Source organism: Pantherophis guttatus, chromosome 3 (assembly GCF_059756535.1).
Source record: "Pantherophis guttatus breed Tessera chromosome 3, ASM5975653v1, whole genome shotgun sequence".
NCBI classification, from domain to species: Eukaryota; Metazoa; Chordata; class Lepidosauria; order Squamata; family Colubridae; genus Pantherophis; species Pantherophis guttatus.
The window spans coordinates 210,103,104-210,166,664 of record NC_142065.1 but is presented as its reverse complement, the minus strand read 5'-3'; the positions used below and the strand labels follow the sequence as shown (position 1 = coordinate 210,166,664).

At 43.5% G+C, this 63,561-nt stretch overlaps 1 protein-coding gene across 1 annotated transcript; it reads right to left on the bottom strand.

Moving 5' to 3' along the window:
- Positions 1–3,248: 3,248 nt before the first annotated feature.
- On the bottom strand, positions 3,249–50,825 carry DENND3 (DENN domain containing 3). Its single transcript, XM_087890948.1, has 23 exons — positions 50,565–50,825; positions 38,556–38,832; positions 37,600–37,715; positions 37,205–37,341; positions 35,319–35,430; positions 33,672–33,791; positions 31,390–31,608; positions 27,723–27,844; positions 26,299–26,454; positions 25,301–25,397; positions 23,531–23,634; positions 22,243–22,424; positions 18,172–18,693; positions 14,936–15,198; positions 14,157–14,327; positions 12,238–12,367; positions 11,607–11,714; positions 10,738–10,874; positions 8,958–9,118; positions 8,484–8,617; positions 7,784–7,902; positions 6,761–6,898; positions 3,249–4,794 (listed from the first exon to the last, which is right to left on the bottom strand). Exons 1-23 carry the CDS (start codon positions 50,649–50,651, stop codon positions 4,570–4,572), a joined length of 3,837 nt encoding a protein of 1,278 aa, XP_087747074.1. The 5' UTR covers positions 50,652–50,825; the 3' UTR covers positions 3,249–4,569.
- Positions 50,826–63,561: the final 12,736 nt, after the last annotated feature.

Here is a 63,561-nt window from a genome sequence, read left to right as displayed (position 1 = left end):
CCAAGAGGTTGTAAAAAAAAATGCTTTTAAAAGGCTCTGACGATCCCAGCTGAGTTGCCTGATCGTCAGAGGCTTTTTTTTTCTTTTAAAAGCATTTTTTTTTTTTGCTTTTAAAAGTAAAAAAAAAAAAGCCTCTGAAGATCGCGCGGCTCAGCTGGGCATGGGCAGGGGCGGGGGGGGCAGGGATTTTTGCTACCAGTTCTCTAAACCACCTGCCTCCATCGCTACCGGATCGGGCAATCCGGTCCGAACCGGGAGCATTTCACCCCTATTCTGAAGGCAAGCTGTTTCAATGGTTGATTGTTCTCACTGTCAGAACATTCCTCCTTATTTCCTGGTTGAATCTCTCCTTGTTCAGTTTCCATCCATTATTCCTTGTCTGGCCTTCAGGTGCCTTGGAAAACAGGTTAACCCCTTCCTCTCTGGGGCAGCCCGTCAAATATCGGAACACTGCTATCATGTCTCCTCTGGTCCTTATTTTCATTAAACTAGACATACCCAATTCCTCAACAGACAGCTAGAAAGTTAAAGAAGTAACTTTCTTTCACCCCATCCCAAAAAAAAAAAAAAAAAAAAAAAATTGGCAAAAAAGGATATATTCAAATAAGCCCGGCGAAGATCAGGATTTCCAGCTCCTTTCCACCCTGCTAAAACATCATTCTTCTCTTTCTTTAAAACGTCATTTTTCCGTTCCTGGAAACCGGCTCGTCTGCCCTGAACCGTGTTAGCGGGGAGGTCAGCCCATCTCCAGGCGCAGAGGTCAGCAGCCAGACTTGGCCCTGCGACTCAACATCGACAAAATCAACAAGGCTTGCCATTGCTTATAAATTCTCGGAAACCCGTCTCCGTGATTGCCAGAATCCCAGACACAGAAGCACTTGGGGAAAAAACGCTGAGCGACGGTACGCGCACGAGGAAAAAGCCGGTTGTGGGAAAGAGCTCCTTGTGCCAAAATCCCAGATGGCCAGAGGACCGGTTGTGTTAGGGGCGCAACTTCGACGGGGGTTCTGTTGCTGAGCAAGCCATTTTCATCGACGCTTCCCAAGGAGGTCCTCGAGGCTCCCGTTTTCCTAATTCCCAACCGTCACAGATGATTTTCCACCTCTTGAATGGGTTTTCTCAGGCAAGGGGATGGCTAGAGAAACGTGGATTGAGGCCAGCTCACCTGACAAGCGGTGTTGCAGGAAGTGGAAACGTCCTTCAAAGAATTGGGATGCTGCTCAATTGTTCCAATTAGAATAGAATAGAATTCTTTATTGGCCAAATGTAATTGGACACACAAGGAATTTGTCTTTTTGTGCATACGCTCTCAGTGTACATAAAAGAAAAGATACGTTCGTCAAGAATCCTAAGGTACAACACTTAATGATAGTCACAGGGAACAAATAAGCAATAAGGAAACAATATCAATATAAATCTTATGGATACCAGCAATAAAGTTACAGTCATACAGTCATAAGTGGGAGGAGATGGGTGGTGGGAACGATGAGATGATTAATAGTAGTGCAGACTTAGTAAATAGTTTGACAGTGTTGAGGGAATTATTTGTTCAGCAGAGTGATGATGTTTGGGGAAAAAACTGTTCTTGTGTCTAGTTGTTCTGGTGTGCAGTGCTCTATACAAGTTATACCAGTTAAGTGCTCTGCCCAGAAAAGAAATTAGTACAATAGTCCTTGATTTACAACCATTTGTTTAGTGACCGTTACAATGGTTACAATGAAAAGTTACAATGGCATTAAAAATGTGACTTATGACCGTTTTTCACACTTCAGACCATTGTAGTATCCAATGGCCATATGATCAAAATTCAGATGCTTGGCGATTGGCTCATATTTATGACCATTGCAGTGTCCCGAGGCCGTATGATCCCCTTTTGGGACCATCTTACAAGCAAAGTTAATAGGGGAGCCAGATTCGCTTAACAACTGTGGTAAGAAAGGTTGTGAAATGGGGGAAGTTTCATTTAACAACTGTATTTACTAGCGATGAAAATTTTGGGCTCCATTGAGGTCGTAGGTTGAGGATTTCCTATACAGGTAGTCTTCAACTTACGACTACAATCGAGCCCAATTTTTTTTTGTTGTTATGTGAGAAATTGGTCATGTTTTGCCCCATTTTACGACTTTTCTCACCACATTTGTTAAGCGAATTGCTGCAGTTGCTACATGAGTAATCTGGTTGTTAAGTGAATCTGGCTTCCCCACTGACGTCGCTTGTCGGAAGGTCGCAAAAGGGGGATCCCATGACTCTGGGACACTGCAACCGTCGCAAATGTGAGTCAATTGTCAAATGTAAATCACGTGAACACGGCTCACATTTACGACGGTTGCAAGGCGTTGAGGTCCCGTGGTCCTGTTTTGTGACCTGCCCAGCCAGCTTTCGACAAGCAAAGTCAATCAGGGAAGCTGAATTCTCTTAACAGCCATATGATTCACTTAGCAAACATGTGACTCGCTTAATGACTGTCGTAAAAATGGTTGTAAAATTGGGTCCAGTTGCATGGCATGCATTATGACTAACGACCATAATTCTGGCTGTAAGTTGAGGACCATCTGCTGCAGAAGCAAAGGGGGGTTGAGTTTGTAGTTGCCTGCAGAGCAGGGGTAAAATGCTCCCGGTTCGGACCGGATCGCCCAATCCAGTAGCGATGGCGGAGGATGGTTCGGAGAACCGGTAGAAAAAATCCCTGCCCCCCCCCCATGCCCAGCTGAGCCGCACGAACATCAGAGGCTTTTTTTTTTATTTTTAAAAGCATTTTTTCTACAACCTCTTTGGCTGAAAAAATGCTTTTAAAAGTAAAAAAAAAAGCCTCTGATGATTGTGCTGCTCAGCTGGGATCATCAGAGGCATTTAAAAGAAAAAAAGCCTCTGCCGATCAGGCAACTCAGCTGGGATCGTCAGAGCCTTTTGAAAGCATTTTTTTACAACCTCTTCTGACCTTGGGTGTGTTGTGTAAAGGGCTGTTGTCACGGACTTTTATCTTTTTAAATTTTTTATTTGCTGGTTCTGGATGTGAAGAGCACTATGCATTTCATCAAATGAAACCATTATTTCATCTTCTTCGACCTTTAGATCTTTGATTTTTCTGGAGACTTGAGTGGGCACTTGATAGAACATTATTCACTCTCCTCTGTGAGATATCTGACTTTCTCGTAGGTTCTTTGGCTATGATTGTTTGGCATTTCATGCGGATATTTAAGCAACATTTTTTTTTTACATTTAAATAAATAAAAAGCTCATTCCAGCGCTTTTCAAATGACGTGGCTTTTATTAGAAGTCTGTCATCCTTCGCAATGAGACCGTACATGACGGCATTCAAAATCTTACACAATTCTTTTAATATTTACAATATGGTATTGTTCAGCCACCTATCCACAGGGGTTGGCAGATTGAAAGTCCAGTCTAAGGAGGGAAGGGTCAGTCCATGACAGGGGAGTGATGGAAAGTTCCCCCTTACCATGATCATTTATCCACTGCCCAGAGAGAAAAACCAGATCGAGTGTGCGTCCTCCGCTATGAGTTACTTAAATCGGTTTCGCTTTTCAGTAAGAAGAGGTCCAAATCCTGAACCAGGTAGATGACAGGTGGTCCTTGACTTACAACCGTTCGTTTAGTGACCGTTTGAAGTTACAACGGCAATGAAAAAAAGGGACTTACGACCATTTTTCACACCTACGAGCGTTGCAACATCCCCGTGGGTCACGTGATCAAAACTGAGGCGCTTGGCAACTGGCTTATACTTATGACCCCGGTTGCAGGGTCCCTGGGGGGGGCGGGGGGGGTAGGGTCACGTGATCCGTTTTGGGGACCTTCTGATGAGTGAAGTCCATAAAGAAGCCGGATTCACTTAACAACCAGGTTGCTGATTTAACAGCTGCGGTGATTCGCTTAACAGCTGTGGCAAGAAAAGTCGTAAGATGGGGCAAAACTCACTTAACACACGTTTCCTTTAGCAACATAAATGTTGAGCTCAATTGTGGTCGTTAACCCGAGGACTACCTGTATACGGTCTAAACAAGGGACCCCACAACTGATTTTGAAATGCAGATTCGGTAGATTTTGGTACAGTCAGTCCTTGCTTAAAGACTGGCCGCTTAGCGACCATTTGAAGTTATGATGGACTCCTCAAAAGGTAATTACCACCCAGATTCAAAGTCCTGACATCTAGCCCCCCACTCCCCCCCAGTCATGTGATCGCATTTTCAGCACTTGGCAACTGGCCCACATTTGCAGTTTTTGCAACGTCCAAGGACCTGGATTTACAACATGGTTACTTCCAGGTTCTGGGAAAAAAAAACACGCATTGCAAACAATAGGTTCACTTTATGACTACAAAAAAAGAAAGTCATAAGATCGGTTTGGTTCTAAGATGACTTGCTTAACGACTGGCATGACTTATGACCGTAGTTCCCAGTTCAATTACTGTTGTAAGTCGAGGACTTCCTCCATTAAGGAATATCCAGGGATTCCCTATTTACACTCTCTTCTTAGTATGCAATTTGTGGTTGAAAGGGGTAGAAATAAATTAAAAAGAAATGTCCACTTCTCCATTCCGGTTTTCGAACGATGTTAAACGAACTGGAAGCCCAAACTCTCTTCCACCTTCCAGATTGCTATCTTCCCTTCTTCCTTTCCACCTCCACTCAGAACGTAGCGATCCTCGGCGGAGCACAAGGACTTCACCACATCCGCGTGTCCAACCAACTCTTTTTCCACCAATTTCCTCTCCGTATCCAGCACGTAGATTTTTCCTTTGACCTTACCCTGGGAGAGTCCTCGGCCACCAACCCACATCTGGAAAGGAAATCAAATGTTTAGAAAAGGCGCCTACGAGAGGCTTGAAGGTTTTGGGGAAAGCAAACTCAGAAGGTGCGTGGATTCGTCTGTTACGCTTTGGGCATTTATTAAACTAAATGTTTTTTTTTTTTTTGTAACAAGTGCACAAGCCAAAGAAAAGTTGATGTTTTTTTCTCCAGCAATACGACATGAACCATCATCCTCTTTTAATGACCCCCATAATCCCTTGCGGGGTGGAGTCTGGGCAACTGAAGGGAGCTGAGTGTTTATTGGCCGGATGCCCTTCCTCTCGCCAATGCGGAGTTTTTTCCAGCAGATACATTCTCAGTGGGCCCAGAGAGAGAAATATCTGCCTCTACTCAGGATCGAACTCATAGCCATTACGACATGAATGTACCCTGATATTCCAGGTCATCTTTTCTGCTTTGAAGATGGATCTCTCGTGGCTCTAACTTCCATCCATGCAAAGAAGCTATTTTTATTTGCTATCCATCCATCCATCCATCCATCCATCCATCCATCCATCCATCCATCTATTGGGATGTCTTATTTTATTTATTTATTTATTATATGTATTTATATGAAGGACTCAGGACGGCGAACACAAGTTAAGAAACAAGTACAATAAAATCATAATTTAATTTTGGGGGAAACAGGGTATGTATCTTTCTATGGAGATTATAAAGTTTATTACGACACCATCAGTAGAAAAGGGGATTTTTTTTAAGCAACAGAATAATGGTAAAAAGTGAGGATCAGGTAGTCATACCTGATTTTCACCAGAGGCACAGGTATTTTAAAAAAAAAAAAACAGGCTACAAATAGTATACACCTCCCTTATTTGAACTCTGAGATTACAGCGGTGTTTTTTCAAACTTGGTAACTTTAACATGGGTGGACTTCAACTCCCAGAATTCCCCAGCCAGCCATTTTCCATATGGGGAAAAATATTTCAGTATATATTCCTGGTTTTACACCTGTAGGTATTATTGCAGTGTTTCTCAACCTTGGAAGCTTGAAGATGGGTGGACTTCAACTCCCAGAATCCCCCAGCGCTGCTGGCTAGGGGATTCTGGGAGTTGAAGTCCACCCATCTTCAAGCTTCCAAGGTTGAGAAACACTATTATTGTAATGTAATGCAATGTAGGTACAATGGTCATTCACTGCCCCCTAGTGGTAAAATCCATATATGAAATCACAGTTGGCCCCATAATGGATGATTTATTAGAAAAGTTTCATTAAATGTTCCGTTTGGTTGCCACTTTCTTCTAAACGCTTCCTTCTTCCTTTGAGCCAGGAGCTTTGAACCATCCTAGGTGCAGTAATGATTTTTTTTTCTCTATTAATTAATAAAATAGGTTGTAAATGGTCTACGAAAGCCGATCCTTGTCCACTCTGTCCTTTCTAACACTTAGATCATTTTATGGCTTTTTTAAAAACGGTCCTTTTATTGCTTTTATAAATATTCAAACATATTGAGCCTCCTGTTTTCCCGACAAAAAACAACCCTGTGAGGTGGGTTGGGCTGAGAGTGACTGGCCCAGAGTCACTTGGCTGGCTTTTGTGCCTAAGGTGGGACTAGAACTCACCATCTCCTGATGATTGGCCCAAAGTCACCCAACTGGCTTTCATGCTTCAGGCAGAACTAGAACTCACCGTCTCCTAATGATTGGCCCAAAGTCACCCAACTGGCTTTCATGCTTAAGGCAGAACTAGAACTCACCGTCTCCTAATGATTGGCCCAAAGCCACCCACCCAGCTTTCATGTCTAAAGCGGGACTAGAATTCACCATCTCCCGGTTTCTAGCTTGGTGTCTTAACCCTAGAGTCTTTAGACCAAACTGTCTCTCATTTTAAGCAAATAGTTGCACTTGCGGTTACTCAAATTCCATAACCCCCCTATACTGGCCAAAATCCTTACAACGAAAGAGCAAGAGGAATTCCTCCTACGTTCTCGGTGTACCTGGTTTTTCACTTTTATCATGCAGGTGATCTCTGAGCAGTCTTGCAGGCTCATCTTCTGTATAGGGGTGGAGAAATCCTCCATATTCCATATCAAGAGCTCACAGTTGCCGGCCCACGAAGCCCAGACTTCGTTCCTCTTGAGGCCAAAAGAAAAGAAAAGCAGGCAACATCAGGCAAACAGTGTAGAACAGGGGTCTCTAACCTTGGCCACTTTAAGATTTGTGGACTTCAACTCCCAGAATTCCTCAGCCAGTGTCTCTAACCTTGGCCACTTTAAGACTTGTGGACTTCAACTCCCAGAATTCCTCAGCCAGTGTCTCTAACCTTGGCCACTTTAAGACTTGTGGACTTCAACTCCCAGAATTCCTCAGCCAGTGTCTCTAACCTTGGCCACTTTAAGACTTGTGGACTTCAACTCCCAGAATTCCTCAGCCAGTGTCTCTAACCTTGGCCACTGTAAGACTTGTGAACTTCAATTCCCAGCTTTGCTGGCTGAGGAATTCTGGGACTTGAAGTCCACAAGTCTTACAGTGACCAAGCTTCAAGACCCCTGGTGTAGAATATTCCAGATGGTGGACTTTGCTTGAAGCTGCCACAGCCCATGTAGAACTTACAAGTAGCCCTCGACTTAAAACGATCCATTTAATGACCGTTCAAGCGCTGAAGAATGTGACATACGGCTGTTTTTCACACTTCCAACCGTTGGGGGTATCCCCACGGTGACGCGATTCAAAAATTCAGGCGCTTGGCAATGGAGTTGTACTTAAGACGGTTGTAGCATCGTAATCGGGGTCGCGCGACCCTTCCGACAAACAAAATCAACGGGGAAGCCTGATTCACTTAACAACCGGGGGTTACTAACTTAACAACCTAACAACTGCAGTGATTCACCGAACAGCTGCGGCAGAAAAGCTGTGGTACAATGGGACAAAATTCACTTAACAACTGTCTCACTTAGCAACAAAAAATTTGGCCTCCATTGTGGTCATAATTCCAGTGTACAATGCTAGGAATAGTTTACCTCAGGAAACAACTGGAAACAGAGCAAAGGCGACAGGGGTTCAGTGAGCACGTTTTCCAGTTTCACCTTCTGGCGAACCAGCCCGTTTGTGCTGACCACAACAATGTAGTCTTGTATACCTTAAAGCAAAGAGACAACGCAGAGTTTAGGACTGGGAACAACGCCCCCAAAAGAGATTGCGGCACGAGAGAAAGGTGAGAGGGCTCTAAACGGTAAATATAGTATTAATGTTGTGGTCTGCCGGCAGCCTCCGGAGCTGGCAGCAGAGTCGGACAGTGAGGAGGCTGGGGAGGAACAGGGGCCAGTCCTGGAGTCTGGGAAGGCTCGGACGAGGGCTCTGCTTCAGAGGCAGAGAGGGGGCCAGGGCCATCTGGTTTCAGAGGCTTTTTTTTTCAGCCTCTCAAATGGAGGTTTCAGAGGCTTTTTTTTTCAGCCTCTCAAATGGAGGTTTCAGAGGCTTTTTTTTTCAGCCTCTCAAATGGAGGTTTCAGAGGCTTTTTTTTTCAGCCTCTCAAATGGAGGTTTCAGAGGCTTTTTTCAGCCTCTGAAACCTCCGTTTCAGAGGCTGGGCAGGGTTACATTCGGACTATAAGACGCACCCAGATTTTCACCCTCTTTTTGGGGGTAAAAAGGTGCGTCTTATACTCAGATAGATACAGTATTTTAGAAGGTAATTGGGTGCGCGACGCAGGAAACTCACAGCACCAAAGCCGATTCTTGTAGAACTGGATCGAAGTCACCATTTCGAGGGGCAGCTGGAACCGACGGTTCACTTTCAGGGAGCTGATGTTCCAGGCAATCACGGTGCCGTCCACGCTGCAGGAATACACCTCACTGCTCGAAGGGATGAAGAAATACCCTTCTTACAAACCCACACAAAAATCAGCACAGGTAGTTCTCGCGTTATGACCCTGAAGGGGTTACCCATAAGACCCACTTGATTTTAGGGCTGTTTTTGTGGTGGTCGTGGTTTGCTATGGGGAGGTTTGGCCCAAACCCCCAGAAGTAAATGGTGCTTTTGGGAAGTGGGGGGGATGGCATAAAACAGGGTCATGTGACCACAGGATACTGGAAACAGCTGTAAATGTGAGCTGGCTGTCGAGAGCCCAAAGTGCAGGAACATGACCATGTGGGGAGGATCCGTCAGAACCTTGGAACCAGGTCCTCCACCTACCTGGGTAGACTCTCTCTGGTATCCACAACGATGTCCACAATTTCACAGCGGTGGTCATTCAGTTGCTTATTGCAAGACATGCTGTGGATGTTGATCAAGTAGATGACGGAATCTGCAGAGCCGATCCAAACTTGACTTTGTTCTGCCATGATCATACATTTCTGAAGAAAGAAAGAAAGAAAGAAAGAAAGAAAGAAAGAAAGAGAGAGAGAGAGAGAGAGAGAGAGAGAGAGAGAGAGAGAGAGAGAAAGAAAGAAAGAAAGAAAGAAAGAAAGAAAGAAAGAAAGAAAGAAAGAAAGAAAGAGGAAGAGAAAGAAAGAGAGAGAGGGGAGGCAGGGAGGAAGGAGAGAGAGAGAAAGAAAGAAAGAAAGGAAGAAAAAAGAAGAGAGAGAGAAAGAAAGAAAGAAAGAAAGAGGGAGGGAGGAGAGAGAGAGAGAGAGAAAGAAAGAAAGAAAGAAAGAAAGAAAGAAAGAAAGAAAGAAAGAAAGAAAGAAAGAAAGAAAGAAAGAGAGGGGAGGCAGGGAGGAAGGAGAGAGAGAGAGAAAGAAAGAGAAAGAAAGAAAAAAGAGAGAGAAAGAAAGAAAGAACAAAAGAAAGAAAAGAAAGAGCCATGTAATAATGCAAAGCTTCTCAAGAACTTAATAAATCTAAATCTAAATAAATAAACTATATATCACTTTTTCCACCTTTTATTTATTAAAAATCCACTAATACATGGGGCATATTAATTATTTCAGTATATTAGTTTATTAATTAAATGGTTTAATTATATGGCTGACCAACTCACACATAGTCCCGAGAGGCAGGCAGGATACAACATTAATGATTACATAGTTGCTAAAATATATTAAACTAGATCAAAGCTTGGTACTATAGGAGGAGGGTTACAAAATAGGAGTCAGCAACTGATTGGGCTCAGTATCCCTAAACTGCAAGTACTAAATATACAAAAATATACAAAAGTATGAAGGCTATTGCTTAACTCATTGTAAGCCGCCCTGAGTCTCCGGAGAAGGACGGCATATAAATAAAAAATAAATTTAAAAAATAAACATGGTTTTCTTCAGAAGGAGAGGCTGGAGAAGGATACGTGGTCCTTCCTCTCCTGGGTCATTAAACAAGGAAGACCACTGTATAGAAAAGCACATTCCCCAGCAAATTCCCTGCCTATCCCTGAGTTTTGCTACAATCGGCAAACTGTTATCAGCTTAAGAAGTTCTAATATTATTACATTTCCCGACCTCAGCAACTTTTAAGACATGTGGATTTCAACTCTCAGAATTAGCCAGCCAGCTGGCTGGGACATTTTGACAACGGAAGTCCACATATCTTTGTTGCTGAGGTTGAGAGACACTGAACTACCAATAAAAATAAAGAAGCTACTGCGAAGGACACAGAACCTGATCTGCTAAAACAAATGAAAAGAAAGCCATCAAACCAGAGGGAGATACTTGAGAGGTTTGAAAGCTGCCTTAAGTCCCCGAAGGTGTTTTCCCAAAAGTTCCAACTGGATTTTCTGTGTTTTTCCTCGAAGACGTTTCGCTTCTCATCCAAGAAGCTTCTTCCGTTCATCAAGTTCAGTCCATCAGAACTGAGGAAGCTTCTTGGATGAGAAGCGAAAGGTCTTCGAGGAAAAACGCAGAAAATCCAGTTGGAACTTTTGGGGAAACAACTTTGGGACAAACATGACCTGGATGGCTGAGAATCTCCGCAGACTTGGGAAGATGTCTAAGTATGATCTGAAAACTTCTGTGATAAGTCCATCGTCAAAGTCACCTACCAGTTTAGAGTTCCCCACTTTAAAAGAATGCTGTAGAGACCACGTTGATGCATCAAAGACCACAACTTTCCCTCCGTTCAAAGCACACCACAATTTTGGATGGGCTTCTCCAGGTTTTTCTGTGGGTTCCAGCTGCCCTAAAGATTTGGAGAATTTTACGTTATATGCTTGGAATTTATGGGGGAGTCTGAATCTGAGACAGAAGACGAACAGCTGACAGAGCGGGAGAGTGGCTCCGTCGGCTGTGGAGGAACCTGGGGAAGGGCAAAGTCAGGCTGGGCAGAGCAGGAGAGAGGTAGAACAAGGGAGAGGGGGTTCAGATGAAGACCAAGGCCCACTCCCTCCTCATCCTAGGGCGCACAGAGAAGAACGCAGAAGAGAGCAACGTGGGTTGCGTGGTTTACGAGGAAGGAAAGGGTTCTGATTCCCTTCACAAGGCACACCTGGGGATGGAGTTTAAAGGAGAGGCAGTTGGGAGGGGTGTTTGTCAGGAACAAATGCTGAATTCATCTAGTGTTGAGAGTGGGGCCTGCATTCCTGGCCTTCCTCCTGACTGTTTGAATTAGTGCCGTACTACTGTGTGCTTATCTCGTCTTGCTGGAATTATTCTTCGCTTCTGGGACTCATTATCTTGTCCTGCCGGAGTGATTGATTTGCACTCATTCTGCTTACAGTGTTTGGACTGGAGTATCTGCAGACAGAAGCTGCTACAGGTTTGTGGGAGAGCTTTTCTCCAGGCCAGAGAGTAAACGGGACGTTGGGGGCAAAGTTGGTGCCAATAAAGGGACTCATACTGGTTCTCTGGCTGTGTTGCCTTCGTGCCACGCCCTGGGTCATCACATAAGGTGAGGCCACCTTCAGTTCCATACCTGGTGTATACAGCAAGACTTCCACTGCTTGTGGGAACGTTTCACCAGCTGATGGGTTGATCTTGTGCTTTAGTGTTTCAGACGTGGTTTTGGGGACCATCATGGGCACTGGACAAAAAGGACAAATGCACGTTTGAAGATGGTTATAGAGCCAAAAACTTACAGAAAGAACTGAGAGAAGATAGATCAGGTTGGAAAGGCAAGCTCTCCACAGAGAAAGCCACATATATAGCAATTCTTCGTATCCTTCATAACTAGGAGGTAATTACGGCCACTTGCAACTCTGCTACCATCCAACACAAGAGTGTAAAGAAGGCCACACAATTCACACTACCAAAAGAGTATTATCTATTGAGTGGTGCGGTGTGGCCTAGAGGTGGAGCTCTCGCCTCACAATCAGGAGGCTGTGAGTTCAATCCTAGGTAGAGGCAGATATTTCTCTCTCCGGGCATGTTGAGATTACCATATATCTGCTGAATATAACTCCGCACTGGCGACAGGAAGGGCATCCGGCCAGTAAACACTCAACTCCATTCAGTTGCCCATAATCCCTTCCCGCAAGGGATTATGGGGTCATTAAAAGGCGATGATGAAAAGAGTATTATCTACTGTAAATGACCCATCAATTCACCTTCGTTCTTCATCCTGTCAAAGTAAGATAGCTTCGAAGCTGCATAGATTATTTTGGAGGACTGCAGAGAACCCACTACCGCATCCATCAGAAGAACGTTGGTGAGGGCTTGTTGAAGATACTGTGGATCCTGGAAGGGAAGGGATGGGATTTTGAGATGAACAACCGGATGACACAAAACCCTGATTGTAACCTGCACATGCTATGCACATGAGAATCATGGATGAAGTTCTGGGCCACTTAATATAGAATATTCTGCACGTCAGAAATCCAAATACGAATGCGGAATTGCAGATTTTACTCCTTAAAACTAGAACTCTCCATTCTTGGGCAGAAGAAGCCCATGTTGTCAGCGCTTCGACGCTGGCATAGAGAGCAGAGGAGAGAGAGAGATAAGCTCTGAACTTTTGCCTGCTAAATCCCTTTGAAGCCGGGTTGTCGTGGAAATGAAGGGGGGGAGACATTCCTGGGAAATGACGAGACAAGAAGTCTGAAGAATGACTTGGAAGATAGCCAATGAGAAGCAGAGATTTGGGGATCGGAAAGGGAGGGATTGGGGGGCAAAAGGTCAGTCTTGTCCGCATCGAGTCATGATCCGGTGGCTGTGCTCAATTAAAGAAAATATTTCCTTAAAGATTGGCAGTTTGGAAATTCATTTATTTTGAGATAGCATCGAAGTCTGACACATGTTTGGGGTTCTGGAAGAGACAAATTCAATTAAAACCCAGGGGGCTGGACTACAAGACCTCCCTTCCAATCTGAAATTCTTTGGATCCTTAAAGATGAATCAATATAATTGATTAATAAAGCAGGAGGAGACATTTGAAATAAATAAATCCAGGGAGATGTAATGCTTGGCATCTTTAAATAACATTCTTTGGAAAGAGTTTGGAAATTCGAAGAACTAGAAACTACCGTATTTTTTGGAGTATAATACGCTCTGGACTATAAGATGCACCTACCGTTTTTGGGGAAGAAACCAAGAAAAAGAAATCTGCCTCTGCCTCCCAGCAATTTGCCTCCTTGCAGCAAACAGCAGAGGCCCACACGGCAATAGGCAATGGCAATTCCTGCAGCCTGAAACAGCTGTGGGTCGGGAGGCCGATCCAATCGACAATCAGCTGCTTGTGCTAATCAGGCTGTGCTGAAGCTGAAACGGGCTGTTTGCTGCAAGGAGGTAAATTGCTGGGAGGCAGAGGCCAAAGGGGCCGGCGGGTGGGAAAGGTTACATTCAGTGTATAAGATGCACCCAAATTTTCACCCTCTTTTAGGGGGGGGAAAAGTGTGTCTTATACTCCGAATAATACGGTATATATACTCTGCTCTTCCTATCATTGTGAAGCAGAATTCACCAAGCGTTGGATTGTTCACCCACTAATAGGGAACGTGAGTGAAGGGGGGGGGAACGCGGTGGCTCAGTGGCTAAGATGCTGAGCTTGTCGATCGAAAGGTCGGCAGTGCAGCGGTTCGAATCCCTACTGCCGCGTAACAGAGTGAGCTCCCGTTACTTGTCCCAGCTTCTGCCAACCTAGCAGTTCGAAAGCACGGGCATCAGTCGGAACCCTGACACATTTTTTACTATATCTCTGGAGCATTATTCATTTACAAAGCAATTTTTGTAATGTTATATATTTCTGATGTTACTTGTGGTGGGTCAGAATAAAAACAAACCAAGGAACACGAATGCTGCATGTAAGAAAAATTCGGAAGAATTGAAGAGATAAAAGCTTCCAACAAACTGTCTGAACCACAGCAGTGAAGACGTTAAGCTTCATTAATATGGAAGCTCAGAGGACAGTTGCCTTCCTTGCTCAATTATTAATCTTGCCATCTGGAAAAGTCACATTAAATATGAATCTGAGAAGATGAAAGATTGCAAAAAGTTTGGACATGTTGTTAATTCATGCAACATTCCGAACCTTGTGATCATCTGCCATTTTCTTGCCAGCGCACATCTCTTTCACCATCAAGTGCCAAAGATCGCACTCGGACTTCAGATTTGCTTCAAAAACGTCCTTTTTGTACTTGACTTTTATCTTCAGGGTGGGAATCCTGAGGAGAAGAAAAGTGACGGTGGTATTCCTCACTTCCTGCAGGGGAAAACGTAGAAAAGGAAGAGCTGAGAACCACAATAAGGCCACACACACACACACAGTTCTGTTTTCATTCAGGGTCGCGAGTGTGAAAAACGGTCATAAATCCCTTTTTCAGGTGCCGTTATAACGCTGAGCGGTCACGAAATGAACGGTCGTAAGTCGAACATTACCTGTGCTTTTGTTGGGCTAAGTTTGAAATGCTACCAGTTCGCTCTGGTTCGGGCGAATCGGTAGTGATAAAAACTACCGGTTCGGGCAAACCAATACTTTAAAAAAAAAGCTACCAGTTCGGGCGAACCGGGGTAGTTTAAAAACGCTACCAGTTCGGCAAACTGGTATTTAGCTATCGGTTCGGGTGAACCAGTAGTTTAAAAAAAAGCTAACGGTTCGTCCGAACCGGTATTTCCGACGATCAGCTGTGCCGTGCAATTTAGCTTCGCTAGAAAGCAGGAAATCACGCAGCACAGCTGTTCCCCCCTTGCTATTCTACTTACCTAAGGAAGTCTTCTTTTTCCGCACAAAGCGCACATTTGGCGCGCACCACACATGCACGGGCAGCAAACCAGTGGCGATCCGAGGAGGATTTCACCACTGGGGCTCACCTCTATATCTCTGAAAGTTGCGATGTCTTGATAGCCGGGACAAGCGCCTTCCGTCAACAAAAACAGGCGTTTCGGGGTCAGTGCAATTTTGCCAACTCCTTTGTTCGTTTTGACCGAGCTGGATAACTTGTAAACACACTCGTTTTTGTCCAGGTGTTCTATGACTCTCGGCGGCAGGTTGACGTCCTGAGCTTCTCCTTCCGTTTCCTTCCAGTAGGTATAAAAGTCTTTAAATGTTTCCGGGTCAATTTGTTTTTGCTGCCCTTAAAAAAATGAAGAAAATGTTTACCGTAGTGAACGTTTTTAGATCTCCTGTACATTAAATGTTACAAAAAGAGGGGAAATGTGTTGGCTGCCCAGTATAATTTTAAAGGGAGACTGTATACAAGTAGTCCTCAACTTACAACCCCAACTGAACCCAAAATTAATGTTGCTGAGTGAGATGGTTGTTAAGTGAGTTTTGTCCCATTTTATGACCTTTCTCCCCAGAGTTAAGTGAATCATTGCTCTTGTCAAGTTCGTAACTTGGCTGTTAAGTGAATCTGGCTTCCCCATGGACTTTGCTTGTCAGAATGTCGCAAAAGGAGATTATGTGACCTTGCGACCGTCATAATTATGAATCGGTTGCCAAGCATCCGAATTTTGATCACGTCACCGTGGTGATGCACCGTTGTAAGTGTGAAAAATGGTCGTGCCGCTTTTTTTCCCAGTGCCTTTCTAACTTCTAACGGTCAATAAATGAACTGTTGTAAGTCAAGGACTGCCTGTAGAGGCAGTCCTTGATTTATGCCCGTTTGCTTGGTGAACATTCCCAGTTATGGCCTATCTGAGAAAGGGGAGCTATGACTCAACTCTGATGGTTGCTTCCTACACTTACTGTAAGTCAAGGACCACCTTTTAAACAGTTGTCCTGAGCTGCTCTGGGATTATTTCCTCCTCCCTCAATTCCATTCATTTGAAAGGTTTTCCTTGTTCCGGGTGCCAAACTGTCTTCAGAGTGATGTGCTATAAAGCGAAACAGACCAAGGGGCAGATGGAACGTGACCACTGCTGCAGAAACTGTGCGTGGATGAGTGAAGGCCAAGGACAGGGAAGGAAAATCAAGGGGCAAAAGTACGAGGACTCTACTTCCTCCTCCACCCAGATTTCTGGAGCTGAAAATTTATTATTGCTATTAAGTCAAGCACAATATTCCGGTTGACAATGCCCGGTGGGTAGAAAGTTAATTGCGTTAGATGGGTTGCTATAGAAAATGAATGGATGGATGGATGGATGAATTGCAGTATTCCAGTATTTGAGGGGCTGCCACAAAGAGGAAGGGGTCAACTTATTTTCCAAAGTACTAGAAGGCAAGACAAGAAACAATGGATGGAAACTAATGAAGGAGAGGAGCAACCCGGAATTGAGGAGAAACTTCATAACAGTGAGGCAAATTAACCAGTGGAACAGCTTGCCACCAGAAGTTGAGGGTGCTTCATTTTTTTTTAAGAAGACAATGGACAGCCACTTGTCTGAAATGGTATAGGGCTGTGATGGTGAACCTGTGGCACGTGCCACAGGTGGCATGCAGAGCCGTATCTCTGGGCACGCGAGCTATTGTCCTAACTCAGCTCCAGCACACATGCGCACGCTGGCCAACTAATTTTCGGCTGGCCCCGCCCATGCCACCCTTCTCCTCCACACAGCCCGTTTTGGATGCCAGGTAAGTACTGGGCTCACACGGAGGCTCTGGGAGGCCGTTTCTGGCCTCCGGAGGGCTTCCAGGGGGTGGGGAGGCTGTTTTCGCCCTCCCCAGGCTCCAAGAAAGCCTCTGGAGCCTGGGGAGGGTGAAAAACGGGCCTACCGGAAGTCAGGAAACCAGCTGTTTCCGGCCTCCGGAGGGCATCCGGGGTGGGTGGGGGAGGCTGTTTTCGCCCTCCCCAGGCTCCAGGAAAGCTGCCTGAGCCAACAAGAGAGGACACATCTATCCAAGTGTAGGATCCTTACTGAGGTGGGTGTCAAATAAAGTTAATAAATAAGTACAGGTAGCTCTCGACTTACAACCACAACTGAGCCCAAAAATTACTGTTGCTAAATGAGACATTAAGTGAATTTTGCCCCATTTTACGACCTTTCCTACTGCAATGGTCATTAAGTGTGAAAAATGTTCATAATCACTTTTTTAATCACTTCAAACGGTCACTCAGTGAACTGTTGTAAATCAAGGACTACCTGTGCATAAAAATAGGATCTATATTCATGACAGAAAAACATAAAAGAGCTGGAAAAATTCTCACGAAATGTCTATGGAGATTCTCAGTCCTCCAGGTCATGGTTGTCCCAAAAGTGCTTTTTCAAGAGGCAACTGGACTTTCTGGTTTTTCTTTGAAGACGTTTCGCTTCTCATCCAAGGAGCTTCTTCGGCTCTGACTGGATGGTCAAAGGTGACCCTGAGGACACAGATAAACCTCCAAGAGGCCTCAAGGACCCTCTAAAAGGATGCAAATGACCAGCTGTCTGCAAGGAGTATCAATCCTTCCATTCCCCACCATCCAGTCGGAGCTGAAGAAGCTTCTTGAGTGAGAAGCGAAACATCTTCAAAGAAAGTCCAGTTCAGGGGTGAAATGCTCCCCGTTCGGACCGGATCACTTGATCCGGTAGCCATGGCGGCGGGTGGTTCCAAGAACCGGTAGCAAAAATCCCTGCACCCCCTCCCCACCATGCCCAGCTGAGCCGCACGATCATCAGAGGCTTTTTTTTTTAACTTTTAAAAGCATTTTTTTTCTGCAACCTCTTCAGCCGAAGAGGTGGTAAAAAAAATGCTTTGAAAAGCCTCTGACGATCCCAGCTGTGTTGCCTGATCGGCAGAGAGGCTTTTAAAAGCATTTTTTTTCTGCAACCTCTTCAGCCAAAGAGGTGGTAAAAAAAATGCTTTGAAAAGCCTCTCTGACAATCCCAGCTGTGTTGCCTGATCATCAGAGAGGCTTTTAAAAGCATTTTTTTTGCAATCTCTTCGGCCAAAGAGGTTGTAGAAAAAAATGCTTTGAAAAGTTAAAAAAAAAAAAAAAAGTTGGTCACGCCCACCGTCACATTACCCCCCCCCCACCAGCACCAAGCCACGCCCACAGAACCGGTAGTTAACAAATTTTACATTTCACCCCTGGTCCAGTTGCCTCTTGAAAAAAGCACCTTTGGGAATTCTCACAAAGGTTTCTAACCAGGGAGTAAATTTTTCTCTCGTTTTTGTCCCAACTTACCTACGGTTAACGCATCAAACAACCGATAGATGGTGTCAGTATCTTTGACAATCCCAGATTCCTGGATCCGCTTCACAAAGTCGTTCACCTGCATGTGAGTTTTGGGCAACTCAAATTTCTTCACGTGGTCGTCGGTTTTGGCGACTTCTCTCTGTTTGTCCAGTAGATGACTGATCAACCTTTTCAGTTCGGGTTTCTGATCCGCCTGGGAGCGATCCAGCGGTGGGAGTCCTTCGATCATTTTTCTCACGAGGTCCGTCGGGAATATCCTGATGTCCGTCTTGTACAGATTTTGGAAGTCCGAAAGGGCGCTTAGGAATTTCTTTTGCATCAGATTTATAAGTCCCCGAAGGTAAAAATATCTCGCTAGAAGCGCGGAGTTCTCCGGGGACAGAATGGTGATGGCTCTGCTGAGATGGTTACTGAAGTCGACGTAATAGGACTGGACGCACTGACCCAGCAGTGGGAAATGGATTTCTGGAATCTTGAAAGTGCTGATGGGTTTCGAAATCGATCTTTTAGCTAGAAAAAAGGAGGAGAAGGGGGGAGAGACAGTTACAAAAAAAAGGTGACAAGGGTTCCTGTTAATGTTCTGGTGTCATTTTTCGGGGTATAAGACGCACCTATCTTTTTTGGTGAGGAAAAGAAGAAAAAGAAATCTGCCTCTGCACAATTTTGCCTCGTTGCAGCAAACAGCAAACAGCCCGCTTTACTTTCATTTTCGTTTTCAGCATAGCTTGATTAGCACAAGGAAAAGAAAATCTGCTCCAGCAATTTACCTCTTTGCAGCAAGCAGCAGAGCCCTGCGCAAAACAGCTGAGAGCCAATCAGCTGAGTCGAGAGACCGAGCCAATCAACTTGTGCTAATTAGGATGTGCTAAAGCTGAAAGGGGCTGTTTTTTCTTGCTGTTGGCTTGCAAGGAGGTAACTGCTGCGAGGCAGAGGCCAAAGGGTGGGGCCAGTGGGTGGGCAGGGCTACATTCGGTGTATAAGACGCACCTAAATTTTCACCCCCTTTTAGGGGGGAAAAGGGTGCATCTTATACTCAGAAAAATACGGTAGTTTGGGTAATGAAACATTGCAAGAAAACAACCAAGTTCAGAGAACACCAGGGACCTCACAGACTTCTTCCTCCTCCTCTCCTCTACCTTTCCTCCTCCTCCTCTTCTTCTCACCACTCGGCAAATCCCCACTTCCTTCTAGCACTGATGATGTTACCTAGTTTGGTAATGAAACATCTACAAGAAAACCACCAAGCTCGGAGAACACCAAGGACCTCAGTCTTCCTCCTCTTCCTTCTCCTTCCTCTATTCTACACTACTCTATCCTTCTTCCTCCTCCTCCTCCTCCCTCTATTCTACCTTTCCTCCTCTTCCTCGCCTTCTACCCACTTGTCAAATCCCCACTTCCTTCTAGCACTGACAATGTTACCTACTTGGATACCGAAACATCTGCAAGGATTTCATCCCTGAGCAACAATTCTTCTTTATCAGTAAATCAAGAGAATTTTACGATACAGTGGCTTTCAAAAAAAAAAGATCCATTCAAGACATCAAGGAAGAGAGAAAATCTGAAGCCGGTCTTTTCTCCTGCAATGCAACCCTCTACGTATTTTTAACATCCACCTGGAGGCTCACAAGTCAATCACAAATCAAACATTTTGAACTCTTATTCTCTAATCCCGTGATGGCGAACCTGTGGCACGTGGAGCCATATCGGTGGGCACGTGAGCTTAGCTCTGGCGTATATGCGCGCGCCGACCAGCTGATTTTCGGGCCTTCTGGGGCCACTGGAAGTATGGAAACAGGCTGTTTCCTGCCTGGGGGGGGTGGGGAAGGCCCATTTTTCGCTCTCCCCAGGCTCCAGAGCCTTTCTAGGAGCCTGGGGAGGGCAAAAACAGCCTTCCCCCCCCCCGAAGCCCTCTGGAGGCCAGAAACGGCCCGTTTGCCGACTTTCGGTCCCACCGGAAGTTGGAAAATGGGCCATTTCCGGCTTCTGGAGGGATGGAGAAGGCCGTTTTCACCCTCCCCAGGCTCCTAGGGAGGCTCTGGAGCCTGGGGAGAGCGAAAAACGGGCCTACCAGGCCCACTATGCCAAAAGCGGGGGGAGCACGGGGGATTGCGCACGCATGCGCAGGGGGTGGGTCGCATAGAATTATGGGTGTGAGCGCACACACGTGCGACCCCCCACGCTCTCCTCGCTTTTGGCACGCGATGACAAAAAGATTAGTCATCACTGCTCTAATCTATATTCCTTCTGGAACTCAATTCTTCAAGCACAAAAGTGACAAGAGTAGAGGAAGTCATGAAAAACACCCGAACTTCATTCTAAAGTTAGTCCTCTAATTATGACCTGATGTTTATAACCGTTCAAAGTTATGACAGATCTCCCCAGAATTTATGAGCCGGTTTCAAAGTTCTGATGGGCATCCGCCCAGGGTGACACGATCACATTTTGGGTGCTTGACAAGTAGTCCACATTTTGGCCACCTCCGCAGTCATGTTTCCACAATTTTTGGAATTTCTTAGCTGGAAACTGGTGTCTACTTCTGGTTTTTTGGCAAAAAAACTCCCTTCCCCCTGGTTAAAATACCTTCATTAAATGAGCACGTTCTTAACAACCCCCACAAAATAGGTTGTAAAGTCAGGCAAGGTCATATGGTGATCCACTTAATGACCCCAATGACTTATGAACATAATTCTGGGCTCAATTATAGTCATAAATCGAGGAATACCTGTAGACGTTATAGAGTATTGCACACCAGAACAAATAGACACAAGGACACTTTTTCCCCGCATGCCATCACTCTGCTAAACAACTAATTCTGACAACACTGTCAAACTATTTACTAAGACTGTATTACTATTATTCTTCTCATCCTTCCTATTACCTATCTTCCTTTATACTTATGACTATAATCTTGTTGCTTGTATCTTTATGATTTGTATTTTTTTATTTAGTTTCCTAGTATGATTTTGATTGCTCATTTAGTATCCTATGACTATCACTAATTGTTGTATCTTAGGATTCAAGATGAATGTATTTATGATGACTATGATCATGATTTATCAATTGTATCTCCTATGTACACTGAGAGCTTATGCACCGATCATACTTGGCCAATAAAGAATTCTAATTCTAATTCTAATTCTAATTCCCTCTCCCTCTCCCTCTCCCTGTCCCTATTCTATTCTATTCTATTCTATTCTATTCTATTCTATTCTATTCCACTACATTATCTTTATTCTCTTTTCTCTTCTCTATTCCATATTCTATTCTTATATTCTCTTTTCTTCTCTTCTCTTCTCCCTCTCCTCTCCTCTCCTCTCCTCTCCTCTCCTCTCCTCTCCTCTTCTAATTCTTCTCCTCTCCTCTCCTCTCCTCTCCTCTCCTCTCCTCTCCTCTCCTCTCCTCTCCCCTCCCCTCCCCTCCCCTCCCCTCCCCTCCCCCCTATCCTATCCTATCCTATCCTATCCTATCCTATCCTATCCTAGACACAGGCCAGGTGGAATCTCGTGAACTAGGTCTATGTTCTAAAAAGCTGGAGAAGGGTTAAAGAAAAGAGCATAAGTACTTTTGTTTCCACATGGAAACCCCTTCTGAACTTCGTGCTTGATGTCAAAAAGAATGAAACTCTGATTTACTGATTAGACTTTATAGAAATGACATTTCATATTAGGATGAAAAAGCAAAAAGTTGTGGTTTGATGCTAATGCCTTATTTTACTGTAACAGGAGGAGTCGAAAGTCAATGCTTTTTATTCTTTTTCTTTCTTACCCTTCCTCACTTCTCTTCCCCCTTTCCCCTCCCCCCTCACTGCTCTTCTATTTACTTTTGCATTTTGTATTTTATAATACTCTATAACTCAATTTAAAAAAAAAAGTTAAACGAAATAAAAAGTTGAGGCAGACTTTGGCTCTTCTCCGTGATTTTTATGTCGTATTTCAAATTATCTGAGCCTTTTCTTCTCGCTCGCTAACCTACAATGTGAATAACATCAATCCATGCCGGGGGTTTCTACTGAAATAAATCAGGCAGCCATGGCAGCTGGGAGGCGTTTCTTCATCTTGCCTTGTGTAGTGTTTACGCTTCGAAGGGATAAATTCCTCGTCGGGCCGCCGCTCTGCTTAATGTCGTTCAGGTCAGGCAGACTCATCCCCATGCGCCGGCTGAGCATGTACTGAGGATTAAATCTTTTAGAAATCATTTTCTCCATCGTTAGCCTTCTCGGGTTACCAACCAGGAAGTTGAATCTAAAGGAAGAAACATACAGTTGGTCCTCGAATTACAACGGTTCGTTTAGTGACCGTTCGAAGTTACAGCAGCACTGGAAAAAAGGGACCTAGGGACGTTTTTCACACTTATGACCCTTTCGCAGCATCCCCCATGGTCGGGTGATGAAAATTCAGACGCTTGTCAACTGACTCATATTTATGACGGTGGCAGTGTCCTGGGGTCACGTGATTCGCTTTTGCGTCCTTCGGACAAGGGAGAGCCAGATTCACTTAACAACCCATATTACTAACTTCACAAATGCAGTGATTCAATTGGGGCAAGAAAAGTCGTAAAATGGGGCAAACTCACTTAACAAATGATTCACTTAGCAGCATAAATTCTGGGCTCAATTGCAGTCGTAAATCAAGGACTACCTGTATAATGTATACACACCAGGGGTGGGTTCTAAAATTTTTTACTACTGGTTCTGTGGGCGTGGCTTATTTTGTGGGCGTCGCTTGGTGGTGGGGGGTAATGTGACTGGGTGGGTGTGGCCAACTTTTTTTTTTATTTTTTACTTTTAAAAGCATTTTTTCTACAATCTTAGGAGGTTGCAGAAAAAAATGCTTTTAAAAGCCTCTGATGATCAGGCAACTCAGCTGGGTTCGCCAGAGGCTTTTAAAGGCTTTTTTTCTTTCCTACAACCTCTTCGGCTGAAGAGGTTGTAGAAAAAAATGATTTTAAAAGCCTCTGACGATCCCAGCTGAGCCGCACGATCATCAGAGGCTTTTTTTTAAACTTTTAAAAGCATTTTTTTTGGCTAAAGAGGTTGTAGAAAAAATGCTTTTAAAAGTAAAAAAAAAAAAAAAAAGCCTCTGATGAGGTGGGCAGGGTAAGCGAGCGGCGACCACACCGGGACCGATTTGCGGGCGTGGCCAGCCAATGTTATTACCGGTTCTCTGAACTACTACAAATTTTTACTACCGGTTCTTGCGAACTGGTGCGAACCGGGAGCAACCCACCAGTGATACACACACATACACACATACATCAATCATTCTCCAGGACAAAACTACTGTTGTGCATTCCAGGGTAGGCTTTACGCAGACAAGAACATAACCGACATGATCCAGAAGAGGCTCACCTGTCTTCTTCATTTTGGGTGCTCTGCTCCAGGTAAGCAAAGGCATCCATCCTTCCGTTAAGGCGGGCTTTGAGGAAAGAATGGAACATGTACGTTTCCAGTACCTGCAAAAACACAAGGGAAGACATCACCCACAGTACAGGTAGTCCTCGACTTACAACCATTCATTTAGTGACGGTTCGAAGTTACAGAATCATTTAGTGACCGTTCAAAGTTACAGAGGCATTGAAAAAAGTGACTTTTGACCGTTTCTCACACTTACGACCATTGCAGCATCCCCAGTGGTGGACTGCTGCCGGTTGTAACAACCAGTTCGCCCACAACCCCCCCCCCCCACCTCCCCAGGGACATGTAATTTCCGTTTGGGACCCTCTGGCAAGCCAAGTCAATGGGGAAGTCAGATTCACATGGTAATGATGTTTCTAATTTAACAACCGCAGTGACTCACATAACAGCTGTGGCAGGTAAGGTCATAAAATGGGGCAAAATTCACGTAACAAGTGTCTTGCTTAACAACCGAAATTTTGGGCCTCAATTGTGGTCATAAGTCAAGGACTATCTGTATCACCACTGTGCTAGATTATAGCTGAGAGCAAATGTTGCAGGAGTTTCTCCTTTAGACTATATTATTGCATGCTTAAAGTAGGACTGCTACAGCAACAGTCACTGTTGTATTTTTTACATTCTATGTGGTCATTAAGAGTCAACAACAACTTGATGGCACCTAAGTAATTGAATATATAAAATAGTATATTCTAAAAGTTAATTCTATAGTTATGCCAGACAAATTTATTTGTTTTTATTTATTTGTTTTAATTTGTATACCGCCCTTCTCCAGCAGGACTCAGGGCGGTGAACAGCCAAAATAAAACAGAACATACAAAATTTAAAAACAGTTTAAAAATAATGACTTCAGTAAATAGAACAGGAACAGGAACAGGAACAGGAACAGGAACAGGAACAGGAACAGGAACAGGAACAGGAACAGGAACAGGAACAGGAATTAGAATAGAATAGAATAGAATAGAATAGAATAGAATAGAATAGAATAGAATAGAATAGAATAGAATAGAATAGAATAATAACATGGAATGGAATGGAATGGAGTGGAGTGGAGTGGAGTGGAGTGGAATGGAATTTTAAAAGAGTTTTAAATGGCTTTTATTGGCCAAGTGTGATTGGACACACAAGGAATTTGTCTTTGGTGCATACACTCTCAGTGTACATAAAAGAAAAGATACATTCGTCAAGAATCATAAGGTACAACACTTAATCTAACAAATATTTTGGCAGAAACAAGATGTAAAATGTCTGGATATGCATGCTTTCCTCAAAAGATTAGAATAGAATAGAATAGAATAAGAGTTGGAAGGGACCTTGGAGGTCTTCTAGTCCAACCCCCTTCCCAGGCAGGAAACCCTACACCACTTCAGATAAATGGTTATCCAACATCTTCTTAAAAGCCTCCAGTGTTGGGGCATTCACAATTTCTGCAGGCAAGTTGTTCCACTTATTAATTGTTCTGTCAGGAAATTTCTCCTGAGTTCTAAATTGCTTCTCTCCTTGATGAGTTTCCACCCATTGCTTCTTGTCCTACCCTCAGGTGCTTTGGAGAATAGTTGGACTCCCTCTTCTTTGTGGCAGTCCCTGAGATATTGGAAGACTCAGATTCAATTATGTAAAACTACAGGTCAAATAAACGTTTGGTGTGTTTTTTTAAAAAATTACAACATGAACAAGTGGAACAATTTATGTTAAGCTCCGGCTTACCTTTCTGTAAAAAGGCTGATCATTTATTGCTCTTGTCTTTAAGAATTCTTCACTGTTAAAGACTCTGTGTTCATAGTTCAAGTGGTCTTTCACCTCCCTGTTGATAAAACGGGTTTACCACAAAATTTTTTAAAAAAAATTTAGTGGGAGTATGGATAGAAACGTTATCAATGGAAGCACTTTTCTTTCTGTATAAAAATTCTTCCTTTCTTTATAACATTTTGCATACTGAAACTTTGGTGTATTTTAAACCAGGGATTCCCAACCCCGTCCCCCCTTCCCCCTCCCCCCGGGCCACGGGGTGAAGCTCCCTCCATGGAATGCAGGCAGCATGCAAAATCACAAATCTCCGGTCCACGGAAAGACATCTATAAATATTGGAAACGTTCACCAGTTGGCATTAAAAGACAATGGTAGTGTTTAGAAGAAGAATAATTTGCAAAAAAGTTTTATCTTCTTATTAAGCCAGGGACGCAAACTCACGGATCCTCAAATGAATCCATCTAGAATACTCTCTCGAGGCGCAAAAGAGCAACCTCTCTGATCCCTTCACTTAAAGAAGGGTTGCAGTTTCTGAATAGATGAAGGTATGGAGGAGGAAAGGTGGCTCAGTGGCTAAGACGCTGAGCTTGTCGATCGAAAGGTCAGCAGTTCACGGTTTGAATCCCTAGCGCCACATAATGAGGTGAGCTCCTGTTACTTGTCCCAGCTTCTGCCAACCTAGCAGTTCGAAAGCACGTAAAAATGCAAGTAGAAACATAGGGACCACCTTTGGTGGGAAGGTAACAGTGTTCCGTGCACTTTTGGCATTGAGTCATGCCGGCCACATGACCACGGAGACGTCTTCAATCAGCACTGGCTCTTTGGCTTTGAAATGGAGATGAGCACCGCCCTCTAGAGTCGGGAACGACTGGCACATACATGCAAGGGAAACCTTACCTTATGAAGGAGGAGGAAAGAGCTAAAGGCCTCTGAAAGGAAATCTTTGGGATACCCACCTAAAAATATTGACAATTAACTGCAAGGCAATCTGTTGAATTTCAGAATTCAGCTTGTGTTGCCAAGTTCTTCGTCGCCCTTGGATTTCGATGAAGTCCGTGAAGGTTCCCAGATGGCAGAGTGCGAGGTCATAGTGCAGTTGAAGGTTTTCAGATCTGCGGGGGGAAAAAGAGCAATGGCTCATTACAAGGAGCCAATCAATCAGAACAGAGCTGGAAGAGACCTTGGAGCAGAGATGAAATTCAAAAAATTTTCCTTACCGGTTCTGTGGGCGTGGCTTGGTGGGCGTGGCAGGGGGAGGATATTGCAAAATCCCCATTCCCTCCCCACTCTGGGGCCAGCCAGAGATGGTATTTGCCAGTTCTCTGAACTACTCAAAATTTCCGCTACCGGTTCTCCAGAACCTGACAGAACCTGCTGGATTTCATCTCTACCTTGGAGGTCCTTCTAGTCCAACCCCCTGTTCAAGCAACCTATCATTTCAGACAAATGGTGGTCCAATCTCTTCTTGAAAACCTCCAGCGATGGAGCACCCACAACTTCTGGAGGCAAGTTGTTCCACGGGTTAATTGTCATCACTGTTAGGAAGTTTCTCCTTAATTCCAGGTTGCTTCTCTCCTTATTTAGTTTCCATCAGGGTGGGTAAAAATCAATGATTTTTTTAAAAAAATCAAAAAAATCAGATTTTTTTTATTTAAATCGGATTTTTTTTTATTTAAATCATTTTTTTTATTTTTATCGAATTTATTTTAATAAAAAACTTTTGGGGTAAAAATCTATCGTAAGATAGATTTCTATTTAAGATACATAATTTAGTTTATTCAGCATGAAATGGAGCTTAGTTATGTAGCATGAGGCTGTATATTCTGCAACACTGGGACTCTCGGTGAGTCAACAGCGGGTCAAAGGAGTAGCAGAGATGACAGTTGCTCTTTAAAAATTAGGATTTAAATCAAGTTGATTTAAATCAAGCTTTTTTATTAGTGATTTAAATCATGATTTAAATTGTGATTTAAATCAACTCGATTTAAATCAAATCCACCCTGGTTTCCATCCATTGTTTCTTATCCTGCCCTCAGGTGCTTTGGAGAATAATTTGATCCTTCTCTTTTTTGTGGCAGCCCCCTAAATATTGGAATACTGCTATCATGTCATCCCTAGTCCTTCTTTTTTGTGACTGTAAGCCCTTGACTCATAACCATAATGGAGCCCAATATTTTTGGCTTCCCCATTGGCTTTACTTGTCAGGAGGTTGAAAAAGGGGATCATATGGCCCCATCCTAAGTACATGCCAGTTGCCAAGCATAGTTTCAGCCATTAACCCTCACCCTATAAATCAAGGTTTGTAAATCCAGCCACATCTTTTCTTCTGGCTTTTCAGAACCTTATTCATGGAAGCAAGCAAAATAATCTTGATTTTTACCGTGCTATAAAAATCCTGGCTGCTTCTGCTGGAACATCTGGAACGTCGGTTTCCTCTTCAGAGGACTTGGATTGAGCGATATCGCCAGTATCGATGTTAATGAGAATTAAGTCGTCGGCTTCCTTGGTTGTTACAAAAAAAAAATGGGAAGGTTGATAGTTAAAAATAGAAGTTAACAATCCACTATGGCAGATGTCACCCTTGGCAGACTAAGAACAGAAACAATTTTAATTTTAGCTTGTAAGTGGAGATTCTCTATCGTCCAGGTCACCCAAAGGTGCTTTTCCAAAGGGCAACTAGACTTTGTTTTGTTTTTTTACTTTGAAAATGTTTCGCTTCTCATCCAAGAACTGAAGTCAGAACTGAAGAAGCTTTTTGAATGAGAAGCAAAACGTTTTCAAAGAAAAAAGAAAGTCCAGTTGCCTTTTGGCTAATTTTAGCTCCCCTCCACTCAGCTGTGTCCTATTCTCAGAGGCCGCCTAGAAAATTCCCTGCAGTTTTCTTGGCAAGGTTCTTCAGAAGCGGTTTGCCATTGTCTCCTTCCTGGGGCTGAGAGAAAGTGGCTGGCCTAAGGTCACTTAGCTGGCTTTCTGCCTAAGGCTACTAGTTTCTAGTGTGATGCATTCACCACCCCACTCTCTAATTGTTGCTTAAATGCATATTATCATAAATATGTTAATCTGGAAACCCATCGGCCAAAGTGAAGTAAAATAATGAGCTCTATGGGCACATTTGCTAGGAGTTCTGAATTTCAATCTCTGTTCTGACCTAGGCTTCCTGAAATAGTAAAAAGCACACAATTAGTCCCCAAAACCCTTTTATTTTTATTTTAACGGCTGTGAATTACTTTCATTCACAGCACGTGCTGAATCACCAAGAGTTTATAAATAGTCCAACAGTCCTTCGGATAAGACTGGTAAACACCCACCTTTATCTTCTTTGACACGCTGCCAAAGACCTAATTGGCAATTATCTTGGCAAGGCCACATGGAAACACAGAGTCAAATATGGAGCTTCAAAGTACAAACCGACACCATCAACAACGTTGCTTCCTGCAAAGACCCATGTGCCTTTGCTCTTTCTTTATGTTTTATGGGAGAGGCCAATCATCTCCAAGCCTTACTCCTGAGTCGCCCCTTTTGTTTTAACTATTCTTGCCTTCTGACAGCTCTGCACATGTGTGCACTGGGAACAGGCTCCCCCTGTTCCTCTGCCTCTCTGATGTCCGACTCTGGAGGCTCCGGAGTCAGCACATAACTCATAGATGGCCCTGGCCCCCTCTCTGCCTCTGACGCAGAGCTCTCGTCCGAGCTTTCCCCAGACTCCAGGACTGGCCCAGCCTCCTCACAACTCCACAGGCTGCCGGCAGACCACAACAATCTCATGAGTCATAGATTCAGAAAGTTGTTGTCTTTATATCCTCCCATCTCAGCAAACGACGCAGGGCGGCTCACAATTGAGAAACATACATTGCAATAAAAAAACTTAAAAACATTTTAAAACAATAAAAGCCATTAAAACTCTAAACAACACTAAAGCCTCTAACTTGAGCACACATAAGCAACACATCTGGCCTGTTAAGAATGTGGTGGTTGCAAAAGTTGAATGGAGTTAGCAGAGATGGATTGCTCTGATTATACAGATCAGCGAACCTAACCCACGCCCAGGCTCCAAGCTGTCTGGGTCACCAAACAGTCCCCATTGGCTGACCTGTTACCATGTCTATTCCAATTCATGAACTCTTATACATTGACAATTATAGTTTGATAAACTAATACTTTTTTTGGAAACAAACTATAGAGTGAGGTGGGAGGTCCCTTGAGCATCTTTAAAGCTTTACGGAAGGCTAACAGGATTGGGGCCATTCTAATTCCCAGAGAGCAGGGGCTGTTGTGGGGGGGGGGACCCCCATCTCCTAGCCATCAGCTGACATTCTTTGGCTGATGGGTTCTGCGTTTGATCAGAGAATCAAATGCCCATCCTTTTTTATCTAATTGGATGGGTAGAAACTCTTGGAAAAAGGCAATCCCTCAGGTACCCTGGTCCCAAGACATGTATGGCTTTATAGGTAACTACCAGCACCTTGTTCTGACCCAGCTCCCCAAACACAACCAACCCTCTGAAGTTAACTCAAAGATTCCTTTATTAGGAGTGCTGGCAGCCCCTGCAAAAAGTTTCTCTCTCAATGCTGGTTAACGTCTGTCCGGCAGAGAGATGAATCTGCCACATCTATTCATCTCCGCCCCCTGCCTTTTATCCCCAGAGCTAGGGTGGAGCTTCGTTAGCAGAGGTGGCTCTTCCTTCCCAAGGATCAGCCCATGGATTTCCACTGCTCTCCTCTCCTCTGCCTTCTGCGCATCCGTGCGTCAGGCACTGGACCCAGCTGTTCTTCCTCTTCCTCATCAGCTACTTCCAGACCTGGGAGCTGTTGACTCTCCATCTGAGGGCTGATGGAGGGCCCAGGCTCCGCTTCTGTCTCTCTCTCTCTCTCTCTGCCAGTTCCATTCCTTCTTCCTCCTCCGAGCTCTCCTGTTGCCTTGATGCTGACCCTGACTCCCACGCCTCCTCCTCCTCCTCTGATTCGGCTGCTGGAGGGGCCGGCGGCCAAGAGGCCACAACATACCTTGAATTGCCCCTGGAAACACACTAGTAAACAAGGTAGCTCATGCAGGTGTGATATTGCATGGCACGGCTACATTCTGCCAGCAGTTGAAGTTTCCGAACAGTCTTCAAGGGCAGCCCATGCAGAGCATATGTTTGTAGTAGTCTAATCTGGAGGTTACAAGGGCATTAGCACAAAGTTGCATAGGCCCAAAGTGGTACAGAGAAGGCGGGTGGGGGGGGGGGCTGTCTCCTTGGGATTTGAGAGCCAAGGGGCAGCAGATCTGGTCTGCCCGCTCAGCCAGAGTAAATCTACTGACCTAATTTAGGGATATTAAATCACCAACATATGTGTTTTTTAGTAAAATCAAATCAAATCAAAATCAAAAACAGGACGCCACTTTTTTCCCCTAAGACATTTTTTTTTTTAAATTCTTCTGTCAAGATCCTGTAACACGTACGCCGCAGGGGATTGGATAGCACATTTTAAAAATCTAAATGCATCCCGTAATTGACAAGCTGATAAAATGTGGTTAAGAGATTTCCTGAATATGTAGCAATAGCAAATAATATTTTTATCAACCGGATAAACAAATGCAAGTTGGTTGCAGCTTTCTCTGAAGCTTGTACAAAGGTATCAGTGATGTTTGAGAGCCTTAGACACAAAAGCTAGCTGGGTGACTTTGGGCCAATCACCAGGAAATGGTGAGTTCTAGTCCTGCCTTAGGCATGAAAGAGGTGGGTGCCCGTGAGCTAAACACCAGATGATGATGAGTTCTAGTATTGCCTGAGGCATGAAAGCCAACTGGGTGACTTTGGGCCAATCACCAGGTGATGGTGAGATCTGGCCCCACCTTAGACATGAAAGCCAGCTGGGTGACACTGGATCAATTCCTCCTTCTCAGCTCAACCCAACAACCACAAGGTTGCTGATATAGGGAATGCAGAAGAAAGAAGGATATTAGGTATGCTCACTGCCTTGACACACATATAAAATAATAAAGATAGGATTAAAAAACATTCATAAATAAATAAATTGTGGATCTAGAAATAATTCCCAACCAACCTTGCAAACTTCCTCAAAGTGGTCGATGTGACAGCCCATCAGGAAGGAGGTGGGGGCCATGACAAAATCCAGCATCTGACGGGATAGGATTGGTACAAACGTGTGTTGCCACTGAATAGGATGGATGTACAACATGAAGCATTCGGATATGAGGGTCAGCAGCGCCCAGTCAGAGCAGAAGAAGACAATTTTTCGTTCCGTTAAAATACAAGTAAGTATCTGGAAAGAAAGGAAAACCAACGAATCACCATAACTTTTATACATATATATATAAAACTGCATCGTTCTCTTGGTAATTTTTAAACGTTTTGGTATTTCAAATGTATTTTTTAAAATTATTATTCATTAACATTTTGAATACAGTGTATTGCCAGAGTATATCATTTACAAAAGAAAAACAAAGAGAGAACAAAAAGAAATATCAACACGTATACCGGTTATACCGGTATACAATAATAAAGTAACAGAATAGTTTTGGCTAAATTTCTCTTTATATTAGCTTATTTATAATTCTGTTAATTATCTGCATATTTATAATTATAAACCATTTTTATATTTAATTCATGCATAGCAATAATCTTTCTTCATCTAATTTCTACCTCTTATCTCTAACCACTCATAAAAACTATTCCATATCAAGTAATATTCTGTGTCTTCTTTGTCTTTTATTTTTAAAGTCAATCTGTCCATCTCTGCACAGTCTAGTATTTTCCTAATTACATCCTCATCTGATGGGAGTGTCCTCATTTTTCCAACATTGTGTAAATATGATCCTTGCTGCTGTCAGTATATGCAAAACTAAATATATAGTCCCTTTATCATAACCCTCCGGCATTATACCCAATAAAAATATTTCTGGTTTCAGATCTATATGTTGCTCAATCATCTTTTCCAACCAAGTATGTATTTTCTTCCAATATTTTCTTGCTTTCATACAAGTCCACCACGTATGATAATAAGTACCTGGGGTCTGATTACATCAAATGTATTATATCATTAACCAATCAATTGATCAATCAGAATAGAGCTGGAAGGGACCTTGGAGATCTTCTAGTCCAATCCCTTGCTCAAGCAAATGCTATATCCTATAGCATTTCAGTCAAGTGATTGTCCAATCTCTTCTTAAAAACTTCCAGTGATGGAGCACCCACAATTTCTGGAGGCAACTTCCATTCCACTGGTTAATTGTCCTCACTGTCAGGAAATTTCTCCTCAGTTCTAGGTGGCACCTACCCTATGGAACAATCTACCCCCAGAGATACGAGTGATCTCCGACCTTCGGATTTTTCGTCGGGCCCTAAAAACTTATTTTTTCCAGTTAGCCGGTCTGTCTTGATTTTAGGGTTAGTTTTAAAATTTTAATATTGATTTTAAATTGACAAGTTTTAAATTATGGGCCAAATTTATAAATTATTTTAACTTTATTTTTTAACTGTGATGTTTTGTATAGATGTTTTTATCTTGGCTGTTCACCGCCCTGAGTCCGAAAGGAGAAGGGCGGTATAGAAATTTGAATAAAGTAAAGTAAAGTAAAGTACTTCTGGTGCTTTGGGAAATAAGTTGACCCCCTCCTTTATGTGGCAGCCCCTCAAATACTGGAATATTACTATCATGTTGCCCCCATTTTCTGTAGACTAGGTATATGCCCAAATCCTTCAGCTGTTCTTCATATAATTTTGTCTCCAGGCCTTTAACCATCTTAGTTGCTCTTTTCTGCACTTTTTCCAAAGTCTCAACATCTTTTTTGTAATGTGGTGACCAAAACTGGATGCAGCATTCCAGGTGTGGCCTTACGAAGGCTTCTATGCTTCTGTTCATACAACCAAGAATTGTATTAGCTTTTTTGGCTGCCGCCGCACACTACCATTAATCCTTCACCATTAATATCTTCACGATAACTGAACTGGCACCTGGAAACTCAAACTTGCTTTCTGATAAACAGAACAGGCACATTTTAATAGGCAGAAAGCAATTTCCTGCACAGCATTTTTAAAAAGATACAGATAGTACTCAATTTACAACTGTAATGGAGCCTGTCCATTATGGTTGTAATTTGTGACAGTTGTAAAACAGGTCACCCAGATGAAAAATCGGATTTCACAACCTTCGTTACGGTGGTCATCCAGCAAACCCATTGTCCGCAATGGGACATTCAATGGGATTTGAAGTCCACATGCCTTAAAACTTCTGAAGTTGAAAAACACCGGGATAAGGGAACTCCGTGCCAATTTGGCAGAAGATTGATGAAGAAAATGTCAATCAGTTTAAAAACGACCCTTTACCTGTAAAATCTGTTCCGGCTTGAAGCAAAGGAAGGGAAGATGTAGATCCAAATCAATAAGAGGGCTGTCGGGATCTTCCTGAGATGGAAATACGACTTGGAGAGGCTTCACATTAAATAGCTAGAAGAGGAACAGATGGGGGTCTTCAGCTTTGGTGGGTTTCATCGCCACAAACAGCAGAAAGAGATTACAATTCGTTTTCTAAAGAGAATCGGAGTGGAAGAGGCTATGTGGTCTGAACCAGGGATCCCCAATCCCGGGGCCACCACTGGAACATGGCTAATTCGCAACCGGGCTGCGCGAGTAGTGGGCTGGGAACGCACGCGTGCACACACAACTTCCTCACTTGCGTGGCCCTGTTTCTTTCCAACAGACTCCTTCAAAGTCTTTGTAACGTATCAATGAATTCCGCCACATTGTATATAGCAGAGGTGTCAAACTCAATTTCATTGAGTCAGGGTTGTGTTAGACCTCGGCGGGGTGGGGGTGGCCGGGGGCATGGCCAGCTCGATGTCACTCATCGAGGCTCCGTTTTAGGCTGTGACAGCCTCTTGCAGCCCTCTGTCAGCGAAAACGAAGCACATGGGGGGGGCCCACACACGGCCCTCCCGGGCTCCGTTTTTGGCCGCGACGGCCTCCTACAACCCTCTGCCACCAAAAACCAAGCTCGGGGAGCCTGCGTGTGGCATCCCCCAGCCTCCATTTTTTGTTGCAATGGCCTCCTGCATCCCTTTGCCAACGAAAACGAAGCTCAGGGAGGCTGCAAGTAGTCCGCTTGGGCTGTTTTCGCTGGCAGAGGCACCGTGGGCTGGTCCTTTGTTGTTTCCAGGGCCGGTCCACGGGCCAGATCTGAGCACCCTACGGGCCGAATCCAGCTAGCGGGCCTTGAGTTTCACACCCATGGTATAGAGAGTTTATTTCCGATAGTATATCTAAGAATCCCATGTATACTTACACCTGATTCAGTTTTCTCTTTTGGCGTGAGCAACACTACGCAGAGTGCAGAAAAGGTGTAAGGGGGAATAGGTTGAAGAAAGCAGAAACGTGAGATCCGGAAAAGGAAACAAGAGCTCAAATCCCTCTTGCCAAAAGTGGGTCGGACAGAAGAGGATCAACAAGGAAATCCTAGGAAGGCAGAAAGAGCAAAGGAGAAAGAGAAAGTTTAGCGACAGAGAAATCAAGGCAGTGATCAAATCTATGTTGATTGTGAATGCCCCGATATGCATCAAGAAAAGAATACTGTTTTGCAGTGGGAAAACGATGGAAGGGTGTGCGAGAATGACTTTTGAGGGAAGAGGGGAAGAGATGCTATCTAGGGAACGATCAGATAAAAGGATAGGTAGCCTTCAGCTGCTTAACAGCCAGAGATAGGAAGCTAAAAAAGACCCACCCTAAGAGATCAGGCAGATAAAAGCTTCTGTGGGAGATCTGTACTTTCAGATTTACGAGATTCTGTTAATGTAACCCTACAATTAAGTAAATTTAGCTCATCTCATCCGTGTTTCCTGTTGGGCTTATACAAATGTCGAGAAGGAAATCCACACCGTTCTCTTCTCAAACGCTACTGCTTCTAAAAAGCTCTCCACAATCCTTGTTTGCGCTAAAGCACAGGAAATCATAAAATATAGTATATTTTTAAGTATTTACCAGATGAAGCTGCCCAGGAGGAGAACTGGGTATCAGGGATAACTTTGCTGCAAATTCTTTTATGTGTTCCTCGATTTCTGAATCTTTGTAAGGCTTCAGCCGTAGCAATAAGCTGCAATTAAAAAAAAAAAAAAGAAGAAGAAGATAACAGCAAGGAGTAGGAAGTTGTTTGAGAAGAATTCTAGTGCCTTTCAAACATTTGTTTCTTTGGCAAAAAATGTACCATTTTATTTTTCTTTAATTTAATGCAATTCTGATCTTTTCCTACCCAAATACGGATCTTAAGTTTTAAAGCAATTAATCTTGCAGAACAATTCATGCAAATTTAATCTAGTTTTGCAGCTCCGCTCCTGCCAGCTTATTATTACTATATGAAATTAAAGTCTAGCCAGTAGGACATAAAATTCAGCACCTCGCTTTAAAAATTTAGAAGCTGCGAATTTACAATAGGAGGCCTCTGTTCTCATCTGTTCTCAAAATCTCTACGAAATTACTTCAAAGTGGAGTCAGGGTTCTAAGTAATACGTCATAGCAAGCAGAACTCCGAGGCAAGAACAGGTTTATTGGACGTATCATATTGGCACAGACTGGTGAAAACCGACTCTAAAGGTTCCTGCAGTTTTCGCTGAATTAAAAGTAAAAGTTATTCCCCCTTTCCCAAACAATCAGCCACATGGTCCAATCAAGCTGCTGTCCAGTTGTTTGGAAACTTCACTCCTCCTCTCTTCAGCCACCTGTCCTTGGTTCTTAGGGGAAGTTATTTTGTTTTGGCTAACACCCCCCCCCCGCTATCTCTTTTTCCCCCTCCCTATCCCTCAGCACCCTTGTGGCAACTCTGAAGCCTCCAAGATGCCCTCAGTCAGGCCATTTTCAGAGCTGACAGGTGGTACTAACCATGAAAGTGAATTGTAAGAGTTGTTAAGTGAATCATTCACAGTTGGTGTGTTAGTAACACGGTTGTTAAGTGAATCTGGCTTCCCCCATTGACTTTTTCCTTTGTCAGGAGGGGATCACAAAAAGGGGATCACAAGACCTTGGGGCACAGCAACGGCCATAAGTGTGAGTCAGTGGCCAAGCATCTGAATTTCGATCACAGGTCTGCTACAAAGGTCATAAAGTGGAAAAAAATGCTCACTTTTTTCAGTGCAGTTGAAACTCACTAAATCTCAGGGGTCTCAGCCAGCCGGTTGAAGTCTGCCAGGCTTAAAGTGCCCAAGGTTGGAGACCCCTGCACTAAATGAACTGTTGTAAGTCGAGGACTACCTATAAATGTGTTCTGCCCCAGCTCCGGATTCCCAAGGATTGTGAAACACACCAACGGTCCTTATCAAAGTTATAACGTACCAAGAATAAACAAAGTCCGGCAAAGGTTGGCAACCAGCCCAGAAAACAAGATACGATAAGACACTCACTCTAAAAAATGCTCTGTAATAATTACACGTTGTTTCCAGCAAGAAACTTACTAACGGCATGTGACTTAAATAGGCTAAGGGAGTGGCCAATTATCCTCAAACCTTACTCTCGAGGAGACCTCCTCCTCCTGAGTAGCCACTCCTGCCTTTTGGCAGTCCTGCGTGCTCGAGCATTGAAGAGAGGCTCCTCCACTTCGCTCTCTCCACTTGAAGGAGCCTCTGGAGGTTTTGAAGGCCCTGGCTGAGTCTCTGCCTCTGGCACCACATCCTCTTCTGCCTCCTCGCTGTCTGACATGAGCGCCGGCTGCGCAGGCTGCTGGCGCGACCCCACACCAGCCTCCTCACCGTCAGGATCAGCCACGATCCGCGCAGGCCGCTGGCAGGCCACAACAAAATGCTAACAAAATTATGACTATCCCAGCAGCTCTATTTGTCCTCACAAAGAAAAAAAGCCAACCAAATATTTATCCTTACCAAGACAAACAGTCCTTCAAGGCGTTGAAATATGGGTACCTGGATATGACACAAACGGCAAATGGTACGAAGTACGAATCAGCTCTGGAGCTTTGAAGTTTATCCCAATGTGCCTGCCCATTGTAAAGGCGTCCCTCCTAAAGAAAAAAAAAAAACACAACTGCTTGTGATTTGGTTGTCTTTCAAGGACAGGGAAGTTATTCGCATACTCACAAAGACCCACAACTACAGTGTCATTGAAGCAGGTCATTCAACGGGCCTTCAACACTTCAATTATGGATGTTTCTCCTGACTGATGCTCGCTTGGCTCCCTCCCCACCTCTCTTTCACCGAGGCATTTCCAGATCCGGCACTGGAATAACTTCATTAAGATCAAAATAAATTAAAAAACATACTTGCACAGGCTGGTGATACTGGGCCACAACTCCGTAAGTTCGGTTTCCGAAAACATCTGTGAAAACGAGAAAATGAAAGTGGTCCTCTCTGGATTCAGACGTGACATAAAATCCTCCTGTTAAAAAAAAAAAACCACACAAAATAAAAGCATTGAAGAAAAAGAGCACAGATCTCACAGACTATGGCCTCTGTAAAAGGAATGAAATTCATTCCTTTGAATATTTTATTTATTTATTTTATTTTATTTGTCATATTTCTATGCCGCCCACTCTCCGAGGACTCTGGGCGGCTTACACCAATAAACAGTATACTAAATAGCATATTGCTCCCAACAATCTGGGTCCTCATTTTACCCACCTCGGAAGGATGGAAGGCTGGGTCAACCTTGAGCCCGGTGAGATTTGAACTTGCAGTAATTGCAGGCAGCTGGTGTTACTTAACAGTGCTTTAGTCTGCTGTGCCACCAAGGCTCTTGTAAATTAGTTTCCACCCATTGCTTCCTGTCCTACCCTCAGGTGCTTTGGAGAATAGCTTGACTCCCTCTTCTTTGGGGCAGCCCCTGAGATGTTGGAACACTACTATCGTGTCTCCCCTAGTCCTTCCTTTCATTAAACTAGACATACCCAATTCCAGCAACCATTCTTCATGTTTTAGCCTCCAGTCCCCTAATCATCCTGGTTGCTCTTCTCTGCACTCTTTCTAGACTCTCAACATCTTTTTTACATCGTGGCAACTAAAACTGGATGCAATATTCCAAGTGTGGCCTTACCAAGGCATTATAAAGTGGTGTTAACACTTCACATGATCTTGATTCTTCCCTGACCTTGATATAAATAGCTAAAACACAAAGTCACACAAAATATTTAGTCACCCACTCGGACCTCTGCATCAAAGTGATATATATATATATATATATATATATATATATATATCTTAATAAATAAGAGAAATAAACCTGGAAAGCAAAGCTGGGGCAGTCCATTCAGGTCGACATCTTTGGGAACAGCGATGTCTTCATCCTCAGGTGCTCTGGGGGCTCCGTTCACAGTCTTTGCATCTTCCGTCTTAAATTTCTCTTTCCTTTTTCGGAAAGAACGGCGTTTGGTTTTATTGAAAGCGTTGCTATTTAGCGGAAGAGCTTGCAAATCTTCCTTGCTGATAAAGGGAGGTACAAAAACGGAAAGAACTTCCGGTTCGAGTGGGATGGTTCTCACGTCTTTTTGTTGTGCAAGCTAAAAAAAAAAACCAGAATTAAGATAATTGGGATGGATTTTGTGATGGGCAATATGTTAAATCACATTTTAATATTGAGCTGCTCATCCTTATTCCTGTGAAAGGGGGGACCGGCTAACCTTCCATGTACTTTTTTTATAGCTCTCAGAAACCTGAATATCATCTATGTACAACTAAAATTCTCACGTATGATTGTTTGTTTGTAACTTTGGAGTGGTGCGGTAGCCTGGAGGTAGAGCTCTCGCCTCACAATTAGGAGGCTGAGAGTTTGATCCTAGGTAGAGGCAGATATTTCTCTCTCTGGGCACACTGGGAATATATCTGCTGAACAAAACTCCTCATTGGCAACAGGAAGGGCATCCGGCTATTAAAAAACTCTGCTAGCTCCATTCAGTTGCCCAGACTCCATCCCACAAGGGATTATGGGGTTGTTAAATGAAGATGATGATTGTTTCTGACTTTCAATTGGGTGAAACGGTGCATCGCAGGGTAACAAATTTTAAATCAACAGTCCTCAAATATACTAACTTGAGGAATGTGTCCAAAATAGCAACAGAACTTAGACTTATATACCATTTCGCAGTGTTTTAAAACCCTCTCTAAGTGGTTTTACAGAGTCAGCATATTTTCCCCAGCAATCTGGATCCTCATTTTACCCACCTTGGAAGGACGAAAGGCTGAGTCAACCTTGAACCTGCTGAGATTCGATCTGCCAAACTGCTGGCAGCCAGGGATCAGCAGAAGTAGGCTGCATGCAGTTCTGCATTCTAACCACTGCACCACCGCGGCTCTGGATCCTGGATCCATGACTCCCATGGGATTGAAATTTGGCAAAGTTGTGGCCACTTCAGTGCTGTTTTGCTGCCACAGTCAGCTATTATCACCTGATCATCATTTATAATATTACCACAAGGAATATTAGCTTCCCACAAGGAAAGTCAATGGGGAAGCCAGCAGGAAGTCAGAAGTCCTAAGCCAGCAGGTAGGTAAATGGCAGCTGCTGGGTTAGGGAAGGGCTGAGAGAGGATGCACAGGGCAAGGAGACCTACATGGGTCGGGGAGAGTACAAGGGGATGTGCAAGTGGTGTCTGAAATGATGGCCTAATGGATCATGGGTTCTCTAATGAGGGCTAAATACTGAAGATACCTTTAGATTGGAAACCAATAAAAGCTACGGTATAGCCCCTAAAACAGGAATATGACAATTATAAAACAATTTATAGTCCTGTCTATATTATTTAAAACCCTAAACCTATTATAATTTCATTTACTATTAGAGTTATAGTTCACTTTTATTCTACAACTCAAGGTGGTGTGTGTAATGTATGTATGTAACAAAGAAGAGGGGGTCAACTTATTTTCCAAAACACCAGAGAGCAGGACAAGAAACGATGGTGGAAACTAATCAAGGAGAGAAGCAACCTGGAGTTAAGGAGAAACTTCTTTTTTAGAAATAAATTTTATTAATTTTCTATTTATTACATTTCTTAGTGCTTAATAAACATCGTGTTGTCTGGGTATTTAAATTGTTTAGCAATACAGATTCCATTCTTACTCCCCACCCCTTTTTCCCAACCAACGTTGGATAGCATCCTGTGTCTTTTTTCTGTTTGAATTTCAATGTAAGTCTATCCATTTCTGCACAATCTAATATCTTCTTAATTATCTCTTCGTCTTGCGGTGAGGAGAAACTTCTCAACAGTGAGGACAATTAACAAGTAGAACGGCTTATCTTCAGAAGTTGTGGGTGCTTCATCACTGGAGTTTTTTTAAGAAGAGACTGGACAGACACTTGTCTGGAAATGGTATAAGGGCAGAGGTGTCAAACTCGATTTCATTTGAGGGCCGCATCAGGGTTGTGTTTGGGGCCGGGGTGGGCGTGGCTAGGATGGGCGTGGCGAGCTCAACATCATTCCTGTCGTGGGTGCCTGAGCGCTCTGCCAGCGGAAACGGGCTCCCGAGCTCAGTTTTCAGCTGCCAAGGCCTCCTGCAACCCTCTGCCAGTGAAAACGGAGCTCGGGAAGGTTACCCTCCCGCGCTCCGTTTTCACTGGCAGAGGGTTGTAAATATAGCTTGGGAGCTCATTTTCGCTGGCAGAAGCACAGCGGGCTGGTCCTTCACTGTTTCTAGGGCAGCCCCATGGGTCAGATCCAAGTACCCCGTGGGCCGGATCCAGCCTCCAAGTTGGACACCCCTGGTATAGGAACTCCTGTTTGAGCAGGGGGTTGGACTGGAAGACCTCCAAAGTCCCTTCCAGCTCTATTCTATTCTAATAGTTTGACTCCCTCTTCTTTGTGGCAACCCCTGAGATATAGCAGTGTTCCAATATCTCAGGGGCTGCCACAAAGAAGAAGGAGTCAAGCTATTCTCCAAAGCACCTGAGGGTAGAACAAGAATGAGCCGAGGTGGCGCAGTGGTTAGAGTGCAGTACTGCAGCTACTTCAGATGACTTGCTAGTTCAGCAGTTCAGCGGATCAAATCTCACCAGGCTCAAGGTTGACTCAGCCTTCCATCCTTCCGAGGTGGGTAAAATGAGGACCCAGATTGTTGGGGGCAATATGCTATTTAGTATACTGTCTTTGGTGTAAGCCGCCCAGAGTCCTTGGAGAGTGGGCGGCATAGAAATATGACTAATAAAATAAATAAATAAATAATAAAGAAGCAACGGATGGAAACTAATCAAGGAGAGAAGCAACTTAGAACTGAGGAGAAATTTCCTGACAGTTAGAACAATTAATAAATGGAACAACTTGCCTGCAGAAGTTGTGAATGCTCCAACACTGGAAATTTTTAAGAAGATGTTGGATAACCATTTGTCTGAAGTGGTGTAGGATTTCCTGCCTCGGCAGGGGGTTGGACTAGAAGACCTCCAAGGTCCCTTCCAACTCTGTTATTCTGTTCTGTTCTGTTCTGTTCTGTTCTGTTCTGTTCTGTTCTGTTCTGTTCTATTCTATTCTATTCTATTCTATTCTATTCTATTCTATCCTATCCTATCCTATCCTATCCTATCCTATCCTATCCTTATTCTATTCTCCTGTCTCCCATTTTCCCCACCACATACCCCCAGCTCTGTGAGGTGGTTGGGCTGAAAGCAAACGGCTGGCCCAGATTAGGTTTTCATCCATAAGGGAGGACTAGAATTCACAGCCTCTTGTTTTGAAGTTCAGCATCTTCACCACTAGCTCTGTGATTCTGGTGACTTTTTTAGTCCTCCAAAATTGTAAGTATGGTCCATATGGTTCATATCAAGACTTTGCCCATCAAATTGTAATGTAAAACATCACCAAAATGCATAAAGCAAAGGGTTAACAATCAGTGCAATCTTTTATTTCCAAGATTGCTACAGAATTCAAGAACCAGGCAGAGAAAACATAAACAATAGCAAATCAATGATGTCACCACACATCTCATTGTTCATTTGCATGCAAAAAAATGCACCACACCTACAAACTGTTCTCACTTTAGATTGAAACTGGTTTGGTTTATTTAATCTTAGGAAAAAATGCTTCATACTCAGTGTTTCTTTTTTTTTAGAAATTTCTACAATTTTCAATAAGAATTTTTTTTAAATCCTGCTCTAATGTTTTTCTAGGAAGGTTTTGTTTGTTTGTTTACTTGTTTGTTTATAACAAATCAGCAACATCTTGCGGCACCTGTATTTTCTTTTGGAATTTCATTGTGAAGCTGCTGTTTACCCTTCAGTTGAGCAGTTATGTATGTGGACATTTTAATATCAAAAGTTTTTAAATGTTAATACAGTTCAGCCTTTTTTTTTTGTAAAGAATGCTTGATTTTGTTTCTCTCTTATGAGATTGTCTTATTTCCCAAGGAATGCCTGAAACCTGAAATCTCAAAGCTCTATTACCAAGAAATAATATTCTAGGAATTATTTCAATTTCCCTCCCATTTTTTCTTATTATAAGAGCCTGAGTGGCGCAGCAGACTAATGCTACTGTTAAAAGTAGTATTTAGCTTCCAGCTGCCTGCAATTACTGCGAGTTCAATTCTCACCAGGCTCAAGGTTGACTCAGCCTTCCATCCTTTCTAAGGTAGGTAAAATGAGGACCCAGTTGTGGGGGCAATAAGATGACTTTGTATAAAATATACAAAAGTATGAAGGTTATTGCTTAATGCCTTGTAAGCCGCCCTGAGTCTCCGGAGAAGGGTGGCATATAAATCAAAGTCAAAAAAAAAAATTAACTGCCAGAATGGATGCAAGCTCCATCCCTCTTACCACCAAGAATAAGTGTTGGACATGACTACCTGGAAAATAAATGGTGGCCACAGAAAATACTACATTACTACCCAGAGCAGGAGGTGGGGGTCAGGCTGTGACAATCTAGAAGAGTTCTGGGAGAGGAACTTGAGACCTGTCTTCACAATCTATACTAGAACTTGCAGATGTCTCCAACTATGGTACCTTTTAAGACTTTTGGACTTTCCCTCCCCCCAGCATGACTGGCTAGGGAATTCTGGAAGCTGAAGTCCACAATTCTAAACGTTGCTAAGGTTAGACACTCACGCTCTATAGCCATGATGGCGAACCTATGGCACGTGTGCCACGGGTGGCACACAGAGCCATATCTGTAGGCACGTGAGCGTTGCTCTAGCTCAGCTCCAGCGCACATGCCCGCACCGGCCAGCTGATTTTTGAGCCTTCCGGGCCTACTGGAAGTCGGGAAAGGGGCTGTTGCCGGCCTCTGGAGGGCCTCTGGGGGAGTGGGGAAGGCCGTTTTAGCCCTCCCCAGGTGCCTAGAAAGCCTCTGGAGCATGGAGAGGGCGAAAAAGGGCCTTCCGGTCCCACCAGAAGTCGGGAAACGAGCCATTTCTGGAGGGCCTCCGGTTGGGGGGAGGCCATTTCCGTCCTCCCCAGGCTCCTAGAAAGCCTCTAGAGCCTGGGGAGGGCAAAAAATGGGCCTACCGGGCCCACCATGCCATCGTGTGGCAAAAACAGGGGGAGCGCAGGAAGGTTGTGCGTGCATGTGGGGGGGCGCATTGAATTATGGTTGTAGGCACATGCACACGCGGCACCCACCCCCCGCACGACCCCTGCTTTTGGCATATAATGGCAAAAAAGTTAGCAATCACTGCTCTATAGAATCAGCCATTATTTCCACTGAACCGTATAATGTACAATCACACAATAATATTAAATACAACACATTGTATGTGTGAACGTGCATGCGTGCAGAAGGGGAACCTAGTTAAATGTGTTTCCAGAAATTTATGCTTTCTCCTGTTCCCGCTTTTCAACAAACCGTGCCGAATAATATGTTTTTAAATGCTGAAATGTTTAATCATGGGTTAAATAAGTTATGAACTAATTGAACAAAAATAACCTGCTCATAGATGAGGGGAAAATGAAAGAATGTGGTTTTTTTTTAAAAAAAAAGGCAGGATGAACAATAGTACCCTTGGAAATTTTCTCTGCAGTTTTTCCCCATAAGTCAATTGGAAATAGTTTTATGAACCCTTATGACTCAGCCTGGAGAGAGAGAAAGAGAGATTGTGCCATCGCATTACAACATATGTTGTAGTGCCCACAGAACGAGAAGGAAATAAATCACCCAGTTCTGAGCAAAGAAGCATACTTTATATAAAGCTTTTCTGGCTGAGGAATTCTGGGAGTTGAAGTCCACAAGTCTTAAAGTTGCCAAGGTTGGAGACCCCTGCTTTATACTATGCTATGTATGGCACTGTCTCAACTTTGGAATATATAGTATCACTCTTATCCTACCTCATATATTACAAAACTACAGTGGATGTGAGTAACCTGGCCAGCTATTTTCACTCTACAGGTAGTCCTCAACTTATGACCACAATTGTGCCCAACATTTCTGTTGTATGAGCCGCGATGGCGCAGTGGTTAGAGTGCAGTACTGCAGGCTACTTCTGCCGACTGCTGGCTGCCTGCAATTTGCCAGTTCGAATCTCACCAGGCTCAAGGTTGACTCAGCCTTCCATCCTTCCGAGGTGGGTAAAATGAGGACCCAGATTGTTGGGGGCAAGAGGCTGATCCTGTATACCGCTTAGAGAGGGCTGTAAAAGAAGTTCTAGTTAGAACTTCTGTTTATTAGTATCTTCTAACGCTAATCACAGTGCTCTAATCTGCTGTTTTTGTATTATTAGGTAAGATACATTGCAGGAAAATTATGTGTGATAACCTTGAACCTACACAGCTAAGTAAGAAATACAATGAATAGGAGAGTAAGACTAGCAACCAAGTTCAAAATATTTTTCCTGGCTCATTCAAAGTCCCTCAAAGGAATATTAACAGTTGTAAGGCCAAAAAATAAGGCAACATCTCCATGTGTCAATACAGGCATTAGGCAAAATCATATTTAATCATCCACTTCAAAACTACAGCTTTGTTTAATACTGAATCTGCTTAGCATCGAACACGGTAGCAATTGACAGAATAATCTGAGAATTAACAACACAGCATCATTCTGTATTTTCTTAAACTAGAAAAACAAATGTTATAAAGAAGGGAAATGAGCAATACTATTGATATATAAACTGCAGCCCATTAAAGAAAAATAAAACTGGCTCAGTTACATCCTGTTTCTTTTACTGAGGTTTGCAAATGGGGTTTCGTCCCACCCTTATTACAACATGTATGTATCATGCAAAACAGACAAAAACGCTATTCTCCATTAGGAACATTTGTGCAAGCCAAGAGTTGCACAGAAATACGACAATAGCAGCTCAGCCTTCTATGTGCTAGAGATTCTTAATATTTTCTAAACTAAAGTAAGTGTCTTATTGGCCAGAGTCTTATGGGACAATTTAAAAGTAGCGGATGGGGCCTGAACAATTGTTAAATGTTATTTCTTTTATTCTTAAATGTGACAATGATCATGGGATTCCTTTCCAGTCGTGGATGTAAAGATCCTGAAGATGAAACTTTGGCCACCTAATGAGAAGGAAGGACTCACTGGAGAAGAGCCTAATGCTGGGAAAGATTGAGGGCAAAAGAAGAAGGGGACGGCAGAGAATGAGGTGGCTGGATGGAGTCACTGAAGCAGTCGGCGTGAGCTTAAATGGACTCCAGAGGATGGTAGAGGACAGGAAGGCCTGGAGGAACGTTGTCTATGGGGTCACAATGGGTCAGACACGACTTCGCAACTAACAACAACAACAAAGATTGTGTTCAAAGGTTTCTGATGTCACTTGCCCCATGGGCTTCAGATTGGACTGACCTAAAATTAGCAAACTATCATCAACCAACGTAGTACACGAAGGATTTGAAGTCTGCAACCACTGCAACCAAGAGAAAAATGTGAAACCGGGGGCTGAGAGCCTCAAGCCAACCTCTTCCCCAACTTCAGATAGTAGAGGAGTTCAACATTTTGACGCACAAAAACTAGGAAGAGGTAGAATTGTGGTGGAAAAAAGTAGCCAACCAGAGTCCGAATGTCTACGGAGATTATCAGTCACCCAGTGTCATGCTTGTCCCAAAGGTGCTTTTTTCAAGAGGCAACTGGAAAACTGGAACCAGAAAGTCCAGTTGCCTCTTGAAAAAGCACCTTTGGGACAACCAGTGTCTCATAACAGTAATCTTAAAAACCCAACAACAATAAGATGGTGGCTTACAGAGGTGACCCATCTCCCTCTGTCTACTTGATTCCTAATTTGATCCAATTCCTGTTAATTTGAACCTTGTTAACATTTTTAACATTTTTGTTGTGGCCCGTCAGCAGCCTGTGTGGATTGTAGCTGATTCTGACAGTGAGGAGGCTGGTGTGGTGCTGCGCCAGCATCCTGTGCAGCTGGTACTCGAGTCAGACAATGAGGAGGCTGGAGAAGATGTGGTGCCAGAGGCGGGGAATCAGCCAGGGCCTTCAGAACCTCCAGAAGCTCCTTTAAGTGAAGAGGACGAAGAGGAGGAGCCTCTTCTCGATGCACGGGTGCGCAGAGCGGCCAAAAGGCAGGAGTGGCTTCTCAGGAGGAGGTCTCCTCAAGAGTAAGGCTTGGGGCTAATTGGCCACTCCTTTAGCCTATTTAAGGAGGAACGCCGACTGAAGCAAGTTGTAGGGAACAACTTTAGTTCATTCTCCTTCGCGTCTGGATTCTCTGCAAATTGCTTCTGGGCTTTCTGCCAACCTTAGTAAGATTGTGATTACTTTATCTTTGGTTTCTTTTAGGCTGTTAAGAAAATTTATTAACAGCCTTTGTTTGGAAAAGACTAAGTTATTTTAGTAAATTTAAGTTTTGTATAGACTTTTTGTGTGCTGTGTTCTTTGGGGTCCATAGCTGGGGCAGAACAACTTTACAGGTAGTCCTCAAGCTACCTTACAAACACAATTGAGCTCAAAATTTCTCTTGCTAAGCGAGACGGTCATTAAGTCAGTTTTGCTCCATTTTACAGACTTGATTGCCACAGTTGTTAAATGAATCGCGTGCAGTTGATAAGTGAGTAACACCCGGTTGTTAAGTGAACCTGGCTTCCCCATTGACTTTGCTTGCCAGAAGGTCGTAAAAGAGGATCCCATGACCTTAAGAGACTGCAACCGTCATAAATGTGAGTCAGTGGGCAAGCGTCTGAATTTTGACCATGTGACCACAGAAAAGCTGCAACGGTCATAAATGTGGTAACAGTCACAAATCAATTTTTTCAGTGCCCTGTTGTAACTTTGGTCACCAAACTGTTGTAAAGCAGGGACTATCTGTATATTTTTGTTTTTATTGTATCATAAGCTGCCCAATCACTTCAATACAGGTAGTCCTCGACTTACGTCCACAATTGAGCCCAAACTTTTTGTTGTTAAGTGAGACATTTGTTAAGTGAGTTTTGCCCCATTTTACGACCTTTCGTGCCACAGTTGTTAAGTGAATCACTGCAGCTGATAAGGTAGTAACCCGGTTGTTAAGTGAATTTGGCATCCCCGCTGCCAAGCATCTAAATTTTGATCACATTACCATGGAAATCCTGCAACAACGTAAAATGTGAAAAATGGTCGTAAGTCACTTTTTCAGTGCCGCTGTAAGTTTGAGCAGTCACTAAATGAACTGTTGTAAGTCAAGGACTACCTGTAGTGAGATGGGTACCAAATAAGCTTAATAAATAAATAATGGTTTAATAACAATTATCTCAGTACACCTGCATGTTCCCAGTTTTATCAAATACCTAATTTTAATGTTTTTAATATGTTGACTGTTGTATAATCTTGTTTTTCTTGTCTTGTTAGCAGACCAGAGTCATTTTGATAGCGAGATGGGCTGCATATAAATGTAATCAATGTTGGATAAATAGCAAATAACCTCTGTACCAGAGGTGTACTTGGTTCCCAATTTTATCCAATCCCTGCTCATTTTAATATTTTTCATGTGGTATATTCCGGCTTTGCTTGTATTGTATTGCAAGCTGCCCACAGTTGGTTCGATAATGAAGTGAGCAGGAAATACATTTAATGGGTTCAAAATAAATAATAAATTCAAACCTCAGCCTCAGAATCAGGCCTTTCCACTGGGAAATTAACAGCGCTGAACTCCTGAGCTGGCAGCAACAAAACAATCTTTTTAAGGTCGTACAGCAAATACAGATTAGATCTCAACTGAAAACAAGTTTATTCAGTCACCTTTCAAAGTTACAACGGCACGGAAAAAAGCGAGTTATGACCATTTTTCACTCTTATGACCATTGCTGCAGCCCCATGGTCACGTAATCAAAATTTGAACGCTTGGCAATTGACCCATATTTATGACCGTTGCGGTGAACCCCTTTTGCGACCTTCTGACAAACCAAAGTCTACGGGGGAAGCTAGATTCACTTTACAACCGTGTTGCTAACGTAACCACTGCAGTGATTCACTTAACAACCATGGGAAAAAAAGGTCATAAAAGGAGGCAAAACTCACTTAACAACCGTCTCACCAATGGAAATACCGGGCTGAGTTGTGGTCAAAACTCAAGGACTTGTTGTAGTCCCTGGGTTTTTTGGGGGGGGGGGAGTTGCCATTTTTTTTCAAATCTCCCCCAAATCTCTGCCAAGATCTGGTGGATTCATACAAAGGTTATAAAAATAAATACAGGCAGTCCTTGTCATACAGTGGTTCATTTAGTGACCATTCAAAGTTACAACAGCACTGAAAAACGGGATTTAGGACTGTTTTTCACACTTACGACCATTGCAGCATCCCCATGGTCATGTGATCCAAATTCAGATGCTTGGCCACTGGTTCATATTTATGACCGTTGCAGTGTCCCCAGATCATGTTAACCCCTTTTGCGACCGCTTCATATTTAAGCGCGGCCAGGTGTTTCAGGAGGAAGAGAGGTGACCCGCAGGTTGATCCGGGAAAAGCTTTCTTTTTCTTTTTCTCTTTCTCGTCTTCCTCTTCCTCTTTCCCTTCTCCTTCCTCCTCCTCCTCTTCTTCTTCCTCTCCTCTTCTCCTTCTTCCTCCTCCTCCTCCACTTCTCCTCCTTCCTTTTCCCTTTCCTCCTCCTCTTATCCTTCTTCCTCCTCCTCCTCTCCTTTTCCTCTTTCCTCTTCTCCTTCTTCCTTTTCTTTCCTCCTCCTTTTCTTCTGCCTCTCCTCCTCCCCTCCTCTCCTTCTCCTCCTCCTCCTCGTTCTCCTTCTTCCTTTTCCCTTTCCTCCTCCTCTTCTTCTCCTTCTTCCTCCTCTCCTCTCCTCCTCCTCGTTCTCCTCCTTCCTTTTCCCTTTCCTCCTCCTCCTCTTCTCCTTCTTCTTCCACCTCCTCTCCTTTTCCTCTTCTCCTCTTCTCCTTCTTCCTTTTCTCTTTCCTCCTCTTCTTCTTCTGCCTCTCCTCCTCCTCTCCTCCACTCCTTCTCCTCCTCCTCGTTCTCCTTCTTCCTTTTCCCTTTCCTCCTCCTCTTCTTCTCCTTCTTCCTCCTCTCCTTCTCTTCTCCTCCTCCTCTTCTCCTTCTTCCTCTCCTCCTCTCCTCCTCTCCTCCTCTTCTTCTCCTTCTTCCTCCTCTCCTCCTCTCCTTCTCCTCCTCCTCTTCTCCTTCTTCCTCTCCTCCTCTTCTCCTCTTCTTCTCCTTCTTCCTCTCCTCCTCTCCTCCTCTCCTCCTCCTCTTCTCCTTCTTCCTCTCCTCCTCTCCTCCTCTTCTCCTCCTTCTTCCTCTCCTCCTCTCCTCCTCTCCTTCTCCTCCTCCTCTTCTCCTTCTTCCTCTCCTCCTCTCCTCCTCTCCTCTTCTTCTCCTTCTTCCTCTCCTCCTCTCCTTCTCCTCTTCTCCTCCTCTTCTCCTTCTTCCTCTCCTCCTCTCCTCCTCTTCTTCTCCTTCTTCCTCCTCTCCTTCTTCCTCTCCTCCTCCTCCTTCTCTTTCTCCCTCCTTCTCCTCCTGTTCTCCTCTTCTTCTCCTTCTTCCTCCTCTCCTCCTCTCCTTCTCCTCTTCTCCTCCTCCTCCTCTTCTCCTTCTTCCTCTCCTCCTCTCCTCCTCTCCTCCTCTTCTTCTCCTTCTCTTTCTCCCTCCTCCTCCTCCTCCTGTTCTCCTTCTCCTTCCTTGCGAAAAGGCTCCCAACTTCGGGGCTGCCGGATTTGGAGGCAACCAGGCGGGCCGAGGAGGAAGGGAAAAAAAGACACGGGCAAACCTCCCCAGGCCCGCCCCGGCGAACCTTTTTCCACCCCACCCGCGGGCCAAACTTCCCCTCAAACTGCCTCGCGGGACTTGTGGGAGCGCCGTCCAAACACCGTCCCCCCCCGGGGATGGGGGGGAGGAGGAGAGCGCGCATTCCGACGTTTCCCCCCGACACGCGTGTTTATACCTGACGCGCTTCTCTGGCTTTCTCCCGGGAAACTCCGACCAAGACGCAGACTTCCAGCACGGCCGTGGGCAGCAGCAACTCGTCCATCGTCCCAGCACCGGCCCCGAGCCTGCTCGGAGCCGAAATACGGGACGACCTCTCCGCACCGCCGGCTCAAGCCGGACTCCTGAGGAGGCAGCGCTGCGCTGGCCTCCCCGTTGAAGGAAAAGGGGGAGGGGCCAGGGAGCCAGGGGCGTGGCCGCGGTCTCCAGGGGTGGGGCCACGCACGGCACGCGCGGAGGGGGGGAGGGGCCTCGAGGGAAGGGCTAAAGCGTAGGTCTTCAAACTTGGCCGCTTTAAGACTTGTGGACTTCAACTCCCAGAATTCTCCAGCCAGCATAGCATAGCATAGCATAGCATAGCTGGCTGGAGAATTCTGGGAGTTGAAGTCCACAAGTCTTAAAGCGGCCATGTTTGAAGACCTCTTGGCTGAAGAAAGGAGGAGAAAAGGGGGGGAAACTCTCTCTCCCTTCTGACCAAATAACAGAGTCAGAAGGGACCTTGTAGGTCATCTAGTCCAACCCCCTGCCCATACAGGAGACCATTTCTGACAGGTGGCAGTCCAGTTTCTTCTTGAAAGCCTCCAGGGAGGAGGGAGCTTCCCCCAATTTCTGAAGGCAACTTCTGTACCATTGGGTTGATTGTAGAAATAAGGAGGAATTTTCCTGACCGGGGATGACAATCAGGAGAAGAAACGATGGATGGAAACTAATCATGGAGAGAAGCAACTTAGAACAGGGGTGGGCAACTATGGCCCTTTTATGACTTGTGGATTTCAACTCCCAGAATTCCCTGAGCCAGCCATGTTAGCTCAGGAATTCTGGGAATTGAAGTCCACAAGTCATAAAAGGGCCATAGTTGCCCACCTCTGATCTAGAACTAAGGAGACATTTCCTGACAGTCCGGACCATCAACCAGTGGGACAGAAGTTGCCTTCGGGAGTTGTGGGAGCTTCATCATTGGAGGCTTTGAAGAAGAGACTGGACTGCCATCTGTCAGAAATGGTGTAGGGTCTCCTGCTTGGGCGGGGGGTTGGACTAGATGACCTCCAAGGTCCCTTCTGACTCTGTTATTCTTACTGTCAGAAAATTTCTCCTTATTTCTAGGTTGAATCTCTCCTTGGTCAGTTTCCATCCATTATTCCTTGTCTGGCTTTCAGGTGCTTTGGAAAATAGCTTGACCCCCTCCTCTCTGTGGCAGCCCCTCAAATACTGGAAGACATCTATCATGTCTCCCCTCTTCACTAGACTAGCCATGCCCAGTTCCTGCAACCGAGGTGGGAGCACCATCCCTGCTCTGGAAATGTATCTGTGCTATTGCCAGTTTGCCTTTCGGACTTGCCTGCTTTTGACTTTACGACAGCCCTGTGAGGTAGTCCTAAGGAAAATGCATGGCTGAGTCACAGAAAAGACCCAGCTACAGCATATCCAGGACCTGCTGCTTAGTTGCTTTTTAAGAAGAGATTGGACAACCCTTTGTCTGAAATGGTATAGGGCAGTGATGGCTAACCATTTTGCCGTCGCGTGCCAAAAGCAGGGTGGTCGCGCACCTGTGTGCCCACATCCATAATTCAATGCACCTCATCCCCCCAAGCATGTGCGCGCAACCCCCCCTTCGCTCCCCCTGCTTTTGGCACATGGTGGGCCCGGTAGGCCCGTTTTTCGCCCTCCCCAGGCTCCAGAGACTTTCTAGGAGCCTGGGGAGGGGGAAAACAGCCTTCCCCACCTCACTGGAGGCTGGAAACAGCCCATTTCCTGGCTTCTGGTGGGCCAGGAAGGCCCGAAATCAGTTGGCCGGCGTGCACATGGACACTGGAGCTAAACTAGGGCAACGCTTGTGTGCCCACAGATATGGCTCCATGTGCCACCTGTGGCACGCGTGCCATAGGTTTGCCACCACGGGTATAGGTCTTCCTGCCTGAGCGGAGGGTTGGAGTAGAAGACCTCCAAGGCCCCTTCCAACTCTTGTTATTCTGCTTTTAGATCATGCTCGTCCAACCTTTTGGCTTGCCACATTGAGTGAAGAGGAATAGTCTTGGGCCACATATGAAATATATAATTTAACATATAATTTTTAAAAAATACTTTTTAAATTTTTTTATTATTATTATTTTGTGGGGTCACATTACTAGCTGCCCAGGGCTGCAGGCAGCCTGTGGGACAAGGGTTGGACACGCCTGCTTTAAATCTTCGTTCTTGCAAAACATGTTTGGGTCTTCTGTGCAGACCTGTAGCTATGGTTCATAATGCTGTGCCAACCCAGAAAATTAGCTTGTTTTTGTAGAATGACAGAAGGGATGAGTCAGAAGGGATCTTAGAGATCATCTAGAGTTCTAGACAGAAGAGCTAGTTTGGTCTAGTGATGAAGGCACCAGGCTAGAAACTCTGAGTTCCAGTCCAGCTTTAGGGCAGCTGGATGACTATGGCACAGTCTTCCTCTGCCCAACACACCTGACAGAATTGTTGTTGTGGGTTAAATAGGAGGAGGAAGGAGATTAAGTATATTCACCACCTTGAGTTATTTATTTATCTTGTCATGTTTATGTTTATATTAGAGGTGAGACCCTTTGAGAGCTGTATGCAACGTAATTTCATTTTAGTGTATGCCGATTAGTGCACATTCAAAGTGACAATCAAGTATTCTATTTATAAAAATAACAGAGGAAGCATAAAAATCAAGTAATTAAAATAAATGTCCAATGTTTCTCAACCTTGTGTGTTAAGATGGGTGCATATTGGCTGCAAAATTCTGGGCGTTGAAAGTCTACACATCTGAAATTTGTTGAGATTTGTTGAGAATTCTGGGTGTTAACGTCTACACACCTTAAATTTGTTGAGATATGAGATTTGTTGAGAATTCTTTGAGTTCAAGTCCGCACTTCTTGAATTTGTTGAGATTTGAGATTTGTTGAGAATTCTTTGACTTAAAGTCCACACTTCTTAAATTTGTTGAGATTTGACATTTGTTGAGAATTCTTTCAGTTAAAGTCCACACTTCTTGAATTTGTTGAGATTTGAGATTTGTTAAGAATTCTGGAAGTTAAAGTCTACACTTCTTGAATTTGTTGAGATTTGAGATTTGTTGAGAATTCTTTGAGTTAAAGTCCACACTTCTTCAATTTGTTGAGATTTGAGATTTGTTAAGAATTCTGGAAGTTAAAGTCTACACACCTTAAATTTGTTGAGATTTGTTGAGAATTCTGGGTGTTAAAGTACACACCTTAAATTTGTTGAGATATGAGATTTGTTGAGAATTCTTTGAGTTCAAGTCCACACTTCTTGAATTTGTTGAGATATAAGATTTGTTGAGAATTCTTTGAGTTAAAGTCCACACTTCTTGAATTTGCTGAGATTTGAGATTTGTTAAGAATTCTGGAAGTTAAAGTCTACACACCTTAAATTTGTTGAGATATGAGATTTGTTGAGAATTCTTTGAGTTAAAGTCCACACTTCTTGAATTTGTTGAGATATAAGATTTGTTGAGAATTCTTTGAGTTAAAGTCCACACTTCTTGAATTTGCTGAGATTTGAGATTTGTTAAGAATTCTGGAAGTTAAAGTCTACACACCTTAAATTTGTTGAGATGTGAGATTTGTTGAGAATTCTTTGAGTTAAAGTCCACACTCCTTGAATTTGTTGAGATTTGAGATTTGTTGAGAATTCTGGGCGTTGAAAGTCTACACACTTTAAATTTGTGGAGAAATTTGTGAGAAACCCTGCTTTCTGGAATGTGGAATAATGTGAATATGTCTGGATTATGTCACTTTAGGAAAGGCTGCATAAATACATCAAGTGTTCAAACCAGAAAAAGCTGCCATCCCATGAACAATTATTTCCCTTTAAAAAGGAATATTTTCTCTCTGTTCCGTAGCTGATTTCTTCTTTCCCTTGGGTTTAGAGAAACTCTTCTTTCTGGACACTTCAGAGTTTTCTGCCCTGGGAAAATCCCATTTTCATTTCGTAGCAAACTGGAAAAGGGAGGAGCAGGCCCACTAACACAGCAACGTGGCTGTCATCCTCGTGACCAAGAAAAAAAAAATCTGGCTGCCCGTTTCTCTAAGTATAAAAGAGACATAAAACCCGCTGCTCAAACTGCCAGTTGCTCACCTGATAGAGGTGTGGTGCTGGCAGGTGGAACTATAATTATTTACAGGATTAAGGACTATTCTGCAAAGTAAATGGACTCCGTTACAGCAGGGATGTGGGCGGTGTTTGGAGACCTGAAAAAGGCTACAGATGAATATAGTGTTTGAATATTTGAAAGGCTGCCACAAAGAAGAAGGGGTCAACCTATTTTCCACAGCACCTGAAGGCAGGACAAGAAGCAATGGATGGAAGCTAATCAAGGAGAGAAGCAACCTGGAATTAAGGAGAAATTTCCTAACAGTGAGGAGAATTAACCAGTGGAACGATTTGCCTCCAGATGTTCTGAGTGCTCCATCACTGGAGGCTTTTAAGAAGAGACTGGATTAAAGACCTGGAAACAAAAACATATAAAGAACGGTTGCAGGAATTGGGTATGGCTAGTCTAGAGAAAAGAAAGACTAGTGGTGGGGGGGACATGATAGCAATATTCCAGTATTTGAGGGTCTGCCACAGAGAAGAAGGGGTCAACTTATTCTCCAAAGCACCTGAAGGCAGGACAAGGAATAATGGATGGAAACTGATCAAGGAGAGAAGCAACCTGGAATTAAGGAGAAAGTAATCAGTGGAATAGCTTGCCTGCAGAAATAGTGGGCACTCCATCGCTGGAAGTTTTTACGAAGAGACTGGACAGCCACTTGTCTGGAATGGTGTAGGGTCTCCTGCTTGAGCAGGGGGTTGGACTAGAAGACCTCCAAGGTCCCTTCGAACTCTATTCTGATTGATTGATTGATTGACGGTCACTTGTCTAAAACGGTAGAGACGGCCAAGACATACCCAGTTCCTGCATCCGTTCTGTCAGGGTGGCAATTAATCCCATTCTGCTTTTGGGTAATTAAACCTTGATTAGAGAATGGATCGTGACCTTTCCTTGAAGTATACTTTAAGAAAATAAAACCGAGATATATTCTAATAAACACATTTTATTATAAAGAAGTAAAAACATCTTACTAGCTAATTAATTACATCTTGGCAGCATTCCTGCAGGACCTCTCTTGGCCGGAGAACAAAGAAAGATAGAAGAAAGCGAAAGAATGTGGACATGCGCAGTTAGCTTAAAGATAAGAACTTGGCAAGCTACGGTAAGTCTGAAAGTTCAAAAATAAGAGCTCATCTAGTAAATACAAAAACGCAGTGACATCTTCTTCCTTGTACAGATGGAATCTTGCTGAGGTCTCCCAGAACTCACAATTGCCTTTCAGATTTCCCATCTGAATAATGGAGGACATTCTGGTCTCCTGCTGGAGCAGAGGGCTGGACTAGAAGACCTCCAAGGTCCCTTCCATTATTCTGTCAAATCTTGAATCCTTATGGAGAAAATCTACCTATACGGTCACTAGGAGCCGAAAACAATTGGATGTGGCACACATTCAGTGTCCTGGAATGAACAATAGATTTGCTTAACAATGAATGATTCACTTAACAACTGAGATGATTTGCTTATTGACCCCTGCAAAAAAAGGTTTTAAAAAATGGGGTCTGTGACATGAGCCACCTGCTTTAGGACCATCACGGGCAAGGTCCATTATGTTTGTAAGGTGAGGACTACCTGAATGCAGAAAGCAGCATTGTGTGATTGCAATAGAAGCTGTGTCATCCCTGGCTGGTTGCCATTCAGTTAGTGACTGTTCAAAGTTACGACGACACTGGAAAAAGTGACTTACGACCAGTCCTCACAAATACAACCATCCCCATAGTAACGTGATCAAAATTCAGGTGTTTTGACAACCGGCATGTACAGGGAATTCCTGACTCGCAACCATTCATGTAGTGACCGCTTGAAGTTATTTTTCATACTTATGACCGTTGCAGCATTGGCATAGCCATGTGATCAAAAATTCAGACTCTTTTTTTTTTTTTTAATTTGATTTATATGCCGCCCTTCTCCGGAGACTTACAGTGTGTTAAGCAATAGTCTTCATACTTTTGATAACTGACTCATATTTATGATGGTTGCAGGCTCCCGGGATCACATGATGTGATCTTCCAACAAGCCAAGACCATGGGAAAGCCGGATTCACTTAACAACCGTGTGACTAATTTATCAACTGCAGTGGTTCACCTAACAATGGTGGCAAAAAAAAGTCATAAAATGCAGCCAACCTCATTTAACAAATGTCTCACTTAGCAACATAAATTTTGAGTTAAATTGTGGTCATAAGTCGAGGACTGCCTGTATTTACAACAGTTGCAGCATCCCGGGATGGTGCGATTGCACACTTGTGACCTCTCCAACTGGCTTCCATCAAGCCAAGTCAACAGGAGAAGCTGAGTTCACTTAACAACTCCAGTGATTCGCTTAACGAAGGTGGCAAAAGGGTCGTGAAAGTGAGCTCAACTCATTTAACAACTGCTTTGCTTAGCCACAGATATTCTGGTTGGCCCCAATAAATATCGTAACTATTTGTCTGTGTGTTGTGATGTTGTTGCAAGCAGGGATGAAACGGAGCAGCAAGAAGGCGATGGTTGTATACTGATTATTATATGAACAGAAAGAAAAAAACACTTCCCAGAAACCATTAATAAAATGAGTCATGGCAGATAACAAAAACGCTGTTGGTTCCAAGTACGAAGGAGCAAAACATTGGCAGAGTAACCTGAAAAGTACAAAGCCCAAGCGTCAAATTATGTATCGTTCACAAACACTTGAAATAACCAACATGCAAACTGAACGGTTTCTTTCTAGGAAACGGTGTCGTACAATCCTTATCTGGCTGCTAATGGAAGTTACCTGGATGGAGTAAAACTCCTTATGCGATTAGGTGCGCTACTCTTCAGTCCTCAAGGAGTACTTCATTTAAACTGCGATAAGCCCGAATGACAAGGTTATACAAGGAGGCAATTTAGAATAGAATAGAATAACAGAGTTGGGAGGGACCTTGGAGGTCTTCTAGTCCAACCCCCTGCTTAGGCAGGAAACCCTACACCACTTCAGACAAATGGTTATCCAACATCTTCTTAAAAACTTCCACTGTTGGAGCATTCACAACTTCTGGTGGCAAGTTGTTCCACTGGTTAATTGTTCCCACTGTCAGGAAATTTCTCCTTAATTCTAGGTTGCTTCTCTCCTTGATTAGTTTCCACCCATTGCTTCTTGTCCTGCCTTCAGGTGCTTTGGAGAATAGCTTGACTTCCTCGTTTTGTGGCAACCCCTGAGATATTGGCACACTGCTATCATGTCACCCCTAATTTTAAACGGTGAGAGCCGTGCCGTTTGGTGTATTTGAAATGTGACCCTTAAGATGCCGGTCTGAGCTTCATTGTCACCTTGGTAAATGGAAGCTAGATTTTAATCCACACAAGGGTTATACCATGACATGTGCAGGAAATAGAAAGAATCATTGATTCTGAATTTATTTTGACATCGTTGGTCAAAATAAATTCAGCATGCTTGTCGATGCAAGAAGTCACAATGATGAGAAAACTTACATCTCCTGAAGGTGGTTTGAAGCTGAGTTACTCAAAACTCAATACTCCATAAGGCTACTTACTTTTCTTTTTACTTACCGGTATTCACTTGTTGGATTTTTAATCCTGCCTTTATTATTTTATATGTAAATCAAAGAATCCAAGAGAGGAATATGGGAGGCAAACTAAGAAAAGAACAATTAAAGCTTTAAAGCAGGCAAGAGACGATGGATAGAAAGGGGATATTTTTAAATATAATAGTGGCATAATTAAAAGTTAGAATAGGGATGCAAACTAGAGAGGGAGATTAATGGAATACACATTTTTATATAATAAGGTGAAGTTATAACAAGAGGGGAAATCAGAATTTGAATGATGGTATTATCCAGTATGCTTGAATAATATGGTGATTGGCATAAAAATAACATTGAAATATTGAAATAATTAAATAATGGAAGATTATAACTTAACATAAACATGTGTAATATTATTAGAACCATATAAGCTTGCTAAATGTAATAAACATGATTAATAATATTTTATTTGTAGTAAAAGGAATGACACTCAGAATACGGTGATTGGTATAAAAATAGCATATTGAAATATTTAAAAATTAAATAATGAAAGAGTATAACTTTTTTATTCAAAAGCTTTATGATGAAATGGTACGTAATCTAAAAAATTAAAAAAAAATTAATGATGAGATTAAAATAAAAATATATTATAAAATTATGTACAGTTCACATTTTTAAAATGTATTGTAGCTTGTGTCGATTGACCTACAATGGCGGGTTAAAATGTTTGTAAGAAAATATATAATTTAATTGTAAATTTTTTTTTATTTTTTTACTACTTAACACCCCCCCCCCCCGCTTGTCCGCCATTTTTTGGAAGCAGACCTGGCAACCCTAAATTACACACTATAAAATAGAATTTAAACCTGAACTGTTTCTTCTGGGGATTATTAAAGAAAATTATCCTAAAAGGATAAAATATTTAATTATTCATATAACTACAGCAGCTAGAATCGTACTTGCGCAAGCTTGGAAAATGTCCACTATTCCAACAGACTGTGCAATAATCCAGAAAATTTTCGAATGTGCAGAAATGGACAAACTTACTTTAGAATTAAACAATAAGGAAGACTCGGAATATTACTTAACTTGGGATAATTGGTATCAATGGATAGAAATGAAAAATAAGGATGTATAGAACAAAATAAGATATAAAATGTGATTAAATATGTCGATTAAGTAGGAACATGTGGGAATAGATGAAGAAAGTTAAGAATTAAGTACTGTCAGAAAGACGTTGAATTGTATAATTATTACGGATGTATTTTTGTTATAGAGGTATTTTAACTTGTATTTTTGGATTTTAAGTGTTAATAAAGGTTTTTCAAAAAAAAAAAAAAAGAACTCACAGTCTCCTGGTGATTGGCCCAAAGTCACCCAACTGATTTTCATGCCTAAAGCAGGACTAGAACTCACAATCTCCTGTTGCTTGGCCCAAAATTTTCCTGCTGAATTTCATGCCTAGGCGAAACTAGAACTCACAGTCCGCTGGTTTGTAGACCAGTTCTTACACCAAACAGGATTTTGAATTGGTTGGTCTTTATTTATTTTTTTATTTGATTTATATGCCGCCCTTCTCCGGAGACTCAGGGCAGTTTACAATGCATTAAGCAATAGCCTTCATATTTTTGTATATTTATACAAAGTCAGCTTATTGCCTCCACAAACTGGGTCCTCAATTTACCTACCTTAGAAAGGATAGAAGGCTGAGTCAACCTTGAGCCTGGTGAGATTCGAATTTACAGTAATTGCAGACAGCTGGTGTTAATCATAATGCTTTTAGTCTGCTGAGCCACCAGGCTTAACATGTTTTTATACTTATAGAGAGCTGCTTCATATATATTTTATATCCAGTTATGCCAAGGTCTTCCTGTACCTGTTGCGTTCCCTTTTTATAGCATTATGTGTGTGTTCAAAGATAATCCGGTTTGTTTGCTTACATGTTTTCAATCTCCTGCCAGAGAAGGAAATTGCAATCGAAACTCTTTGCAACCTGTCAATAAGATACTTCTGGAAAGGAATCCAGGTGAAATATTTTGCATATGAGTAACGGAGGAACAGGAAAGATTGCAGGCTTTGAGCTGTGTGTGCCGTGCAACGTATCCTGAGCGAGACAAGGGAGCTTCAGCCAAGCCTATGCAAAAGAGTGCAAGCTATAATGTAGAGAAAAGTCAAGTCCTACACTTAGGCACTGGAAGGGACGTGGTGGCTCAGTGGCTAAGACACTGAGCTTGTCAATCGAAAGGTCGGCAATTCAGCGGTTCGAAGCCCTAGTGCCACGTAACGGACTGAGCTCCCGTTACTTGTCCCAGCTTCTGCCAACCTAGCAGTTCGAAAGCACGTAAAAATTGCAAGTAGAAAAATAGGGACCACCTTTGGTGGGAAGGTAACAAGCGTTCCATGCGCCTTTGACATTTAGTCATGCCGGCCACGTGACCATGGAGACGTCTTCGGACAACGCTGGCTCTTCGGCTTTGAAACAGAGATGAGCACCGCCCCCTAGAGTCAGGAATGACTAGCACATATGTGCAAGAAGAACCTTTACCTTTACATTTAGGCAAGAAAAACCCAAAGTACACAGACTGGGGAAAACCAGGCTTAATAGCAATAACTGTGAGAAGGATCTTGGAGTCTTAGTGGACAATCAGCTAAATATGAGCCAGCATATGCAGCGGCAGCCAAAAAAGCCAATGCAATCCTAAATTGCATTAACAGAGGGATACAATCAAGATCAAGGGAGGGACTAATACCACTCTATAAAGCCTTAGTAAGACCACACCCAGAGTACTGCATCCAGTTTTGGTCACCACACTAAAAAAACAGATGTGGAGACTCTAGAAAGAGTGCAGAGAAGAGCAACCAGGAGGATAAAGGGACTGGAGGCTAAAACATATAAAGAATGGTTGCAGGAACTGAGCATGGCTAGTCTAGTGAAGAGAAGGACCAGGGGAGACAGGATAGCAGTCTTTCAATATTTGAGGGCTGCCACAGAGAGGAGGGGGTCAAGCTGTTTTCCAAAGCCCCTGAAGGCCAGACAAGGAATAATGAATGGAAACTGAACAAGGAGAGATTCAACCTAGAAATAAGGAGAAATTTCCTGAGAGTGAGAACAATCAACTCATGGAACAGAAGTTGCCTTTGGAAGTTGTGGGAGCTTCATCACTGGAGGCTTTCAAGAAGAGACTGGACTTCATCTGTCAGAAATGGTGTAGGGCCTCCTGCTTGGGTGGGGGGTTGGACTAGATGACCTACAAGGTCCCTTCCAACTCCTTTAATCTGTAATCTGTATGAACCAGATCTGAACATTTTCATGAACCACACATCACAGTTCTGAAACTGGAATTTAGATTTCCAGCATCCATGCTGGCTGACTGTTGGGGCAACATCATTGGAGGGCATCAGGCCTTATAGGGCTGGTAGTTATAATAATTGCACATCTCCATAAAAGATGAACATCAAAACAAAAGTACTTTAGGATGAAGGTTAAGCCAACTCTGATTCAAGATCTGCACGTTTGCATGGAAAAATGGGGATATTTTGCAAAGGGGAAATCTGCATCTTAGGTGTGAACTCAGTAAAAAAAAGCTTTACAGGTAATCCTCAATTTACGACCACAATTGAGCCTAAAATATATGTTGTTAAGTGAAACATTTGTGAAGTGAGTTTTGCCCCATTTTACAACCTTTCTTGCCACCGTCGTTAAGCGAATCACGGCAGTTGTTGAGCTAGTAACCCGATTGTTCAGGGAATCTGGCTCCCCCATGGACTTTGCTTGTCGGAAAGTCACAAAAGGGGAACACATGATCCCCGGGACACAGCAAAGGTCTTAAGTGTGAACCAATGGCCTAGTACAGTGATGGCTTACCTTTTTGCTGTTTTGTGTCAAAAGCGGGGAGAATTATGCGTGCCCACACCCATAATTCAATAACCCCCCCACGCTCCCCCCCCACTTTTGGCACGCGACGGCAAAAAGGTTACTGGTAGGCCCATTTTTCGCCCTTCCCTGTTGTGGAATGATGGGATCAAACAACATTCCTTGGTCAGCCAGAGACAGTTTTATTGCGCAGTTTCAGAACCAGATTTGTATCTGCAATTCTGAACAAAGGAAGAGCTCTGATACAGATACAACTGCTTTTATACATATTCAAGACAAAGGACTTTGCTGGCACAGCAGTTTTCCATATATTGTTAACATACATCCGTTACATGATAATTGACACTTTTTAATTAATAAATTCCTGCCTTAATTTATAGTACAGGAGGTAATTTTAGCTAAACATCCTCCTCTTCTGTAATCACTGATGCATAGATCCATAGCTGGCCTTGGATTAATAAGTAACTTTTTGTTTCAGATGGATGTCTCTGCATCCTTGACAGATACCTTCCTCAGAAGATATATATTATATATGGTCCTTGCATCTTTGGCCCCTCAAAAGATATGTTGCCAGGAATGGAATTTAACTGACTTAGTGTAATTTCTAAAGAAGCACTTTTCTTTCTTATAATAATGTGAATAAAGAGAGTCCTCCAGTGTTCATGTAGCTGACCTTATACCATTCACATTATTCACATTATTATATTATTCACATTATTCACTTTACCCCAGGCTCCAGAGGCTTTCTTTGAGCCTGGGGAGGGTGAAAACGGCCCTCCCCACCCTCCCAGAGGCCCTTCGGAGGCCGGAAACGGCCCGTTTCCCAACTTCCGGTGGGCCCAGAAGGCCCAAAAATCAGCTGACCAGCTTGCACATGCTTGCTGGAGCTGAGCTAGGGCAATGCTCGTGTGCCTACAGAAATGGCTCCATGTGCCACTTGTGGCACGCGTGCCATAGGTTCGCCATCACGGGCCTAGCATCTGAATTTTGATCGCATGATCGTGGAGATACTGCAAAGGTTGTAACACTGAAAAATGGTCATAAATCACTTTTTTCAGTGCCATTGTAACTTTGAATGCTCACTAAATGAACCTCTAATCCCCCGGAGGCCCTCTAGAGGCCAGAAACAGCCCGTTTGCCAACTTCTGGTCCCACTGGAAGTTGGCAAATGGGCTGTTTCTGGCCTCCGAGGGGCCTCCGGTGGGGTGGGGAAGGCTGTTTTCACCCTCCCCAGACGCCTAGAAAGGCTCTGGAGGCTGGGGACACCAAAAAACGGGCCTTCCCCACCACCCGCCCGAGGCCCTCCAGAGACAGGAAACAGCCTGTTTCATTACTTCTGGTGGGCCCAGGAGGCCCGAAAATCAGCTGAGCTCGCGTGCCCACTGATATGGCTACGCGTGCCACGGTCCTATACCATTTCAGACAAGTGACTGATGTTACCACTTCCATTGTTTGGAGTA

What these genes read in the sequence shown, in the direction of transcription:
- DENND3 (XM_087890948.1), bottom strand. Translation starts at nt 50,651, where the DNA reads ATGGACGAGTTGCTGCTGCCCACGGCCGTGCTGGAAGTCTGCGTCTTG. An exon ending in CTCCTGGGCAGCTTCATCTG is followed by an intron (nt 33,792 to 35,318) that starts GTAAATACTTAA and finishes TTCCTCTTCTAG; the next exon opens with CTATTTAATGTGAAGCCTCT. An exon ending in CAACTTTCAGAGATATAGAG is followed by an intron (nt 14,328 to 14,935) that starts GTGAGCCCCAGT and finishes TTTCCCCTGCAG; the next exon opens with GAAGTGAGGAATACCACCGT.